The sequence below is a fragment of the Hermetia illucens genome, chromosome 3 (genome assembly GCF_905115235.1).
Source record: "Hermetia illucens chromosome 3, iHerIll2.2.curated.20191125, whole genome shotgun sequence".
Taxonomy (NCBI): Eukaryota; Metazoa; Arthropoda; class Insecta; order Diptera; family Stratiomyidae; genus Hermetia; species Hermetia illucens.
Window position 1 is genome coordinate 94,539,598 of NC_051851.1, and position 58,603 is coordinate 94,598,200.

The 58,603-nt window shown below is 41.6% G+C and overlaps 1 protein-coding gene across 2 annotated transcripts; it reads right to left on the reverse strand.

Annotated features, from left to right (window-relative positions):
• Positions 1-506: 506 nt before the first annotated feature.
• On the reverse strand, positions 507-28,987 carry LOC119652850 (facilitated trehalose transporter Tret1). 2 transcript variants are annotated; one of them, XM_038057202.1, is made up of 7 exons: positions 28,796-28,987; positions 28,313-28,465; positions 2,101-2,268; positions 1,900-2,042; positions 1,733-1,841; positions 1,035-1,567; positions 507-970 (listed from the first exon to the last, which is right to left on the reverse strand). In XM_038057202.1, exons 2-7 carry the CDS (start codon positions 28,428-28,430, stop codon positions 593-595), a joined length of 1,449 nt encoding a protein of 482 aa, XP_037913130.1. In that variant the 5' UTR covers positions 28,431-28,465; positions 28,796-28,987; the 3' UTR covers positions 507-592. The 2 variants fall into 2 exon arrangements, with proteins under 2 accessions (XP_037913130.1, XP_037913131.1); XM_038057203.1 differs by lacking the exon at positions 28,796-28,987 and adding an exon at positions 28,520-28,737.
• Positions 28,988-58,603: the final 29,616 nt, after the last annotated feature.

Consider the following 58,603-nt stretch of genomic DNA (forward strand, 5'->3'; position numbering starts at 1 on the left):
GAGAAACCCTCAGGCATTTCCTTTGCGATTGCCCAACTCAACAATTGTTTGGAGACTTTAAAGAGATCTCTGGCTCTTACTTCCCAAACATTAAAACGGCGCACCACAGCGGAGAGCTACGGTAGATCTGCATGGATTCTGTTCATCCATCGCTTGTCAAAGTGTATGTAACAGAATTCACTGACAAATAATATCTTTCCTCCAATTCCTTGATAACGTAAGTAATATCTGACCCTTTCATCGAAATATGCACCTGACCCAAAATCTTATGGATTTGGAGAGAGGTAAAAGGCCGGACTAAATATTGTTACCAACGAACCTAACCTTCTTACGTTTTCTGGTAACTTCCCATTATATGGGCTCTCTCAGATATTATTAGATGTGTAATCTACGCAACTTTCGCAGCTCAGGTTCCCTAACTACAGTTCATTGGGATAAGGAACAGAAACATATTTTCTATTGTAGGGTAACTAGTATGATCTTTGCATTCGCTACTAAAACCCATATTTTAAAAAGAACATTTTCTACATTTATTTTCTACAGTTTCATGATAATACAAACAATAACTTAATTAATAATAAAAGCAGTCATACTATCTACCATTCAGTCTATCTTGAATTTGTTTAAGGCTTAATCCCTTCGTTTCCATGACCACAAGCAGGACGAATGCAAATGCGCAAGCACAAAAGGCTGCGAAAAGCCAAAACGCGAAATAGGTTCCAACAGCTTCTAAGGCGGGGTAAAAGCGCGTCACCAGAAATCCGAGGATCCAGCAATCAGACGCAACAATCGAAGATGCAATTGACTTTACATTGGGGGCGAACATTTCACCGAGTACAGCCCAAGGCAACGGTCCGAATCCAATGCAGTAAACTGTAACGTAAACGATTAGGGACAGAACTGGAAGCCATGATATGGATTTGGTGTCCGACCCGGAGGCATCCAAATAGAAGTAGAGTCCGAGCAACGCCTAAAATAAGAAGAAGAAAAATCAGACATAAGTAATTGTTGAAATTTTTGAAAAGTATGCTCACCAGTCCGACACACATCACAGCTGCCGAAATCATCAGAATCGTCTTTCGTCCCAGGCGAGTTGCTATCAGAGGAGTGCATCCGCTAGCAATGACTTGGACGATTCCTACTAAAATCGTTGCTACTGCAGGATCAAGGCCGGAGTTGGCATTATCAAAAATTGTCTGGCTATTGAAAAGCACAACGTTGATGCCAGACAACTGCTGGAAACTGAGTAAGCCACAGCAAATGATGAGCGCCTTCAAGTTTCCTTTATTCTTGATGATGTCCATTATTGACCCTTTGTTCTGCATGGCCTCTTCGACGGAATTTTGAATGGAGGTAAACTCATCTTGGACACTGTCTGATGACTGCCCTCTCAAGAACTGTAGAGCGTGCAGCGCTTCCTTTTTCTTTCCTTTAGCGATGAAGTAGAATGGGCTCTCCGGCATGAAAAAGAATGTGGCAGCAAACAAAATTGGGATAACAAGACATGCGATTTGAAGAGTGATGTAGGATACATATGGCCCAATTGCGTAAACGTAAAGGATTCCAGCTACAATTAGTTGATAGGAAATAATATAAACAAAGAGAAGGAGAATTTCTTGGTAGACCCTCTTAAGGACTAAATAAGCGCGACAAACTGTTTATTACATCCGCTATGCAAAGAATACAACTTTTATGGTTCACGATTTTGGAGGGAAATAAGGATGAAACCTACCAACGATAAACAGTTGCATAAAAGCACCCAATGGACCTCGCATATCATCTGTAGCAATTTCACCGATATACATGGGTTGTGCAGTCATCACAAATCCTGTGCCGAAACCCTGGATATAATAGGATTAAGTTCTAGCTCAGAAATTATAATCTCGACAAAAAAAATACCTGAAGCAATCGCGCTACAAACATCACCGAAACCTCGCTTGCGAATAGTAGCATAATGTAGGCTACTACGAAGAATACCGTGCTGGATAATAAGGTCCATTTCCGTCCAATTTTGTCAGCTAAAATTCCGGCTGCGAAAGGGGCTGCAAATTTTTTATTGTTTATTTGTTCAACTGAGCATTTGAAGTGGATAAATCTCACCAATCAAAGCTCCGATGGCAATCAAGGATGAAATCCATGCAAAGTCATCAGAACTGGAGGCAAGAACAAAGCTCAAGGGTGTATCCTTCATATCCGGGTCTGATAACTTCGGTCCAACTGGGGAAGTCCATCCTAAGGCTGTTCCGATGGCGAAGCTGGATAAGTTAACTGATCGAACAAGAAAAGAAGCATGTTATTGTTTTGCGATCAAGAATATACACAAGTAATATTGGATTTTATGGTATACATCTGCGACCCCTCGTCATTCATAACTGTGGAATTCCGAAACGACCCATCTACGAATTTTTCTGAAGCTTTTATTCTATCAGTAAAGCGTAATCGAGGATTCCGGATTAGTTTGCTCGTATGATACTAACTTAAGTATTGAGCCCGAGGTTGAGTTTCTGACGGTCACTATCAAGTTCGGCGTCATTTTAGTGGATCAACTGCATTATGAACTTAATTAATTTTGAAAAAAAATGCCAGTTCTCATTAATTCATACTTTCAAATGAACGAAATGCTATCACTCATGGGACTACCAACCATTGCAAACGCGGAAGAAACAAGCTATCGTACCAAAAGCGCAATCCTTGTATGCAACCCTCGAGGTGTCCGGTAAGTGATTCTTTAGCCATGATATCTGCCTTTGAAACGACAATGGCCTAATGAGGGTCTATGAAAAAAAACGCTTTTACCATAAGTTTTTCGTCGATAAACCCTACCTAGTCAATTGACAAGTTTATAAGAATGGCAACTGAGAAGCAATCACTACTACAAGTGATCACTACTACCAGGGCAGTCAATACAATCTTGTAAAGATTCGACACCAATGTATACAGGGTATCGACTACCTCTGCTATGTTAATAATGAACACTTGTATGGAAGCACAACGGATTAAGATTGGATTCTGGAGTGTGAGAGTTCGCCTCGACAACGATATCCAGGTTCCCCAGAATGTTCGCTTTCTCCAAGTTCAGCAGGAATTTTGGACAGGATAGGTCGAACATTTTAACGTTAGGCGAGGTAAGGTGTTGAGATTCCTGGAGCACTCTTCTGCTTCTGCTGAAAAAAGTGTGAATCCGGCATCAGATTAATCCTCACTGAATCCATAAGTCGCCCCTTCATGTCCTCTTAACTAGCCAGAATATTGGCTGCAAAATTCTGTTCCAGAATGGGGAATAACTTAATACTACACTGCGGTGGAGGAACATGGACCTAGGGATCTTAAAGACAAAAGTAAAAGGTTTGTAATTTCTTGACGACCCACTTTTAGAGCGCATTGCCTACCATAAGATCAGGTGTGTTTCGACTGATGGCTACCATACATCTAAGAGAGAGACCACATGACAATCAGCACTAGATATAAAAGTTGCCCTTAGAAGTGCGAAACAAGAGAGGTGATGACATTGACCTCGAGCCTCTCAACATTGAGACTTCCTGGTCCCACGAGTAGTTCGGTTTCGACCTATAATAGAAACGCCGCCAACACCTGGCAGAGTTGTGGTCGTGATCACCTTCCAGAGCCACCGCAGTGGAATAGCTTTGCTTTTGGAACGCTTCCTCCATATCCTTCATGGGCGAAAACCAGTTCTATTTTCGTGTCCGCAGTTCTTGTGAAAATAGTTACAACTCCTTTTGCGCAATAGGAAGAGGGGAGACCTCAGCAAACGGTTCAACAGGACATCTTTTCGATCCCTGGCATGACGGAAGAAGAACTATCCTGGGGACGTATTCAAGATAATAGGGCTTCTAGATCGTAGGGAATTCTCAAAAAATAAAGCCAGGCCATATTTGAATCATACATAGTAGAAAAAGGGTTTTCGTATAGTAGGAGAAGCGAAAGTTGATCTTAATTTCAAAGCACCAAATCCATCAGGCGTAGTCTCTTTATGTCTTTCAAGCACTATGGGTAAAATGTTTGAAAGAGGAAATACAACAGGCTGCTCTCGTGCATGGAGCTAGGAGACGGTTCGTAGGCGGTGGTCGTCGGCGAGCGCGGCGCCTTGGTGATTAGTAATGCTTTTAAATCAGCCAGCTGAGGTTGGACGAAGGGCACTTTGGCCAAACTGAGTAGTCTTTGTTACTTAACTCGACTAACCGAGAGTTACATCCCGGAGAAATTCCTCTGGTAGGAGTCAGAAAACAAGTCGAAACACTACATTGCGACAACAGCTCAAAGTCAACGTTCCGCACTGGGAGCCCTGTTGTGAAATATCACATATGAGAGAGTGCCTGGTTTTCACATGCTGGAGGCAGAAATATTAATTGACTTCGCAGATGATTGGGCGGCGAACGCAGTTGCGAAACTACCCGATGATATGGAACTATATAGAGCTGAAAACATTCATGCCATCAAATTTTGGTTATGAATAGTTAGATCGGCTTTGGAGTACGAAAAATGAAATCAGTCCTTATTGTCAACCGCAAGAAAAACGATATTGTCAATATATATGTTGGTAATCACAACATCGTGTGTCAGTGCCATTATATACCTAGCCAATTGACAATTGATGCCTAGTTAAACTTCAAGGACACAAAACAAAAGTTAGCTCGACTCCAACAAAGATGATGACTAACATTGGGAACGATGTCTGGGGGCTATTGGAGGGGAAGGCTCTTGTTTCCAGCCTAGAGCCCATTTGCTCTCTAGAAATCGGGGATCTTGACTGCCTCATAGAAAAGATCGAAGTGGTGGAGGCGCTAAAGCGTAAATGTCCAGAGGTAACCGAGGTCCCCGAGCAATATCCGGGCAAACTCCTTTGCAACGGGGGAATCAAAATCGGATGGGTAGTATGCAGGGTGCGAATGCGGATAGTCCCCACAAAGCGCTAAAGGTGTTCGGACTATGGACACACGTCAGCAGCTTGCAAGGGACCGGACAGGAGAACAGCATGCCGAAGATGCGGCCACGGGGGTCATTAAGCGAAAACCTGCAATGAAAGTGAGAGTTGTGTTCCCTGCAGGGGTCATGGCGCGTCTCGTGAGAGCATCGCAGACACTGTGGGCTCGGGACGGTGTCCGACCTTCAGGGCGGAATTGGAGAGGGCTAGGGTGCGAACGGCATGATCCGCGTTTTGGAAATTAACATGCAACGGATTGCAACTGCTTACCAGTTGCTAGCACAGTTCGCTGCGGAAGTAAATGCTGATCTACTGCTGATTAGCGAGCAATACCGAAACAAGGCATCTGAACTTATCGGGCACCGCTGCCATCTGGGTTCGGGACGACGTTCGACTCCGTGTTCTTGCCGAAGGCCGAGGGAACGGGTTTGTCTGAATCCGGTGTTTAAGGATAACGTTTTTTAGCGTTTACCTGATGCCGAGCGAGACGATGTCGGACTTTCGACGTCGGCTTGATGCTCTGGTGAACGCCGTTTCGAGCACGGAGGGAGAAATCCTGGTAGGCGGTGATTTTAATGCCAGGGCTCTTGAATGGGGCATGCCTCAGTCAGACTCCGGAGGCAAACGGATTCTGGAAATGGCGGCGTGAACCGGGCTTGAAGTTTTAAACACCAGATCCATGCTAGCGTTGTGATGCTCAGGCTGTGAAGTGACACTACTTTTGCGTCGGAATCTCTGGCATCATCGGTGGACGGGTGGCGAGTCCTAGAAGACTACTCGGCAAGTAATCACCGGTATATCGCGTTCGAAGTAGTTGACGCTACTTGCCGTAGAGCACCAACGCGAAGCACCCCCTGCCTGCGGAATGTCGCGAGGGTGAACATCGGGAAGTTCGACGAAGCACTTGGAGTAGGCAGGGCCGCACTGGAGGGGGAAAGTGCTCGAGAAGCTCATCAGGGGTAGACTCGCTGAAGCGATCCGCGCCGGGAACTTATCGGCAAGGCAGTTCGGGTTCAGGACAGGGTGATCTACAGTGTATGCAGTTATAGAGGTCGTAGATGCGATTCATCGAGCCGAGGCACACAGCCGGACGCACTGTTGAACAGGCGCAAAGCAAACTTGGCATATTGATGCGACGGGTAAGTGGATGGATGACTGGATGACTGCTCACGGTTTCAACCTTGCGCTGGAAAAAACCGAAGTAGTCATCTTGACCAGAATGAGAATCGCGACCCTGCGTCCCATATCGATGAGCGAGTTGCAGCGGACAGGGCTGCAGTTGGAGTCGCGGCCTTAAGTCTGCTAATGGCGAATACCGGGGGCCCTATATCAACTAGAAGAAGTCTTTTTATGGGAGCAACGCAGTCGGTTCTGCTCTATGATGCGGAGGTATGAGCTGATGCCCTTCACAAGGAGGTGCATCGTAAATGCCTTACTCGAGTGTAGAGGAGAGGAGCTTTGCGAGTGGCGTCTGCTTATCGTACCGTCTCCGAACCGGATGTGATGGTGATCGCGGGAGTGATCCCCGTTGCCCTCCTTGCCAAGGAGCGCAAAGCTATCTACCGCCATAAGGGCGAACACTTAAGATAGGTGGTTGCCCGTGAAGAAGGTCAACGCACCCTTACTGAGTGGCAACTTTCTTGGCAAAATGTGCCAAGGGGCAGATGGACTGCGCGGCTCATCGACAAATTAGATCCGCGGTTGAACAGAACGCACGGTGAGACTGATTACTTCCTTACCCAACTTCTGAGTGGGCATGGCAGTTTTACCTGCACAGGATCGGGAAGGGGCGATCCCCTGTTTATGTTTTCTGCAATGGAGTGGCGGATGACGCTGAACACACTTTTTCTCTTGCGAGACGTGGGACGGCTTTCGTCAGCAGCTTTATGCAGACACAGGAGAGCTCTCTCCAGACAAGATTGTCAGAGAGATACTGAAAAGCGCTGGCACCTGGAATTAAGCTAAGAACTAGCAACTTACTTCCCCCCCCCCCGCTTCCGTTAGTGAAACGAATTGCCTGACTTGAAGGCTCCCAAAGCCGGGAGAGCGGGAGGGCTAGCCCGAAGTAATGTGTCAAACGGTTCCAGGCTAGTTCTCTGATGACAGGGAGGTGTTTAGTTGGTAGTCCGACAGCGTACTGTTGCGGGAGTGCAACACTTTGTGCGTAAACGCATTCACTTACCCTACTCCAAAAAAAAATTAAGCGTGTTAGAACACTGTAGAAAGCAATGTGATCAGCATTGCGCTCGCCCGAGATTATTACCCTGATCTGACTCAAGTACTCCAATCACAGCTGAGGCGACTAGTTATCCGGACTTCCGATCACGACAGCAAATTCTTCTACCACCAATGAGTTTTGAACCGCGACCTTCCGCTGCGGCACCCTAGCGCTCTAACCCTTTGAGCCATCCGGCCGCTATGGTTATTGGTCCGAATTTACCTGTGATTAGCATTGTTTCCTCATCTGCATACTAACTCAACAAAAAATGCATAAGAATAACTTCAAATTCATAAGAACAAGGTGCGTAATATTTGACGCCACTACAAAAAGGGACCGACAAAGACGATAATGTTCAGAGCGTTAACATAATGGTTTGTCCCACATTCATCCAATATCGACTACGGTAACTGGAACTTCTTCGCTATTGTAAATGAATGCTAATCAGCGCAAGATTGTCATGCACGTTTCTTGTTGCATTGATAAATTAATTATATGGCTTTGATATCGATCTAAGGTGAAAAATTGAACTTCGTGGTTTATTTATAAAAATTTATATGATTCATACGCCGCTTCCCCTTTTGACGATGATATTATGACCACGTATGCTTTTGTAATAATGTTCGGGTCATTTCATATTAACATGCGTGCATATACATATTATTAACATATTAAACATATTTAATAATTGTATTCAACACTGACACTGATATGTAGTTGAAGTTTGGGGCAAAAGCAAGGCGACAGCGTGTGGCTCGTAGAAAGTGGTTTTAATATTTCGCACTTGTGTAAATGGAATTCGTCTTTACATTCGGTTTTTAATTTGATTAGAACAACACAAACGGAGTATTTGTTCCGAATGAGTAAACCATACAATTTTATGTACATTAGTGCTTAGGCTAGGAAAATAGATTTGAATAATAATATGTGCCTAGTCTGCCCCAGATTAAGAATATCTTAAAGATTTTGTTTTACTTTTAGATCGTATTGAAGAGCTTTGCAAAGATTTTACCTTTTCAAGGCTCTATTTAAAACAAAGGTTTATTAAAACAGGATTACTAGCCTGTCTATCACACACACTTTCTCAAAATTGGCTGCATTAATTAAAACGAAATTTGGTGGACTTGAGGTTACGCCGTACAAATTTAAAAAAACTGACTTCTCCTTTTCCCGCTAAAAATTCCCCAACACCTTAGGAATGATAAACGATTACGATAGACAAAATATCTAAATATTGCTATTTTGAAATTTGATGTCAGTCCGAAAATGCTTTGCACTCATAACTCGAACAAATCTGGAACGATTAAGTCAATTTTCACTCTATATTTACAATTAATTTCAAAATTGTGTATAAAAGGACTTAAGATTTTTACAATATATTATACCTTTTTGGTATAAAAAAAAAATTCGAACGACATTTTCCTAGAAATTCGAATTTCTCTTTTGAAAGAGGCCGTTTTTTGCAGAAAATTTACATATCGAAAGAATAGTACGCAACTCTACAGCTATATATATGTCTACATGCATAAGCGAAAAATTCGCCTTAATGTAGAAATTGGTTAGGCCGCGCGAGTTACATTATTGAAATTAGAAACTCTAAAAAAATACGAAAACGGTCTCACCCGCCTGTTGCCGTATGAATTTAAGCCAGAATGGTAAGAATTTGCTGGGAAATTCCACGTACATCCGCTCTCATAAAATATCCCGGAAATTCCATAAAATTGCATCTAACAGCAATCAGCAGTTTTACCCCCCTTTAGATTTCAATAATGTTACTTCCAGTTAGTCTTAACACCGACGTTAACGAATAAAGTTTTTCTTTGGTAAAACAAATAAACTTGTTCTTAATATTGCGCTTTTCTAGCTAAAGCTTAGCAAATCTTAAAATCTTAATACACATTGTAATTCGCGCTGTTCAAAAAAGAAAACTTCATCGAAGATAAGTTGTGTAGCATTTCATGTACATTGGCTTGAAAAAATGGGCTTATTTTCCTCAACGCTACAACTGCGTAAACTCTACTACCGAACCAAAAAATCTGGAAAACTCGTGGCGATAAATCAATCTAAAATCGATGTCTCAAAATATATCCCATTCCGATATATTCTCAAAAAAAACGTAATAATTGTATATCACTAAATTTTTTTAACTAGAAAACCCTCTTAAGTTCATCCCAGGGAGAGTACAGTGTACATTATTCAAAAAATTCTTCAAAGTCCTTCAATTATTACCAAAGATTAGTTTTATACAGAAATAGAAGAAGAGCCGATGGAATTGCAGCCGAATTGGTCAAATATGGAGGCGATCAACTACACCAAGCGGTTCATCAGCTGAGGCTTAAAGTGTGGGACAGCGAATCAATGCCTGACGACTGACAACGGGGCATTGTCTGTCCTATACATAAAAAGGGAGATATCACGCGGTGCAGCAACTATAGAGGTATCACGTTGCTGAGTACCATCTATAAGATATTCTCCGCTATCTTGCTAGGCCGGATAGCCCCTTACGTCCAGAACATCATTGGTCCATACCAAAGATGCTTCACTCCAGGTAAATCATCAACAGATAAGATTTTCTCTCTGCAGCAAGCGACTGAAAAACTGCTGGAATATGGCCGTCAGTTGTACCATCCTTTCATCGACTTTAAAGCCGCCTATGATAGTATAGTCATGGTAAAACTGTAATTCGGTATCCCGACTAAATTAATAAGACTAACTAGGCTGACCCTGATCAATGTACGAGGCCAGATAAAAGCAGCAGGATCACTTTCGAGACCATTCAACATCAACAACGATGTAAGACAAGGGGATGCTCTATCATGCGTCCTCTTTGACGTGGCCCTGGAGAAAGTAATACGCGATGCAGATGTAAATGCTACCCAACTACTAGCCCACGTTGACGATATTAACATTATGGGAGGAACAACCCGAGATGTAGAGTTTATTTTCATCCAGATCGAGCAGGCGGCGCCAGATTTGAAGCTGCACATTAATGAAGTCAAGACGAAGTACATGATTGCAATGTCAGTGCCAAAAAACGAAAGAACGAACAATATCGAATCGCACTGGTCAAACGAAAACAATAACAAGTCGGGAAACCGGAAGCTGGGCGGGGTATGAAAGGTATGAAAGGTTTTGTTTGTTTCTTGTGTGAGTATATTTGAGTGAAGAACTATCCCATTTGTACGTAGCCCGTTAAGAATATGCATTTAGCATATCAGATTTAGTACTAATTTTTACACCCCCCTTTTACATCTATGGGGACCCCCCTAAATCTCAACGCAGGAGGATATTACTCACTGCATGTCTGGGGGTCCACCTTCTCACCAAATTTCGTGTCAATCGGTGTAGCCGTTTCTGAGAAAAGTGCCTGTGACAGACAGACAGATAGACAGACGGACATTGAACCGATTTTAATAAGGTTTTACAAACAAAACCTTAAAAATGAAAAACTACAACTTTTAATTTTAGTTTTTCCTATCTACCACAACCGATAACAATTATGACGGTGAAATTCGCGCACGACTGTTGACTGCCAACAGAGCCTATCCCAGCTTACATAAACTGTTCTCATCATAGGGTCAAAATTCTTACTGTACAAGACAATGATCGTGCCAGTCCTTATGTATTCCTCGGAGACCTGGATCCTTAGCAAGAAAAATTTCGAACTCTTGGCCGCATTCAAGAGAAGAATCCTACAAAGAATTTTTGGGGATGGACAATCTCATAGTTTTCATAACGACGAAATCTATGAGCGATACCACGACCGTCTGGTTGTGGATAAAATCCGGATAAACAGGTTGCGGTGGACGGGTCACCTAATCCATTTGGATGAGGATGAAGAGTCTATAAGGGCAATATCTATAGTAGAAAAAGAAGACAAGGCAGACTCTGCCTGAAATGGAACGATAGCGTAAGTTAGGACGTGAGACAACTTTTTGGAATATGGAATTGGTGGACCTCGGCGCAAAGCCGGAGTTCCTTATTTAGGTAAGCCTAGACCAGATATCGGTTATTGCGCCCTTGGTGATGAAGTTATTTTATATATAGGAGCCAATCTACCTCTCTCTGGGACTTATGTGTGGCTTTTCTGGAGCCAAGCCTCTAATCTACCAAGATCATTAGGGGTGATAGCCACAACTTGTACAAGATGACTATAATATAAAAAAATGCTACGAATTTGGTCCGAAGAGTCGAAAAAAATATCCGCAAATCCAGAATATTATGCGAACCGTGCCAATAACAACGGTAACGGTAACTGAGTGCACTCTAAGAAAAAATTTAAATAGACTTTGAAAAAGTACATTGCGATGGCAAAATTATGTTTTGGTAGATTATTGTAGTACTTTTACACAGCATTAATAATAATAATAATTGGATCAGGACTTTCAAGTGTATTAGGGCGCTTTATTCAGAACCATAATAGTACACTACAGGATTACAGTATCCTGTAGGAGGGAATGTGGTCAACATTGCGCTCGGCCGAGATTATTTATTACCTTGATTTGACTCAAGTACTCATTTATAGCTGGGTTGACTGGCATCCGACGTCCAATCACAATACAAATTCCACTGCCACCAGTGAGATTTGAACTGCGACCTTCCGTACGACAGCTTTGTGCTCTAACCACTCAGCTATCCGGAAGTTTTATAAGGTAACTAAAGTTTCACAGCAATATTGACGTGGTTTTGCAATTCCTAGGAAAGCTAACAAACTTGACCACCTGAGAGCCATTAGATTACATGGCATGGAGGTTAAATTAGAAACGGAGATCAAAAACTACTCTGGAACATATGTCGGAAAGCTACAAGCTTGAAGGCCCACAGCCGGGGGAAAATAGAGATACATCCAAAAAATACTGTGCTGGATATACATTGAAATAGTAAGACCAATGATTACCTATACACCAGTTATTTTCAAAGGTTGGTCTGTATCAGTGGGGCAATAAAAGCATTTTCAACTGCATCCCTGGAAGTCCTTCACAATCTTCACATGGAGATGCAGGCAAGGAGGGTGATCTTCAGAATGTTCGGAAATATCAGTGAGAATGGGAGCTGCCTAAGTCGATAGATATTTTTCCTAGGTGATACCAAGGGATAGCATGGCAATAAGGTTTCATGTCGACAAGAAGTTTAAAATACGTTGAGGCAACAGGGCCTCTGGGTGGGCCCTACCTGCAGATTTTGTGAAGAGGGTGACGAAACCTCCATATATCTTCTGGGACAGCTGGATCACCTGGGAGAATACTTAATTCCAGATACCAGGTTCAAATACTTGCAAGTAGGGAACACAGCAAATTCCCTGCCATTTATAGGTTTGATCGACATACTACAGTTAATAGATATAGGTAAGCGTATAAAGGTAAGCGGAACTGTTATGAATTGAAGGCAAGCATTCTCATAATAATAAAACACAAAACCGTTGCTATCTGAAGCGCAACTTCCGATTTTTCGAGTTGTTTTTTGTTTGATTTCTTCAAACTAAACGACTCAAAATCTGAACAAAGAATCCCCACTACACCTGACGAATAACACCCTCATTGACGGATTAGATCTTAATTGAAGATATTATAGTTCCTTCTTTTTTTGTACGTCGCTGGCGATCACCAGCAATTTCAATTTCGTTGGTTGCCCAGATACCGAACCGAAATCACGACATTCCCTAAATGGTCACCATAAACATGAGACAAACAATACCAAATAGAATTTAAAATTCAAAGAAACTAAGATAACAGAAAAATGAATACGCGAATCCGAACTAGAATGCAACCCGTGTGTCCTGAATTCAAACAAGACACATTTTGCAATGATGAACGTCCGCATAATAATCTCTTTTTACGAACAAAATATTCTAGTCACTGCCCTAAATTTATTAAATTTCGCAGGGAAGATTGTCTTATATGTGAGTTGGCCAATAGTTGTAGGCGAAGGACCTACAACGGAGTCCATCTTGATTAAAGCAAAGCAAGCAACTATTCAATTCCATTGGTAGTGTTAGGGAAGAATGCCCAACGGCATCCCTGGAGGTCCTCTGGGATTAATCCCTCTCCAATTACACATACAGATGCAGGCAAGGAGGACAATATTTGGGATGGCCGATAGTAAGAGTGAGGCGGTGAGCTGCCTAAATCGAAGGAAGATTGATATTCTTTCTAGGCGGTATCCCGAATTACTAATACCAAGGGATAACATGACAACGAGGTTTCACTTCGATAAGAAGTTTGAAACACGTTGGAGTAACAACTGATTACTTGGTACACTGAAGAATCCCTCACAGCAGAGGGAGCGGGTGCCGGTGTCATTGGTCCATGGAAAATGTACTTTGAACCAATGGGTAGGTACACTAGCATATTCCAGGCGGAAATATACGCCATAGACAAATGTGCCTCCTTTAATCGGCAAAGGAACTATAGGGGGCAGAACATAGCTATTCTCACCGATAGCCAAGCAGCGATCAAGGCACTTAAGTCCAACCAGGTGAACTCTAAACTGGTGTGGAAATGCCTTGAGATACTTAATACACTAGGCTCGTCCAACAAGGTCTGGATACTTTGGCTTCCAGGCCATACTGGGTTGGAAGGCAACGAGGAACGAGCGCGAACTAGCCAAGAAGGGAGCAGGGACGCTTTTACACGGGTCAGAACCCTTCTGTAGAATCGGAAACGGTTTCATGGCTATGAATCTAAGAAATGAAGAGGAACAGTTGAGGGAACTATACTGGGCGGGCTTACCAGGGATGGAGCAGTCCAGGGTGCTTATTGGGGGATATGAAACCATAAGCATAGTGGAAATTCTCACTGGTCATTGTTGGCTGAACTATCACCTAGGGAAGCTAGGGATATCTACGGACACTGCCTGCAGGTTTTATGAAGAGCATGACGAAACCTCTGTAGACGTCCTGGGACAGTATCCAGCACTTGTGCAAAGTAGGTCGAGGCATCTGGGAGAACACTTAATACCAGATGCAAGGCTGAAAAATCTGGAAGTAGGGAACACACTAAAGTTCCTAACGGTTATAGGCCTGCTTGAGATACTATGATCAATAGGCATACTATAACCAGTAAAAGGGGCACAATAGTTCTTTAAGGACGCGGTGCGAATAATAATAATAATAATAGGAAAGGAAAGTCAGCTAGTCCACAAATTGTTTCCAAGAGGAGTCTACGGCAAACAATCTTCGGACTCGGAACCGGGCAGAACTATTTTGCTTCAATTCACCTTCAGTCAGATCAATAGGACTGCCTTTCAACTACTACTACAACGGATCTTTTAAAGAAACCACCTGACTCGAGTTTGCGCGAGCGAAATATAAGATCGTAAGGATCACCAATGGTTAAATGATCCTTCCGAAAGGGGGATTGAAGGCATATTTCACATTTTATGCTTTTCGGTAAATCTTTGTCAGTTCAGTCATTCCTTTCCTCTGCGTGTTCTGAGTTCACAAGTGTTATATGTATCTTATTATTGTATTAAATCCATTCTTAAATTTAGTTTAATTAGGCGAGTTACACCTCTAAATTTGTATACTAGTACCACCGCATTCGTATTGCAAACCGAATATTTTTGAAACGACCACCACGGAGGGTACTCGATAACATCTCCCCCGGTCTGAAGCCGCTCTGATACTCGTCAACTAGTTTTGGTAAGACCCATAGGGTCTGGCTCCCACATTATTTTATATAATTCATAATTAATCAATCATTTTCTTTGTTATTACTTTTATATTTTGTGTTGCATTATTCGCTTCGTGGAGCTCTACTTAAAACTGTGTGGCCTGGTTGGATGCCTTCAATTTCAAAACAACGTTGTCAGTGATGGACATATGCTGACACATTGTCAATCAAAATTCTATTTTTGTTTTAAAAAAAAAATCAAGGAATAAATTTCACTTCATTTGTCAATTCAGACAGAGGATGATCAAAATGCTTGCCATGAACTTGAGGGAAAATTATAATATTAAGAGAAATCACAAACCTCAGAAGAGACGCTTGTATATGCATAAGTATGTACATATGTAAATAACGCCACTGAAATTGTGAAGCAGCAAAATTATTTAATGTAAAACATAAGAGCTAAGTGGCGTGAAAGTAGACACGAGATCTAGAGGGTAGGGATTTGTTTAATTTTTCCTTTACAGGTCAAACAAAAAGCAGATTAATCTAAATATTCTGTTGTGACGTAACAAGAATGGCTACAGACATCGGGTGCCATATTGTGTAACGTAGCGTTATCAATAGAACTCTTTAATGGGTGAATTAGTTTAAAGCTTGCTGGTGAATTATCAGAATACACTTGAGAAAAATGGTGATGGATGCAATTTGATTATAACAGATAATTTAGTAACCTCGATAATGAAATGGCCTCAATTTCTTATAATACAAATGCAGATTTTTATTCATTTCGATGGCACTGCGACCTTTTAGGATTATTTACATCTCAATTAGTGCAAGCTTGCTTTAATCTATAATAAGTCAGGAGAAATGGAAGTTACTTTAAATTGAATCGGAACATTTTCTCTAACTTGAATTTAGATACATTTCAAGGCAGTTATTCATATCGTACCCACCTGTTACCTTCACAACGAACAGTACAAAAGCCAGGAAATTTCATTTAGTTAATCCGATTACTTAAGCAAAAGATTTTTATGAGAACAGCATAATATCGCGCGTCATATAACAGTTCGGCTGAAAAGTTCGTAGAATAACGCACAGATGGCGCCACTAATACTAAATCCATATGATTTTCAGTTAACCCTATCCTTCAAAAGACACGTATACATTTGGAAGGAGGAACGTGGATATATTGTCCATGAATGTTTGGTTATGCGAAAGCGCTGTTGAAAGTGCGGCCGTACATTTGACCGAAAACAACAACGAGTTGACGATTCTGAGCAGTGCTCAGCTCTTCCTCAATAAAAAACCCCGAATTTATACGTCGATATATCATATTATATGACAATGAACAAAAAATGGTTCCATTATTTCACACTACAATCAAAACGGTCGTCACCTGCGTGGACTGTACGTGGTGAACCAGCTCGAAAGGGTGCAAAGACGCAACAGTCGGCTGGCAAGGCTATAGCAAAAGCATTTTGGAATGCGCATCGTATAATATTCATCAACTATCTTGAGAAGGGAGAAATCATCAATAGCGATTATTACATAACATTATTGGAGCGTTTGAAGGTTGAAAAATCGGTCCCATTTGAAGAAACGGAAAGTGCTGCGTGCTTCATAGAGACAAGGCACCGTGTCACAAATCAATGAAAATGATGGCAAAATTCCATGAATCGAGTTTCGAATTGCTTCCGTATCTACCGTATTCTCCAGATCTGGTGCCGAAACTGAGAACCATTTGGGGCTAAAGAGAAATTGTACTATGAAAATGGTGTCGAAAAATTGTATGGCCCCTATCATCGTTATCCCCCTCGAAGGCAACCATATTGAATAATAAAATCAAATTTTATCAAAAAAGATTTGTTTCTATGTTAGCCTATGAACTTTTCAACCCAACTGTTGTGGGTCCAATACCAGTTAAAAATTCTCTGTTACTCTCTTCGTTCCACACTATAGAGTTGCTGAACAACCCCACCGACATGGCTAGGCGAGATTGTCCTTCTTCATAGCATGGCTAAACTAGTCAGGAAACCAGTAGCTAGACGCTTCAGGTATGAAAGATTTTGTGTATTTCTTTTATCCCATTAGTATGTAGCACGTAATATTTGCATATATTATCTGAGAATATCCCCTTTCAAGTGATATTGACATTAAAAGTCTTGAATTCGCAAGGAAGCGATAGCTTTGACCTTTTATAACTCTGTTAGTAATAGTGCGATTTTCATCAAATTTGGTAAGATCATGCTCTATGCTGTAGCCTACATTGGTGCTCGTGGAGGAGGAACTTAAGGGCGGTTTCCTGCCAATTACTAAAAATGATAGTAATGTACTATTGTTAACTTTATTTGAACAGATATCGGTATGGAGGGTATTTCGGAGCCTAGGCACCTTACAGTGGTAGCCTCTTGACTTTTTTCACATTTTTCGATCAAGTAGTTTCTGAGAATGGGTCTGTAAAAGAAATGATCACTTTCAACCCCCCACATTCCCCACCTACACAACAAATGTGTTTAATTTGATATCCTACATGACGAAAGGGAGGTGCAAATGTTTTTTCGCAGAATATGGCATGTGGGATATCAAATGAAAGGATCCAATCAGCAATTTTCGAAACTGGTCCCACATTTGTTATCGAATGAAATGTAGGGAAATGGGGGCTCCCCAGGTCTTGTTCTCAGAACCTATCAAGCCAAAAATCTGAAAAAAGTTACAGTGGTGTATTTAAACAGAATCTAGGCCTCAAAATACATCCCATTTGGAAATCTACACAAATAAAGTTAATCATAGTATATTTCTATATTTTAGAAATTTAGTGGGAAATTCACCGTAAGATCATGCTAGAAGTACAAAATTTGGCATAAGCGTAAAGAATAGCATAAAGCATATCGTTGGCAAGTTTGAATGAAACTATAATTAATAAAGTTATAGAAGGTGAAACTTTTACACTTTATGTGAATTTCGTGCATTCTAAAACGTGTATGACGTCATCATAACATATCAGTTCGTCCATAACACAGCAAAGTGAGCTGATATGAAAAATTTCAGGTGAACTCGGTTGACCTAGACGCAGATCTTCCGAATGAAGAAGAATACTATAATGCTCTTATCCAAAACTCTTCTGACCCATCAAAATAACTTTGATATTGATGGATATTGCTTCTACGATATTTAATATCCGGAAGAGAGAGCTCATGACAGTATTGGAATACTTATCTGACTCCACCCGTCCAACCGTCGTCACAATCCACTGCTTTCCAAAGTTTAAGTTGATTTCGCAATCATTCGTCAATTGATTTTCCCTGTCGAAAACTACCAAAAGGATGAAGAGACCAGTTATCTGCAGTCGCCACTAAGATCAGCAAACGGCAACTGGGCAATAAGTGATGAAGAAAAAGTTGCGGCTTTTGTAGAACATCTAGAAACGGTATTTCTTTCCCATTAACCGTAGATACAGAAAAGACTTCTAAAAGTGTCTATGGTTGGCTTCTCATTTCGTGAAGAACAAATTGCTCGGGCCATTGAAGAGTCAGTGGATTCAAAGAAACCTTCAGCATGACCCTAACATGGGAAAAATGTTGTAATTTTTCTACCCACCCTTTTAAAAGTTTTCAAATACTGGTGGAAAATAATCATTTGGCTTTCGAAAGAACCACCGTACAATCGATAAATTCATAGAATCGTTTCCGAGATAGCCTTCGCCAAAGTGCGCACGAAGGTTTGATTTTTAAAATATAGATGATGGGCTTTTTCTTTGGGATAATATATAACAATTTTTCAAACAGACAATTTAGGTGACTGACGAGCGATTAAAGGACAGATGCATCGCAATAACTAAAAGACTTGGGAGCGTTCAATAGTCTTTTGATCACTTCAAAAATCGTTCAAGATTCTAGAATTGGTTTGAACTCTATTTCCATTTCGTATTAAATAAGCGGAACTACTCTCTGTTCTCGGCCGCTGTAATGGGAGGCAAATTATATTTCAGATGCCTTAACAAAAGCAGGTTCAATTTCTCCCATGCCGGAAGTAGCCGGAATGTCAGTATCATCGCCCCAAGCCGTTATCAAAAACTGGGAGCAAGCTTTTCATAAGGACAAGTGGTGGAACATCAATGCCGCTAGACGCACCAAACTTTTCCAGTCGAAACCAAAGTTAAACTTGTCGAAAAGCAGGAAGACATACAAAATAATTGTGCACATTTTGACTGGCCGTGGCTTCCTAGCTGAACTTATGTGCTTAGAATAAAAGTATTAGAAGACGATACATGTAGATCGTGTGACGGAAACGCAACACCTCCTATTTGTGTGCCACGTCTATCGGCGTATCAGATATCAGATTTTTAATGCTGATGTACTCCAGGTGCAGTGGAGAGCATTACATCCACTAGTAAAGATCCTGCGGTACAGAAGCGAAATCGGAATATTTTTAAAACACCAGCACAATGGACCTCTTCGGTCTAACTTGCTTTGCACAAATACACTCCTACTCCGATCCTCCTGTTGCATCAAAAATTCTACAATTTTACTTGAAATCCGGAAAAATGGCGAATATGCTCGAACAAAATCAAGTGTTCTCACATGACCTCCAGCCTGAAGGGGGAAAATTGCGCTAAGCTCTCGTAATGTAAATAAAAGATCGAAAACGTAAACATATCGTCCAGAGGACGATCGACGAGTATTGTCTCCCCAATTCCGTAGCCTATATAGGACGAAAGCTATGAGCGATACCACGACCATCGAAAGTCTATAAGGGGAATATCATGGTAGAAAAAGAAGACAAGGTGGACCCTGTCTGAGGTGGAGCGATGGCGTAGGCCAGGGTGCGAAACAGCTTTTAGGGATATCGAATTGGTGGACCTCGGTGAAAAACCGGGATGTATGGAGTTTCTTATTAAGGCATGCCTAGACCGGATACCGGTTATTGCGAGGTTGACGATGATTGTGACTTTCCGACTTCCAGACTTATTTACGCAAGATTATTGTCAGTATCAGCCGATGCACTCCAACCATAGCCTGTCTTCTTAGCCTAAGAAAAGCTGGACTGGTTTTTAAGCTTTCTGAAATCGTCAACTTCCATCTACACTATAACTAATCCCAAGTGAACATCCCAAACGACTTTTTATTGCCATACATATGTAAAGCAGGGATATTCCCTGTTCAACACTAACCTCCCCAAACTGGGTCTTAATGCTAATACTATCAAAATCGTACATAGTCCGATAGTCAATTGTACCAAATATTAAGCATCCGTCGGAGAGAACGGAGCCTCCTCCGACAGAGCTCTCATATCTACAAGAACGAAGATCATTCCAAATAAATTGCCGACCAAACCATATATGACTACTGCCGAACCCCCAACGTCGACTATATCTCAGACACATCCCAACCCATTCGTCACCCAGGTTGTGCAAGTTGACAACGTTGAAGAGAACCTTCTCCGTACTCATATGTTCCTGCAATTCAAAATAACAACGACTGGATGTTTTGTTCCAACATTTAGAGGTTAGTTGGTTTAGTCTTTAGATTATACTTTCGATAGAAATTAACTGTTAATTAGCGCCTAAATTTGCTATTACGATTAAAACAAGCCGGAATACCGAAAGCTGGACGCTTGAGGGTTAAAGGTTTTATGTTGATCTTTGGTGAAAAATGTCCTAGGTACAGTTACATACACGACTTAAGTTGCGACAAATTTACGTGAAATACAAAATTTTGATCTTCTATAACTTTTTAAGGTTTTGTGTGAAACAACAACGGCTATACCCATCCATACGAAATTTGGTGCACATATGGGAACTATGAGATGACACGCATACAGTGAGTGGCAAAAAATTACGGGGAGTTTAAAGCGGGACTTCCCACGCACGCACCTAAAACTTTCTTTTACCTGATTTACTCTTGTATGGTATCAGCTGAAAGATCTCGATCAGAACTTTCACAAGTAGATTTTAGTTTCCACGCAAATTGTAAAATGAGTAAGTGAAAGGTAAAAATGTGCAAATTTAAAGTGAAACAGGACTCAATTTGGGAATCTAGCCCACCCAAATATCGGAAAAAATCGGGCCAGGCATTTACATGCAATCTGGACTTCAAAACATGCCCTGTTCCGATATATGCTCAAATAAACTTAATAATAGATATTAGCAAATTTTGATTTTGACTAAGATACCCCCTTTAGACGCAGCAGCATAGAGAATAGTATCGCCAATATTGCCAAGTTTCATGGAAATCCAACTCTAAGCATCAAAATTATAGCACTTATCACTTATCAATTTCGCGCGAATTTACTGCTTCTTAAGCCATGCAAATAAGATGAGATTAATGAGAATGATTGATATTTAGTGAAATATTAAAGTCTTAAATATGAAGAAGCTACTTCTCTTCTGGTGGTCAAAGGACGAAACGTGGATTGGTACCCACGATGGAGCATAAAACTTGGGAAATGCCTGCTGAACCAACACCAACAGCTCTACTACCAAACCCTATCTTCACCTCCACGTGGTGACCACTGGGAGCTCTTTCTTAACGAAAAGCTGCAGACGGAGAAGGATGAAGGCGAGTCTCCCGCGCCTAAAAACGCGACAAATTGTACCAATTGGTCCTCCAAGTTGGGGGTTAGGTAGGGCTGACAACCCTACACGGAAAACAACTTGTTACGAAGGCACAACAGGAGCCTCGCACAGGACGGATTTTAAAACGACGGACCCGGCAACGACAACGGAATAACGATTTGCGCATTTTCTCATGGAACGTGCGCTCCCTGTACAGAGATGAAGCTGATGAGCAGCTAGCCGATACCCTGTCCCAATATAGGGCTGATATAACAGCGTTGCAAGAGATGCGATGGCCATGGACCGGTTTTCTGGAGAAGAGCCACTACACCACATATTATAGCGGTCATCCAGGAAACCATGTGCTCGGAGTAGGTTTCTTAGTCAGCCAAAAAATGAAACCTGCTGTTATCGGCTTTGAAAACATAAGCGAACGGCTATGCACTCTGCGCTTGTGAGGAAAATTTAAAAATATAAGCCTCATTAACGTTTCCGCCCCTAAAGAAGAAACTGCAGTGTCGGAGAAGAATACTTTGTACAAGGCAGTAGAACGAACTCTCGAAGCCTGTCCCAGATATGATATCAAAATCATTCTTGGGGATTTTACCAGCCAAGTAGGGAAGGAGCCCATATTCAGGCGATACGTTGGCTCCCATAGCTTACATGAAAATACAAATGATAACGGACTGTGGACTATTCAATTAGCAGGGTCACACGAAATGGTTGTTGGAAGTACCTGGTTTGCGCGGAAAGCGGCCCACAAACATACGTGGGCCTCTCCAGACGGGACCACTTTCAACCAAATTGACCACTGTTGATCGAACGCCGCCACCTCTCAGCCTTGATGAATGTCAGAACATATAGGGGGGCCAATATAGACTCGGATCACTATCTCGTTGGCATGGTGCTTCGAGCTCGAGTAACAACACCCCCTACAATCCCCTCTGACAATCAGGTGAGAGTCAACACTGAAGCCATCCACAACACAGCCCTCCGCGACACCTATAAGAGGGAAATGGATGCCGCAATAACCGCAGTCAACAGAGCACCTGGAGATGAAGCATCAACAAATGATCTTCACAATCACCTGAAGAACGTTATCATGGATACGGCCAAAACATATTTGGCCCCAGCCGCAAAAGGAGTCCGAACGGCTGGTTTGACGATGAATGTAAGCTAGCAACGGAACGGAAGAATGCCGCATACCGAGTAATGTTGCATTCTCAAAGAACGCGGGCACGCACAGAGACTTATAACGAACTCCGTCGAGCGGAGAAGCGACTTCACAGACGGAAAAAGAAAGCCTGGCAGAACCAACAAGTCTGTGAGCTAGAAAAGTACAGGGAGCAACCGTATCAGGCGCGCAAGTTTTACCAACAAGTCAGCAGGATGAAGCCTTATACACCTCGATGCTCATCCTGCCGAGACAAAGAGGGAAATATGATTTCCGACAGAATGGGCATATTAGAGCGATGGGTTGAGTACTTTGATGAGCTACTGAACAACCAGAACATCGGCGAGTTGGAGGTCCCGTCAACTGAAGACGACGGACAAATACTGCCACCACTAAGTTTAGGAGAAACAGTCCGTGCAATTCATCGGCTAAAAAATCATAAGTCGCCAGGAGCTGATGGAATTACAGCCAAATTGGTTAAATATGGAGGCGACTAGTTACACTAAGTGATTCATCAACTTGTGCTCAAGGTATGGGATAGCAGATCAATGCCGGACGATTGGCAACGAGGCATTATATGTCTCATACATAAAAAGGGAGATATCACACAGTGCAGCAATTATAGAGGTATCACGTTGCTAAGTAACATCTATAAGATATTCTCCACTATCTTGCTAGACCGGATAGCCCCGTACGCCCAGAACATCATTGGCCCATACCAAAGAGGCTTCACTCCAGGCAAATCAGCAACAGATCAGATTTTCTCTCTGCGGCAAGCGATGGAAAAACCGTTGGAATATGGACAACAGTTGCAACATATGTTCATCGACTTTAAAGCCGCCTATGATAGCATAGCCAGGGTAAAACTGTATACGGCCATGAGAGAATTCGGTATCCCGACGAAATTAATAAGACTGACTAGGCTGACCCTGACCAATGTGCGAGGCCAGATAAAATCAGCAGGATCACTCTCAAGACCATTCGACATCAACAACGGTCTATGACAAGGGGATGCCCTATCATGCGTCCTCTTTAACCTGGCCCTCGAGAAAGTGATCCGTGATGCCGAGGTAAATGCAAGAGGTACGATCCTCTTGAAGTCCACCCAACTACTGGCCTATGCTGACGATATCGACATCATGGGAAGAACCACCCGAGATGTACAAACTGCCTTCATCCAGATCGAGCAGGCGGCGCGAGATCTTGGGCTGCACATCAATGAAGGCAAGACAAAATATATGGTGGCAACGTCAGCATCGAAGACGAATCAACCAACAACATCAAACCGCACTGGTCAAACACACACACGAAGAAGAATAAGGATAGGAGAATACAACTTTGAGACCGTTGACAATTTCTCCTATCTAGGGTCGAAAATCACAACCGATAACAACTACGATGATGAAATCCGCGCACGGTTGTTGTCAGCCAACAGAGCCGACTTCAGCTTACAAAAACTGTTCCGCTCGAAACGTCTCACCATAGGGTCAAAGCTCTTACTATACAAGACTATGATCTTGCCAGCCCTCATGTATTCCTCGGAAACTTGGGTTCTTAGCAAGAAAAATTGCGAACTCTTGACCGCGTTCGAGAGAAGAATACTCTAAACAATTTTTGGCCCCCTACATGAGGATGGATGATTCCGTAGCCTACACAATGACGAAATCTATGAGCGATACCATGACCGTCCGGTTGTGGATAAAATCCGGCTCACTAGGTTACGGTGGGCGGATCACTTAATCTGTATGGATGAGGATGATCCCATCCGGAAAGTCTATAAGGGCAATATCTATGGTAGAAAAAGAAGACGAGGCAGACCCTGCCTAAGATGGAGCGATGGCGTAGGTCAGGACGCCAGACAGCTTTTAGGGATATCGAATTGGTGGACCTCGGCGCAAAACCGGGATGTCTGGAGTTCCTTATTAAGGCAGGCCTAGACCGGATACCGGTTGTTGCGCCGTTGATGATGATGATACTTCTCTTCAGCCTATTTGCCCTTTGCCGATGTTAGGTGAACCCTTGTTAAGGAATGATCACAGGAAAATGTCCGGTTTACCGGTATGACCCGCAGGAAATTCTCGATAGTTCTGCTTGCAACATGTATTGGAACCAAGGAGACTTGTGAAAGACAAAACTTATTAAAATTGATTCACTGTCTATCTACTGTCTGCCTGTTGTCTGTCACATGCATTCTTAGATATTACACCTCAGGGCACAAAATTTTATTGGAAGGGGGGATGGGGACACATGCGGTGAATTACATTGATGCGCGTTGAACTTAAAAGGTGGACCCCATATACCTAAAATAGGGGTGCGAAATGTATATAATCATGTTGAGTATCAAACGGAAGGCCTCGATTAGTACTTTTCGAGGCAGACATTAGTTTTCACATTGGTTGCAAAGGGGACAATTACTTCAAGGACCAATTCTGAGAAACTAACCAACCGGAAAATCTGGAAAAAAATATGATAGTCCGTGAACATGGTATTTAAGCCTCAAAATACTCTCCATTGCGATCCCCGATATTTTTATATTTTGAGAATTTATTGTGAATCCCCCTTAGTTTCACCCTGCAACCGTAAAATTTTGCAAGAAGACAGTTTTTAAGAGGAAACATCACACTGGAAACATTGTGCATTTTTTCAGATTTGTCGGTTGGATAGGCTGTGATACCGAGACCTGTTACACTGCTCGGAACATATATTTTAAGCCCCACTTCCCTATTTTTCTCCCAAAATCGGAAATAAAATCAACTTTGAAAAGTTCTAAATGAACCCCTTCATTTGATTCCATTGGTTCCACTTACTATATGTAAAGGAGTTCACAGACCACATGTTCTCACCAAATTTTGAGACACCAGTTTCCGAATAAATCGGGTGTGACAGACGGTAGACGGACAAACAGGCATTGACTCGAATCTAAAAGGGTTGTGTTTCACGCAAGACCTTTCTGACAAAATTTCAAAAACAAACGTTTGCTCTCCAGACTCGATTTAATGCCGATCGGGACTCATGGAACTCAGCTCCGGGGTTCAGCGTCCACACCTTAGTATATTAAAAAGGCAAACATCAAAATATCCGCAACAAGAGGTAAACGATATGCCGTTTAAAAAAATGAAGATAAAAAACTTAACCTAAACCTCATGTAGATGCCCCATAATTTTACGATCTTACAATTTATTCTATAAGAGAGAGAAGAAGAAAAATTCAAAACTTATTGTTAGTTTCTACTCCAGAAGAAACAATAAATATGTTGTTAAACAAGTCGGAATACCGGAAACTAAACACTTCGGGTATAAAGGCTTTGTGTTCATTTTATGTGAGAAATTTCCCATTTTCCATTCCTTTATAGCTAAAAAATCAAAATATTCCTCCATTATGCTCGCCCTAAACAAACAAACATTGCCTATTACCGAATAGTGTCATATATGACTACGTTTAGGTATATAAATTGATCATACCCATATTTTCGATTTACTTCCTGCACAAAAGCATATGTACAGTTTGTATATTGGATACCGCTACCGCAAACTTCATTACCATATACATATACATGTCAGTTTAGGGTAATTGGTGCTGATATACAAATGACTGGAGCCCCTTTCTCCCCCCGTATTTACTCGCTTTGTTGTGATATTGACGGATTGATATGTGATGATGACATCCTACACGTCTCAGAGGGCAATAAATTCACCTAAAGTACAAATGTTTGACCTTCTATAATTTTGTTAATAATAGTTATATTTCTTTCAAACTACCCAAAATTATGCTTTATATTATTTCTTATACTGATGGCATTTTTTGTGCTTCTAGGATGAATTTGTCTTCAGGTAAATTTCTAAAATATGCTAATATACGGGATGTATTTTGAGGACTAGATTCATTTTTCCAGATTTTCCCGTTGGATACGTTCTGAGAACGGGACCGGCTTCACTTTTTTGGCGTTCACATTTTGAGTCCTCACTCTCCTATGTCTCACCAACTGTCAAAACAAGGGACCAGTTCTGAAAAGTACCAATGGAACTCAACAGAAATTGACGTCATCATCTTCATCAACGGCGCAACAACCGGTATCCAGTCTAGGTTTGCCTTAATAAGGAACTCCAGACATCCCGGTTTTGCGCCGAGATCCGCCAATTCAATATCCCGAAATGCTGCCTGGCGTTCTAACCTACGCCATCGCACCATCTCAGGCAGGATCTGCCTCGCCTTCTTTTCTACCATAGATATTGTCCTTATAGACTTTCCGGGCTGGATCATCTTCATCCATACGGATTGAGTGACCCGCCCACCGTAATCTATTGAGCCGGATTTTCTCCACAACCGGACGGTAATGGTATCGCTCATAGATTTCGTCGTTACGTAGGCTACGGAATCGTCCATCCTTATGTTGGGGGCCAAAAATTCGTCGGAAGATTTTTCTCTCGAACGCGGCCAAGAGTTCGCAATTTTTCTTGCTAAGAACCCAGGTTTCCGAGGAATACATAAGGGCTGGCAAGATCACAGCCTTGTACAGTAAGAACTTTGACCCTATGGTGAGACGTTCGCTGATGACAACCGTGCGCGGATTTCATCATCATAACTGTTATGGGTTCTGATTTTCTACCCTAGATAGGAGAAATTTTCAACGGCCTCAAAGTTGTAGTCTCCTATATTTATTGTTGATGTCACATGTATATATATAAAGAGATTCACAGAACGCACATTCTCACCATTTCGTGACAATAGGTTCAGCCGTTTCCGAGTAAATCGGGAGTAAAAGACAGACAGACATACATATACAGACACTGAATTGATTTTAATAAGGTTTCGTTTTACACAAAACCTCAAAAAAACAAATTCTCCTAAGATGGTCTACGTTGGCATCAAAATCATCCCCATTTCTACCATATCACCATCTCTTTATCCTCTCCAGCGCTTAAAAAAACCAACTTTGCCATTCAACTGGAATTTGACCGAGCGTAGCTTCATCTCATGTTACGCTGCAGTGGAAAACGACCCCTTCATTATTGCATGGGTAAGTCAGAATGACGAGGGTGTAAAGTACACATTTCTATTCCTATTTTTAATTCATATGAAAATTGAAAAGCAAGAAAAATATTGCAGGAGGATACCGTTTTGATCTGTGATGAAGGAAGAAATTAACCAAATTTCAACAACTCAGTTCAGAGCGCAGAGTATATGTTAGGGTGGTGCAACCAGATTTTTATTTCTAAGATTCTAAGATAATATTTATATCATCCTAGGCTAGCAGGAGGCCCTTGTTGGAAACGACTGAAAACCGCATAGAACGCGAATTCACCCGAGGTAATAGAGAAATTCGAGGAAACTTAGCATGTTGTGAACTCTGCATATAAAACACAATCTATTTGAACAACATCCCATACGGATCCGGATTCTAGAGCAGTACCTTATATTTCCAAACTGGCTACTTTCTACTGTATCCACGTTAATATGTGCATACATATGTACCTTTCTAAGCATCCATAGAATTTTACTTCGCAGCACAAAACTTGGAAAATCTCAACTCCCCAGAGGCGGCTAACCGCCTTTCTTCTGCTATCACTTGAAGCTATCTCCATTATATACTTATGGTACTAATTACACTGATACAAGTTTATCACTGTTTTTATTCCGCGTGAATGAGTGGACCTCAATTATCACCATTGCAGGGTCATCTGCGTAACATTTCGAATCTTCGACGTTTCAGTGAGGGATGATAAGAACACCCCGATCTTGTAATTTGCTATTACGGTTCTATCACATGGATTTTTTAAAAAGATTTGTAATATATAATAAAGATTGTAATACTTGCCCAGAACGGCTGCCAGCAATTGGGGGTACTTTTTTACAGGCTCCATTACAACCGCTTTCCCTTCGCCCAATTCGAAAGAGGTCACTTCCTGATATTTGGAATTTTCAATTGAACTCATTTACCACTAATGTTAACACCTTAGCAACTATAAATCTGAAAGATGAATGGGATTAAACTAGTTTAGCAAGAGTTTAGCGCTTTTCGTACGACAGAGTTAGAACTCCATCATTATTTTAACTGAGCTAATTATTGTACATGAAGGTGACAGTGTTCGACCCGTACGCGTCTATTTAGCGGTTCTAGCTCTCGAACAAAACGAATCTTAGAGAAGCCAAGCAAACAATTTAAATCTGAGAAGATGACAAGTATCACACAACAAGATCGAATTAAATATTTTACAGATATGCACATTCAGAGCAGCGTTTTAAACCACTATCACTTTAGCAGACTGGATTTGAAGATGAGAGCGCAAACGCCACTTACAGATTATAACAGCGGAAGTCGACGAGGTACTGGGCTTCAGTAAGTAGTAATAATTGCAGCTTCTGGACCGTAGGCCTCTGCCGTTCGAAAGCTGGGAGCTTGCTGCATCAACGACTCAAAAGGAAATGAACCCGCCCGTGAAGGACCTCCCTATAAATAAGCCCACTTGAAAATCGCGATAGTGTCTAATCGGCGCCTCTGTGAAACTTCTTATGAAACTAAATTATCTGCTTGCAAAGTTTCCAGTACGTAAAATAAGTCACTACCTCGTACTTGTAGTAACACAAACGACAAGTGAATTGTCTGTCGTCACTATCGGCCAATGATGATACGTTTTAGGCGTTAGCTTTAGCAAATTAGAAAAATGTTGATCTTGAACTAAGTAAGTTATAGAAAGGGCCAATAATGGAGGAGTACACTCATCACCGGTTAAAGACGAAAAAGTGCACACAAGGTGTTTGCTATCATGGTCAATGCCGTTTCTGTCTATCCAAATACATAAGAGGGCAGAAGCACCAATTAAATTTTCATTGGTCTTTTGTGTTTGATAATAGTATATCCACCGTGTGGCCAGAAAATACAAACTAAATGTGCATACATTGACACGCACACATGCCAGTATCTTGGTTAATATGCACATACATATATATAAATACATAAAGGCAGGGGAGCAGCTGGGAATCACCTCCCTTCGCGTGTAGCCATTGTATGGTTCAACCCTTCACCTGCTAGACAACCTAGCAAAAGACAGAAGGCGCCCAGCACTGATAAGCCGATCGGTGCATCAAAAGACCCAACTAATCAGGTTTTCACTTTTCAGCTGGAAAGTGGGAAAATTTGAAAATGATTTTATCGACATTCCAATCCTGGTCACATAATCAGGCACGGTGCTGATTGAATTATTTGCCAACTCCTGAGTAGGCACTTCAAAGATAATAATGCATCGGAAATTCATGCAACATTCAAGGTGCGCTTACGCAATTGTTGAACGAAGCATTTTGTTGCTTTCACCTCAGATTACGCATCTGAAAACTTTTTCATTCCGACGACTTAGGAAGGAAGTTCATAAGAAATCACTCACGGACTGCAGGCAAGCCTGGAAAATCTGAACAGGAAGTACGTCATGCTCATGCGTTGCAATAAAGTAAACAATGTAGGAATGTGTTTTTAAAACGAAGATAGTTTTACTATGATTCACTCAGATTGCCGAATACTCTGAGCAATCAGGTAGTGAATTTCAAAGACTTCATAATTTGAAGCGCAATTAAGGAATTAGGCTAGGCCACTCTAGGAATTTCTGCTAAAAAATGTCCTGGAACAGTAAGAATGGCATACGCAAGGATTAAGATAAAGAAAATATCTAAATACTTCTATTTTGAATTTTTTGACAGCTGCTGTTAGTCCGTTGTGAACATACCGAAAGTTTGAAGCGAGTTTTTCTGGAAACTAAATTTTCCAAACCGGGAGTATTCGTAATACGAACGGATCTTGACCGAATGACTTGAAATTTTAACAGAACATTTATAATTGCATTCTGCAAATTTTATACTGATTACTAAATCGCCTCTCTAGCTTCCTTACAAAGGCTTCCTAGTATTAACATAACCCCCTACTCCTACACAAAAACTACGAAATATCTTCGAAAAGTCTAACGTACTTATCACAGGATTTGATAGACTATCCCAAACCAACCTATCATGCGAGAATCACCAAAAAGTCTAGCGGAAATGAATGAAGTTTATAAAGTTTCTCGTCATAAGTGCCTCAATATTCCTATCGGATAAACAAAGAGATTGGTCGCTACACGGTTCAAGGATCACTCATGGTAGAGGAGAAGCATCGAATAGACGTTAGCTAAAGTAAATACGCAGCATTTACATTTTGTGTATGAAAGTAAATACTAGATGGAATTCAGATATTGGAAATTGTCCGCGTTTAGATTCACAAAATTAAGCATCGGAATCGGTGTATGCGACACAGTCCAGTCACTGAAGGTGAAAACCGAGTGTGACCTCCGAAATCTTCCGGTCAACCATTATTTGAAAATTTGGAATTGCATTCGTGTTACCCTCAAAAGTTATATGTGCTCAATACCCGGTTTTTGTCTTGTTTTATAATAAATAGAAAATTGTATTCTAAACTGTTTATCAATTTATTATTTATTAGAACTTTTCAACCCCCATTTATTACAACTATCACCACTTGCCCGAGAAACTGCACCAATCACTATTGTAACCATTTTTAGGCTTAAGGGGGTCTTCCCATGTGTCGGATCGGCGGAATCAATTTTTTTTTGGAATCAATTGTATCTAGATATAGTGTAGAATATATGAGCAAAGTAATTTTTTTGATATTCGGGGTCGTTCGGAAATTACAGTGTTAAACACGTAACAAGTCACATGCCAGATTTATGTCGATGACCGCAAAAAAGGGCGCATGTATCGGTCCGAATGATGTTCGAATGACTTCGCTAAAAGGACAAGAATTTAAGCCAAAGCTGTACATGTGTTTCTTTAAGAAATCTAAGGTTTATCGACCAGGTATAGCAGATTAACTCCTTCTGCATATTGAAAATCTGCTGCCACCATAGTCCAAAATCTATCTAACGAAATTCTTTGAAATGTTCACGACTTATTCCGAACATATTTCTACGGCCCGCAAACTAGGATAATTGCGATTAATTCAGTAGTTTTTTTTTATTCATTGAAGAAGCCTCGAAAAAAAACCACAATTCACAAAAAAAAAGTTTAACACGGCACCAAAAATTGAGCTGTTAATATTTTTTAATAATCCTAGTTTGCGGAGTGAAGTTAAGTCTGCACGTTAAAATGCCGTTTAATTTTTTTTCTTTAAGATGATCGCAGCGCCCTCTAGCGTGACAGGAGAAAAACACATGGGTGTATAAATTGCTCTGTATTTCAATAATGGGCTATGCTATCAGGCTGAAAATATTAGTAAATGTATGGTGAAAAAATCGTATTTGTATCTTTATCCAGTTCGTCACAAAAAATGTCTAAAAAAAGTGAGAAAAAAACGGCCTACACACGGGGTGACCCCTTAACCCTTGTGTCACCATGTAAAAAAAATCTACCATGCTTATCCCCCACCATGGTACCCATGCAGACTCATAAGTAATACTGTACTGTAGCTCATATATTAGACAAATATTGAGTTAAGGTTCACGAAGATATTTGACTTGAATAAAGGGCGAAATGTGGATTGCTGAACCAACACCAACAGCTCTACTACCGAAGGCTATCTCCACTTCCACGTGGTGACCGCTGGGAGCTCTTTCTTAACGCAAACTGCAGACGGAAAACGATGACGGCGAGCCCCCGTACCTAAAAACGGGACAAATTTCAATTGGTTTTCCAGGTTGGGGGTTGGGTAGGATTGACATCCCTACAGGGAAAACAGCTTGTTACGAAGCCACAAAAGAAGCCTCGGACAGGACTGATAATACAACGCCATACCTGACAATGTCCGGATAGCTATGTGGTTAGAGCACAATGCTGTCATACGGAAGGTAGCAGTCCGAATGTCACTGGTGATAATGAGATTCGTATCGTGATGTGGCGCCGGATACCAGTCGACTCAGCTTGAATGAGTACCTGAGTCAAATCAGGGTAATAATCTCCGGCGATCGCAATGCTGACCACATTGCCTCCTACAGTATACTGTGGTGTACCGTTACGGTCTTGAATGAAGTGCTCTAATACACCTCAAGGCCCTGACCCAATATGGATTGCTGCGCCAACGATTATTATTAAACCTGGCGATGTAAACGGAATAACGTGCGCTCCCTGTATAGAAGAGGACCTGCCAAGCAGCTAGCCGATATCCTGTCCCAATATAAGGCTGATGTAACAGTATTACAAGAGATACGATGGACAGTGACCGGTTTTCTGGAGAAGAGCCGCTACACCATATATTATAGTGTCCATTCAGTAAACCATGCGCTCGGAGAAGGTTTTTCAGTCAGTCAAAAAATGAAATGAAAATATAAGCAAACGGCTATGCAATCTGCGTTTGCAAGGCAAATTTAGAATTATAAGCCTCAATCACGTTTACGTCCCTACAGAGGAGACTGCAGAGTCGGACAAGGATACCGTCTACCAGGCAGTGGAACGAATCCTCGACCCTACCCCAAATATGATATCAAAATTATACTTGCGGATTTTAACGTCCAAGTAAGGAAGGAGCCGGTATTCAGGCGATACGTTGGCTCTCATAGCTTACAGAGGGATACTAATGATAACGGACTGCAAACTTTTCAATTAGCAACGCTACACGAAATGGTTTTTGGAAGTACTTGGTTTGCGCGGAAAGCGGTCCATACACAAACGTAGCCCCTTTAGATGGGACCACTTTCAACCAAATTGACCACGTGTTGATTGAACGCAACCACCTTGCAGCCTTAATAAATGTCCGAACATATAGAGGAACCAATACAGACTCGGATCACTATTTCGTTGGCATGGTGCTCTGGGCTTGAATAACAACACCACCTACAATCCCCTCTGACAATCAGGTGAGAGTTAACACTGAAGCCATCCACAACACAGTCCCTCCGAGCACCTATAAGGAGGAAATGAATGCCGCAATAACCGCAGTCAACAGATGCCCTGGAGATGAAGTATCAACAAATGATCTTGACAATCACCTGAAGAACGTTATCATTAATACACCCACAAACATGCTTGGCCCCAGCCGCAAGAAAATTCGGAACGGCTAGGTCAGCGATGAATGTAAGCTAGCAACGGAACGGAAGAATGCTTCATACCGAGTAATATTGTATTCTCAAAGGACACGGGTACGCACAGAGATTTGTGACGAACTCTATCGAGTTAAGAAGCGACTTCACAGACGGAAGAAGGAAGCCTGGGAGAACCAACAAGTCTCAAACTCGATAAGTATAGGGGCGCGGAAGTTTTACCAACAAGTGAGGAGGATGAAGCCTGCCAAAACAAAGAGGGAAATCTGATTTCCGACAGATTGGGCATATTGGAGCGATGGATTAAGAATATTGATGAACTGACCAACAACCAGAACATCGGCGAGTTGGAGGTCCTGCCAACTGAAGGCAACGAACAAATAATGCTACCACCAAGTATAGAAGAAACAGTCCATGCAATCCACCTGCTTAAAAACCAGAAGTCACCAGGAGGAGGAATTACAGCCGAATAGGTTAAATATGGAGGTGACCAATTACACCAAGCGGTTCATCATCCTTTGCTCAACGTATGGGACAGCGAATCAATACCTGCCGACTGGCAACGAGGCATCATCTGTCCCATACGTAAAAAGGTAGATATAACGCACTGCAGCCATTATAGAGGTATAACTTTGCTGAGTATCATCTATAAGATATTCTCCGCTATCTTGCTAGGCCGGATAGCTCCATATGCCCAGAATATCATTGATTCATACCAAAGAGGCTTCACTCCAGGCAAATCAGCAACAGATCAGATTTGCTCTCTATGGCAAGCGATGGAAAAACTGTTGGAATATGGACATCAATTGCACCAACTATTCATCGACTTTAAGACTTTAACAACCCGAGACGTACAAACTGCCTTCATCCAGATCGAGCAGATTTTGGGTTGCAAGTCAATGAAGGTAAGGTGAAATATATGGTGGCAATGTCAGCACCAAAACCCAACAACATCGAATCACACTGATCAGACGAGCAAAATAAAGATAGGAGACTAACAACTTTGAGACCGTTGATAATTTCTCCTATCTAGGGTCGAAAATTACAGCCAATAACAGTTATGACGAAGACATCCACGCACGGCTGTTGACTGCCAAAAGAGCTTTCTCACCATAGGGTCAAAGCTGTTACTGCGCAAGACAATGATCTTGCCAGTCCCCATGTATTCCTCTTGTTATTATTGTAATCATTAAACTTACATATATGCTTTATAAACAAAGAATCTCTCATAACTTATTTATATATTAATATCTATTTAATTTTTTCGCATAGAAATACATATGATATAATACAAGAATAACATGAATTTTGTGTAAGGGTACCCGGGTACCCTGGTGGTATATACGTGTGCTTTTTTTCAACTTCCCACCCTTGGTCCTGGCCTCAAAAACAAGCTAATTTCTCTTAGCGAATTGTATAGTCAATAATGATTTTTTTTTGGTTCCAGTAATTATCATCATCGTCAACGAGCAACAACCGGTACCCGATCTAGGTCTGCCTTAATAAGAGAGGTCCATCAATTCGATAGCCCTAAAAGTTGTCTGGCGCCCTGGCCTACGCCATCACTCCATCTCTGACAGGGTCTACCACGACTTCATTTTCTGCTATAGATATTGCCCTTATAGACTTTCCTGGCTGCGTCATCCTCAGCCATACGGGTTAAGTGTATAACAGTGAGTGATTTAACGAAATGCAAAAAAATATTCTCATTCTTCTTCAAAAGCAAGTCTCTTAATTTATTAGATTGAGTAAGAAATAACTTGGGTTAGTTGACGGAAGTCATCTAATAAAAGAATACATAAAATGCAAAATACAAAATATGCAAATCTGACTTCTTTGACCAGAGATTATGAAGTGCAAGCTGCGAGACGTCCATGCATTTCTATTTGCTGGAATCTCAGAATAGCTTTTTCGTAAGTAGGGCTAAATGGACATGCATGTTGTGCAAGACAAGAACTGATAAAACTCGAAAACACTTGGAAAATAAAATGCAGAACTATGAAAAATCACTTCAACAAAAGGGAAGGTACCAAAAGTTATTTTAAAACACAGACAGATCATAACAAGCTTTTATCTAGTATTGCGGCGTGTAAATCTGATGCAAGCCAAAAACCAAATATTAAAGCCATGGACAACATCCATATAATCAACTCAATACAGAATATATTGAAAAATAAGTTAAACAAGTCAGCAAACCAGAAGCCGGAAATTTCAGGTATGAAAGATTTTGTGTATTTCTTATATAGAAACATTTTAGTCGACATTTGTCCCATTATATCTATGCATATATTGAAACCGTTGATAATTTCTCCTATCTACGGTCGAAAATCACAACCGATAACAGCTACGATGAGGAAATCCGCGTAAGGTTGTTGTCAGCCAACAGAGCCGACTTCAGCTTACAAAAACTGTTCCGCTCGAAACGTCTCACCATAGGGTCAAAGCTCTTACTGTACAAGACTATGATCTTGCCAGTCCTCATGTATTCCTCGGAGACTTGGGTTCTTAGTAAGAAGAATTGCGAACTCTTGGCCGTGTTCGGGAGAAGAATCCTCTGAAGAATTTTTGGCCCCTTACATGAGGATGGATGATTCCGTAGCCTACATAACGACGAAATCTATGAGCGATACCAATACCGTCCGGTTGTGGATAAAATCCGGCTCAATGGGTTACGGTGGGCGGGTCACTTAATCCGTATGGATGAGGATGATCCAGCCCGGAAAGTCTATAAGGACAATATCTATGGTAGGAAAAGAAGACGAGGCAGACCCTGCCTAAGATGGAGCGATGGCGTAGGTCAGGACGCCAGACAGCTTTTAGGGATATCGAATTGGTGGACCTCGGCGCAAAACCGGTATGTCTGGAGTTTCTTATTAAGGCATGCCTAGACCGGATACCGGTTGTTGCGCCGTTGATGATGATGATGATGATATATATGTTAAAATATTCACTTTCGCGCGCTACCAATATTCAAAGTCTTAGAATTTGCACCGAAGCGAAAACTTTGACCTATTAAGACTTTATGTGATTCCACTAAACTTGGTAGGATCATGCTCTATATTATAGCCTACATTGCTGCAAAATTTCATAATTCTAGGACGAATTTAAGCGAGGCTTTGCAGTCAATTACTAGCAATTATAGTAATATACTATAATATTATTAACTTTATTTGAACAGATATCGGCATGGAGGGTATTCGGCGCTTAGACACCATATAGTGTCAACTTCGTAATTTTTTTCTGATTTTTCAGTTGTGTAGGTTCTGAGAACGGGTCCGTAAAAGGGGGTAGTTTGCGTCCGCAAAATCCTACACATTGGCGTGCCCAGCCCAGTGTCTTTTGAGGATTTCCACCACATCAAAATAAGACAGACAATTAACCGATGGTAATAAGGTTTTGTTTTACACAAAGCCTTAAAAGGAACCCTTCAACAAAAGGTCAATAAGTTACTACACTAAATATCGAGTTATAATAAGCAAAATTCTGAAAACAGCTAAGAAACAGTAGTTCCTTAACAAATTTCAGAATAGTAGGATGTGGTAAATAAGGTACCACAACCCAATAAACGTAATAAACAAATAAGCGTTCTCATAGCGGACAGCCACATTGTACAGCAGTACGGGGACAAACGAAAATTGTCAGCATATTTAAGGTAGTAGTCTGCTAACTTGAATTGAAAAATCGATTCGTTTACATATTTCGAAAGTATATATTCAGAATATACCGTGAAAATTTTAGATCGAAATTCAAAATATTTACGGAGTTACAGCACTTATACCTGAGCGTACTAGCACGCGCTATGCCAGACGGCAACTGCTGCTGCAGCCTCTTTTGTTTGCATGGTACTCGCTTCTAGGAGTTGTTTCTTTGATTGGAAAGTTTACCAATAAAATTGTAGATTTGGTTGTAAAATCTAAGGTATGTAAAGCGTGTGGAAAGTGGGTAGGCAAAGGAATTCACAAGGACGAATGTGTAGCATACCATGATAGAAGTTCCGGAAAAATGCAGGTTGATTGCATACAAGAAATATTTAAACGATCAATCGAGTTGTTTAATGTAAAATACAAAAGGTATGTGGGTGACGGGCGTTCTATAACCTTCAAAAATCTATAGCCGATGTTTACAACGGCAAACCGGATTGCATTTATATGAATGCATCACTGTGATTTTTTCAGATTTTTCGGTTGGATAAGTTCTGAGAACGAGACCTGTTTCACTTTATGGGTTTCACGCACTTCTTAAATACTAGCATCTGATATCTGATGCCTCCATACACGGGGCACTCACATTTTCTACAAAATAAACTTTTCAGTGTGTTTGTTTGGTTCTGACAGGAAAATTTTCTTGTGTTCAGTAGCAGCAATTATTGATAACCGCATCAGCCAATGTTACTGGCCCGCCAATTGCTAGTTCCAGTCTTGGCAAGAGAGAAATTGAACCCTGTTTTGCTAAGATATCCAAGATTTATTTTCTACAGTGGCCAGGTACCTCGTATTGAATAAAAATATAGAGTTCAAGTGGTTTTGACATTACTGGACGCTTCTTTAGATAATAAATCGATTGCTTAACGCCCTTAATCTGGCTTGACTATCACTGCCGAATGCAATGGGAGTGTCCTTCAATTATTCCTCAATCATCCAGATCACTGCAAACACTTCAGCCTAAAAGACCGTTGCATCTTGCTTTTTGGCGGCATCACACAGTTTTCTTTGTACTGTTATATGTGAGCGACACATGAAAAGTGACCACCGATGATGCTTGAGGACTTCAAGTCTTCGATAACACCTGTACCGACCGTGGGTGCTTAAGCCACACGGAAAATGAAAATTAGATTTGAACGTATAGTGGATAAGTCTGAGAAGGGTGCTGAATCCACTGTTTTGTCGCTTTATGGCTATGCAATGGAACCCACTATCTCAGGATGAGTCATTCCAAGTCATAGAACATTAGAGGAAGAATGCAAGCTCTGGATGGAAGCATCTGCACGGAGCTACATATCGTTGAAGCAAATGGCGCGTCAACAACACTCACGCAAAAGTGATGTTGGACAATGTACTTTAATTCCATCCACGGTTTCCCAGGGAGTGTGTACTCTTTTCCCACTGTTCTGCGCCATGTAACTCTATTGCTATCCACCCGCCAGCCATATTAGGATAGTGGGCTCCATTACATATCATAATCCATGATAGAGTTGTCGCGCTTCCCTAATTTACGACCTACTGTCTAGCGCTTGTGTCTAACCAGTAGGCTTGCCAAATTTTTCATTTGTTGTCTCAGGGAAAAGTTCAACGAAGATGCGTCCGGGGCATCGCATATAAGCTAACTTAATGTGCGATCAGACGCACTCTTTTCAATATCCTTTCCATTGTCTTGTGTGTTACATCCCTTCTTCTTTCTCGTAACTGTGCTTTTATTCAACTTGCTTCAATATCTTCCAAAGATGTCATCCATCTTACCCATTTTACTGCTCTAGGGTTCACCATGAAATCGAGGGTAAAAAGGTCAATCAATGGTGATATGTCACAATGGCTCTAAAACCTAAGATTTCAGGTTGTTTTGGTTCCACGTTCGTCATTATATGAACCCCATTGAATTTTTCCCAATTTTCCTGGCTTCATCCCCACTTCTGGATGATTCTATAACCTACTTTTTAGTGCTACTCTTCAGTGTTTACCTTCTTACCCTCTCTTTCTCTATACTTGTTTGAAAGCCTGCTGGTTGTAGGGTCCAATGTACCTCGACGGGGTGTTGACTAGTGATTTATGCGCCAAACGTAGCGACTCCTTAAAAATACGAATTGAATAATTATCATTCCTGGTGCAGCTTCTCTACTTTCGCGCATCGCAGTGACTGAAAATTACAAAAAGAAATCCCAGGAGCTAGTCAAACACATCTCCAATTTTCTTTAAAATCTCGTCTGCTCGTGCCGGCGGTCTGAATCAGAAGAATGGAAGTTTACGCACCGACCCCGTAATTTTCTAATTTACCAAGTAAATCTATCCATTATACAAAATTAAAGGCATTTCTGACATCAAGCATTATCATGAGCCTACCCATCGAACTCGGCAACGGGCCGTATCCACGTTGGATCTCTACTCTGAAACCGAACTACAGTAGGGATAAGTCGCCTGCAGCACGTATCGTTTTAGTGGGACAACAGCTCGCCTGTTCCTTTGCTGATCATCGCAAGCCCGTTTCAATCGGGAAGGAAAAATGCACTCTCTCAGGCAAGTGTAGAATGTGCTGAGCCGTAGGTATGGCCGTCGTTAGAGCACCAGTTTGTATACCTCTGCCGGGATACCAGTGGTTCCTGGCGCCTTCTTATTTTTCAGAAAGAGGACTGCCTCTCTCAACTCTAGATAAAAGTGGGCACTCCTCAACTTCTTCCACGCAGCTACCATCAACTTGTACGGAATGCGCAGCGAATACTCTCCGTACAGTTTGGTCCATTTGCTCGGCGTCAAGTCAACAAGATATCCGCAGAGCTCTGACTTTACGGATTACCGATTTATAACCGAGTCGCCACGGGTTCCCATCCACCTCGTCGACTTGTCCTGCAAGCAGCGAGCTTTGCTTCCGTTTATCGTGGTGCGGAGTCTTCTTTTGGGTGACCTGCACTCTGGCATAGCGGCACAGTAGTCCTTTGACCGCCTTACAGAACGTACTTTTATCAGTTTATTTTCAATGACGACTCAGCCACCGTTAGTTTTCCGTATGGAAGACACTTCTTCTCCTCTCTTCGAGCTTTATCTTATAGAGGATTTTACTGAGAACTTCCTTCTACTCATCTGGATGTACATTGTTCTGCGTCGTCTGATATTCTTCTTTTTACCAATTCCTTGGTAAAGTTAACAAACTTTGCGTCAAATAATCCCCATTAGCTTCAACCTTCTTGCTAGAAAACACTAACAAGTCGGGAAACAGGAAGCTGGGCGCTTCAGGTACGAAAGGTTTTGTGTATTTCTTAGGACCTAGCACGTAATATATGCATATGTCCACTTTCGAGTGATATTGACATTGATAGTCTTAATATTCAAAGAAGCAACAACTTCGACGTATTATAAATTTGTTAGTAATAGTGCGATTTCCATCAAACTTGGTATGATCATGCTCTATATTATAGCCTACATTACTGCAGAATTTCGTGCCGCTAGGATGAATTTAAGGGGGTTTCCAGCCAATTACAAAAAATTATAGTAATATACTATTATTGACTTTCTTTGAACAGATATCGGTATGAAAGGCAGCCTCCTGATTTTTTCCAGATTTTTCGGTTTAGTAGTTTCTGAGAATAGCCCCCTTAAAGAAATGATCACTTTCAACCCCCCGCACTCCCCACGTTTCCAAGAAATGTCAAAACTAAGACTGGCTTCGGAAAGTATTAATCGAGACCTTTAATTTGATACCCCACATGACTACATTTGGTGAAAAAAAATTTTACACCCCCCTTTTGCATGTATAGGGACCCCCCCTTAAATTCAACGTAAAAGGATGTAACTCACTGTATGTGTGAGCGTGTTTTTGTGTTTACACAAAACCTTAAAAACCATATTTTTCTCCATCGGAGTATAGACAGGTTTTCAAAAAATCTTACATCCTTAATTTTAACAGCAAAGAAGGCCTTATTATTTCTATTTACCAAAGCAGAGACCCTACAATTTTTTTGCTACTGGCTACACACTACATGCCTTCAAATTCCCCTCATCAATTATCAAATGGCGTTTCTCATACTCCCTATTTCCCCCTAATCCTTCCTTCCTTTTTTTCCTATCTGCAAGCACGATGCTCGTGTCGGCCATGCTTCCTTGAAATTCAACCTAGATTAACCGCACTTTGAACCAAGCCTTCCTAACACTCTTTATCTCTATAGTCAGAAACATCCTTAAATATTTATTTGTGGTTTGGTCTCCCTTCCGCAATAACGTCTGCTTCGCTCTGAAAGAGTACAACTGGTCTACGCTACGCGCTTTGACAGTTTCAATTTTCCTTACCTGCAACAATCCAGAGCCCTGGATGGCTGGATTTGGATTTCGCAGGTTGCTAGCCCACAAATTTCTATCACTTTTAGTCGCCTTTTACAATACAAATGATGGCACGATCTATGGTTTAAGATGCATTGTGACAGAAGAAGAAGAGGTGGCTTCTTCTACAACAATGCGTCTTAGAATATAGACAACGCCATCATTAGGACTTTTACAGTCCTAATGGCGACTAAAAGTGATAGAAATTTGTGAGCTAGCAACTTGCGTCTTTTGGACAAATTGCTCGGGATTAGCTTTTTTGGGAGGCGCTAGGAAAACATCATCTGCATAAAGCATAGACACGAAATGGTTTTCATATACCTTTTCATATACACTCCCCACATTGATATCTGTTCTTCTGTAGAAGGTCTCTTACTTCTAACAACAAATTTAGCAAATTAGCTCAAGAAAGAGCTCTCTAAGGGAATTATTATTCTTTTATGGTGCACCCAAAAATGTATCTTCGGGCTCCAATGTTAGGCATCATCCGCGCTAATGATACGCTGGTATTTGCCGCTTTCTCACAGACATAGTCCAGGTGTTCTTTGAACTACCTCCAGCCACGCTTTTATGGCGCTAATGATTTCGTTAGCATACACTTCAACGTCTTCAGGTTGTTTCACGACGACATCCACAGCTAAATAATCAGCGAAACCGATTATCGTGGCCTCCTTTAAGACGGGAAGGACAAGGACCAAATTGTACATGACGTTCAACAGGAGAAGACCCAACACTGAACCCTGTGGTGCCCCTGCGGTGACGGTGTACTGAGGAAGAGGCAGAGGAGGAGGGTCCCCATACATGCAAAAAGCGGTATACAATTTTTTTCACCGAATATAGTTATGTTGGGCATCAAATGAAAGGTCTCGATTAGTACTTTTTGACACCGGTCTTAGTTTTGCCATTTGTTAGAAGGGCGGGGATTGGAAGGGGTAGAAAGTGATGATTTCTTTAACGGACACATTCTCAGAAATTACCCAATCGAACAATCTGAAAAAATCATGAAGCTGCCTCTATATGGAGTCCAGGTCTCCAAATACTCTCCATACATTACGATATTTTTGGGGAAATTGAGTAAAAACACCCCTTAAGTTTATCCTCGAGTTATAAAAATCGATAGCAGTATACAATATAATATATGATACAAGAAGAGAAAAACTACTTTGGCATGATAGGAAATTTGAAAACCTTTAATAATCTTCAAATTTGAAAAAATTAATTATATTGTAAACATTAGCGGCTCAGAATGCATTCCTCAACTGCTTAAAGGCGGATTAGCACACTGTAAAAAAACGAATAGCCATCATATACCATCAATAGAAGAACTATCACCCGGAATTATTCTTCTAAACGAATTCAGCGGAAATGTGAACATCAATGTGGCGATACAGCGTCTAACAAGAACTTACCTTGTAAGTTTCCATAACGAAACGGTCATTATCAACGAGCAAAAATACGCCGCGTTCGAAACGACAAAGGTCTAACTCTTACCACCTATTCTACAACGAGAGGCTCAAGAGGATAAGCTCGAGGAAATACTATCCTTAGAAATGATCCATGAATTACATATAAATAACACCAGAAAGATAGAGCTGATTCGAGTCGAGAAGAATATCACTAAATGGATAAACATCCTATTCTCAGTCCTAACCCTCACTAAACTCATTAGCATATGCAAAAAACCATCAAGGACGAAGGTCATCATTCAGTCTAAATCTCCAAACTGACCTGTACCAGCGATTTAAGTCGGGCATACGTCCCCAATTGGTCCACAATTAGCAACCGTCAGGCAAGGATATGGAGATCCTTACAGCCTCTTTCTTCTAGTTGTATAAGGACATCCAACCTAAGAGGGGAAGAGTTAACAACATATGCAACACGAGCTCCTGACAAAGCAACTCTTTAACCTCAAACACGAACACCTGATTTAAATTTCAATATGTTGACATTTCTAAGGTTTGTGTGAAACAAAACCTTATTAAAATCGATTCAATGTCTGCCTGTCTGCCCGTCTTTTTTTCCGAAGTACACATATTCCGGCGTGTGGGATTTTTACCCACTAAACCCCCCCCCCCCCCCTAACTCTTGTCCTCTTCCCCGCGGAACCTTTCTCGCCTCCTCTGCCTCTCTTAATCTGCACTGAATCCGCCCTACCATGTCGTTCACTGCATTCCAGTTCTCCTGGCATGCAAGCATTTTTCCAATTATATTTTCCGGTGTAAAATTCCTCCAAATGCGTCCATGTCTCCCCCAGACCCTGGCTTTCCTCAGCGGATCTAGGACAATGGAAAAAATATATAATACATAAATACCGTCGAAGCTGGGACAGTTGGGTGAGCTGTCCAGTTTAAACCTATTGAGTTATTGACGGCAACTACCATGTCCGGTGACAAACTGTGTGAGATCATAGTTTATCGCACAATGCGTTCTCTGCGATCCATCGACGCTTTTTCATCTGTTCTCACCGTTGCTGCACCCTGCTTAAGGATTCCTCTTTTTCGGGGTTTTTTGTTTGCCGATCAGAGGAAGAATCGGGTTCATCATAGATACATTGGCCAAAATGTCGATCAGCATAATTCCGGCTACTGCATAGGCCGCTTCGTCCGAGATGGTTCTATAACCACAGCACACTCTTAGGGTCTTTCTATACACCGCGCTCATTTTTGAGCGTATGTAATATACGGTATGCAATGCAATTGACCAAATTGGCACTGCGTAAAGCAGTATAGAACTCACCACTCTAGCTATAAGCAGTCTAGAAGTGCATCGCGGGCCTCCAACATTTGGTATCATCCTTGCCAGGGCCATACCAACATTGGACGCCTTGGTGCAGACATTTTGTAAGTGCTGCCTGAAAATTCAGCCTCGCATCTATCATCACTCCATGGTATTTAATTGCTGGCTTTGAATTGATTATATGCTTCCCCATTCTGATACGGGCAGTGGTTTCCTTACATCGCTTCGTGATAACGACCGCCTCTGTTTTATCCTCCGCGAGTGCAAGACCTGCATCTTTCAGCCACTTCTTTATAGCAATGATTGCTTCGGATGAATACAATTCCACATTAGCCAGATCTTTTGCAACAACAATCACCGCTATGTATTCGGCGTAACTCAGTATTGTGTATTGAGGACATCATTATACATGATGTTCCATAATAGCGGCCTCAGCACAGAGCCCTGGGGAACACCCGCGGAAACAATGTATTCTTTGGTTCCATTGTCTGTGCCTTCTATCTGTTTAGTAACTGTCGACTAGCGCAGTTAAGTAACTTGGTACACCAATTACCTCCTTATAAGGTTCCAACTGACAGAGCTGAACGCATTTTACACGTCAAGGGTAATCACAGCACAATACTTGCTAGCGCCACCCGTTCCGTGCATCACATTTTCAGCTAAACCAGTTTGATAGCGTCGACCGTTGATCTGGCCGTACGGAAGAATTTTCTGATAAGCCTCCCAGACTTTCTACAGCCGGGTGCAATCTGATGTAGATTACTCTCTACAATATTTTCCCCATAGTGTCCAATAGACATATAGGCATGTAGGAAGATGGTTCACCAGGAGGCTTACTAGGTTTAGGCAACAAAACCAACCTTTCTTTTTTCCATGTCTCAGGAAAGATCCCATCCGCTAAGCATACTTTAAACGACTCTACGAATATGTCTGGCCTCGACTTGACGGCCGGCTTAAGGGCTTTGTTTAGTATGACGAGGCTGCGCGTTTTGTTGTCTCCCAGCATACCGCAAATCTTCAGTACTTCTGCCTTCGTTACTGGGGGTATTACCGCCACATCTAAAGATGTACACAGACTGTAACCCCTTGTGTTCTCCTGAGGGATCAAATCCTGAACAATTTTCAGTAGTAGATCGGGACATGTAATTTGTGGAGCTGCCTGACCTCTAAATTTCCCCATCACAACCCTGTAGGTGCTTCCCCATGGGTCTATATCCGCCTCTGTACAGAGTTGCTTGAAGCAGTCCCTCTTGCTTCGCTATATAACCAGCTTCAGGTTTCTTCAGGCTTGTAAGCTCGCTGTGTCACCTCCTGGTCAATCCTACCCATTGCTCTCTGAGTCGTTCGTCTGGTACGATGGCACACTGCCCGAAGATATGACAATTCAGTATTCCACCAGCAGTTGGGCCATCTACTGGGAAAATTATAACGTCTCGACATCGATGAGTCGCATGCCTTCGCGATACACTTTGTGCTATGGAGGGCTCTTTCCGATGGTGTACCTTGAACGTTTGCTCGTCAATTGCTTTCACAGATCAACCTGACGTTCTTTTCATTCTTGGACGTGCAGATTTCCAGCCACTAGTCTTCCTCTTCAGGTCAAAAAGTCTTGTCCGGTGATCACTATCGATGTACTGTTCACTGATGTTCCAGGACATATCGCGAGTTAGTGAAGGAAAAACAAAAGTCAGATCCACAACCGAACCGGATCCCCTTTCCGGTAAGTATTAACCTGACCATCGTTAGCCAATATGATATCTAACTGCGCGAAAGCCTCCAAGAGACAATGCCCTCTTGCACTCGTCACTGAACTTCCCCTTTCTGCCCATGCATTGAAATCACCGGCGATGACTTTTGGTTTCCGTCCACTTGAATCATCTCTTCAATGAGATTTTGACTTCTTTGGACCAACCTTAGTCCAACCATCGTGTACCTTTTGAGACATCGGCTCGCTTGGAGTTTTAGGCACTATTTTTCCGCTTATCGAGGTTGGAGGGTCCTTCTTCAAAGCGGGCGGTACGCCTTTTTGTTTTTTGGGAACCTACTGATGTCCTGGAAGTTCGTCTTCCTTTTCCTGAACCCTCTTTTTCGTCTGCCCATCCGCAAGTATACGGTTGGGTGTCACCTGCGTCGATTGCGTCATCGTCGAAGGAGTAATTTTGGGGCATCGATTGCGTCATCGTCGAAGGAGTAATTTTGGGGTTCGTCTTCAAGTCTTTCTCATCTTTTCGCGATTTGTTGTATAGAACCCTGATGGCACTCAACAGATGATTGATTGCTTGGTGCACATTGTGTTTATCTTTGATGAATTCTGACAACTAAACTATTTTCGCTCCAAGCAAAATGAAGAATGACTCTTCCAGGTCGGACTTCTGTTCCAAAGCCTCCATTCTTCTTTCCGCCATTTTCTGGCATCAGCGGAATTCCTATGGCCAGACCCTTTTCCGCCTTGGATATTGGGGGAGATCTCATAATCGTTGAACTTCTCCTAAACGGATCCGGCTCTCGATACTGTGGAGCCTCCCCTAACTCTTTGCTATGGGTGTTCTAGGGAGCGATGTGCTCGGTTTAAACACCTCCTTGTCTAAGCTGCTTGAAACATTAGATGACACGGTGGCCAAGCTGTCCACCACGGAGGCACTGTAGTCGAGGGATATCGACGACCGAGAGGCTACTTGCCCAATCCCAAAAGCCGCCAGTACTGGGGTTCCGAGTTTCTACACCATAAGTTTAAACACCTTCCTTTTGCTCATATTTTATTTTATTATTCTGGGTATCCTTCCAATAGCCATTTTTATCCACGACCTCCGCACCTCCTACCCGACCTCCGCATAAACATGCCCATGCACGCATACCTCCGAATCCGTACAAGTACATATTCATACGCATCCGCCAAGCATTCCCTTATCCGCACGAAGGGACCGGGGGGAGATCTGGCAACTCTTCACAGGCCGTCCGTCTGTCTATCTGTCAATCTATCACACTCGATTTACTCGGAAACGGTTGAACCGATTATCACGAAATTTGGTGAGAACATGTGGTCTGTGTGCCCCTTTACATGGGTCCATTTTGTGTTTAGTTTCAAGGAATATGGAAGGAATTAGTCAAATAAAGGGGTTCGAATAGAAATTGGCCTCATTTCTGATATTGGGTAAAACATAGAAGAGATAGGGCCCAAAATATGACCATCAAAAAGTGTAACAGGTTTCGTTCTCAGAACCTATCCAACCGAAATATCTGAAAAAAATCACAGTGATGCATCTATCTATCTATCTAGGCCTCAAAATACATCCCGTTCCCATATCTGCACAAATAAAGTTAATAATAGTATATTTCCTTATTTTAGAATAATACTCCCCTTAAGTTCATCCCTGAAACACAAAATTTGGTAGCATCATAGGCAATAGTATAGGACATAATACCGACAAGTTTGAAGGCAACCCAACTATTGTTAACAAAGTTATAAAAGGTCAAAGTTTCGCATTTAAGGTAAATTTATTGCATCCTAAGGCGTGTATGACGTCATAATCATATAAAGTGAACTTATATGAACGGCAGGGTCCCTGAGGACGTTTTAGTTTTCCTTTTTTTGGGTTTTTTAGGTATTTGCTTATCGGTGTCAATTAGTCGAGGGAGACGTGTGCGGTAGTAACAAATATAATAGACATGTGTGTACCTGGTTACCACCGATTTTTAATTTACGTACGTGCTTTTGTGCATGGAGTAAAGTGGAAATGCGTGAAGATACCTTAGATCAATTTACCAATGCGGCAATAAACAATGTTTGTTTAATTAAGATGAACATAGTATTTATGTTTTTGATATGTATGTACTATGTGTATCTAAGAGTTTAAAAAAATATTGCGGAATATTTTGTATTCTTAGCTACATATGTACGAATGGAAAACGTGCAAAGTGAGTTGCTCACATAAGATGAACACAAAACCTTTTACCTTAAGAGCCGAGCTCCCGGTATTTCGACTTGTTTTACCTGTCGCCATTCTGCAAACGTTGCGGCACATGGCGAAGGTGTTAATATGTAAAAATACCACTTCAATTCGAAAAAAAAATTTTTTTCAAAATTTTCAAAACAGTTATTAATTTACACATGCTAGAACACTACATCACAAATAAAGGATGTCATCATCTGGGTATTAGCTTGGTGGGTAAGCTGTCGAGTTTAAGCGCCACATGGCATTTTCATTAGCATTTTTTTCCTTTTTACCTTATTGGAAAACGAATTCATAACAAAGCACATGTTACCGTCAAATTCGTATAAATTCTATTATTGTTAGCAAAGTCAAACGTCAAAGTTATCTTCTTCGAGTGAATTCATTGCATTCTAAAACATCAGAAAATACTGTTGCAAAACCGGGATGTCTGGAGTTCCTTACAAAGCCAGGCCTAGACCGGATACCAATTGTTGCGCCATTGATGATGATGAGAATGTACGAGGAGAATAATTAGATTGTATAATGAAGCAAATCAAAGCCTCGAAAAATGTTATTTTCAATATAAGTTGGGAAAGATGATCTTTTAAACTATGTATATTAAATTTGAGGCAGCCTTCATAACCGTTCGGTTATGTTTCCAAAGCCGATAACAGCAGGTTTTACTTTCTGCTTACAAGGAAACCTGCTCCGAGTACATGGTTTGCTGAATGGCCGCTCTAATTTATGGTGTAGTAACTCTTCTCTCTTGTGTCCGGATAGCTGAGTGGTTAGAGCGGAAGATACGGAAGGTTGGTGGAAGTGGGATTTGTATCGAGATTTAACGTCGGTACCAGTCGGCTCAGCTGTGAGTGAATACCTGAGTCAAATCAGGGTAATAATCTCGGACCAGCGTAATGCTGACCACATTGCCTCTTATAGTGTACTGTAGTGTACCGTTACGGTCTTGAATGAAGTGCTCTAACACACTTCAAGGTGCTGATCCAATATGGATTGCTGCGCCAATGATTATTATTATTATTAACTCTTCTCCAGGGAACCTGGCCCCGTCCAGCACATTTCTTATTTCGGACAGGGTATTGGCTAGCTGCTTTGGCAGCTCCTGCTCTATACAGTAAGTGCACGCTCCATGAGAAAATGCGAAACTCGTTTGTTCGTTTTTGCTGCCGGGTCCATCGTTATAAGATCCATTCAGCTCAAGGCTCCTTTTGTAGCTTCGTAACATTTGTGCAGGATTGTCAGCCCCATCCAACTTTCTAACAGCAGGACCAGTTGATGAGGAAGACTCGCCTTCATCCTACTCCTTCTGTTGATTTTCATTATGCGATGACCACGACCAAGTGGAGATAGGATTTGGTAGTACAGCTGTTGGTATTGGTTCTCCCTGGGATCTATACCACTCTTTGACTGCCAGAAATGGCAATGCCGACAGCCTATTGAGTACGTGGGATATCAAAGTAGAGTTTATGGCCGTTTCTACCGTTTTCGTGTTTTATGTCAGAGTTATTGTCACCGTATCATCGAGTTTCATGTAGATCTCAGATATTTATGCGCTCCTTCCGAAGGACATTTACGATTCCCTCCGTCTTAACAGGGAGGGTACCGATGTTTAGCGTGTAGACACTTTTTAAGTTTTTAATTTTTTTTATTTTCCATAGTGACTTACTTTCTAATACATAATTGATTACATTCTAGCTTAAATATTAAGCTTAACTAACTTAACTTTATTTCAATGGGTGGCTACTACAATTATTTGGCCTACCCGACCTTCTGTGTAAATTATTACTTTAATTGTATTAATTTTAATACATATATCTTGCCAATTATTTTGTATTGAATTGAACTATTTAAAGACTCCGCTTGCACTAAAAGTGCCAGAAGGTGATACTTACTTAAAACTAATTAAATCTAACTAAGTCTAAACTTAATCTAACTTATTCTAACAATAAATACTTAACCTACTATTTACAATAGCACATTACTGGCTTGGAGCTTAGCCTCGGTCTACCCCTAGTAGGCATAGGGAATCATAGAGGGAAAGGATGGTGGGTTTAAGAGATTCGCTCACTATTTGGCAGGGCCTTTGGAAGTTGGCCAATGGGAAGGTGCTGCCCTGTTGGTAGAGTCGCCGGATTAGTAGATTTGGGTGATTCTCCGTTCTTTCGAAGAACCGTTCCACCAAGTTGAGAACGAATTCTCGAAGAGGTTGTACTTTGGCGCGCTGATACACTTCGGCGTTTCTTCCAACCTTCTTGGTCTTCCAGTTATAGGAAAGACCAGTGCATTGCCTTAAAAGCCGGGGTTCGAATGCCTCACATTAGGACATGGTTCGGGTGGAGCAATTGATCCATGTGGGGGCTCCATAGCAAATAATGGGTCTGATCAGAGTCTTGTACAGAGTCAGTTTGGCCTTGGTGCTGAGTCCTACCTTCTTTCGAAGAAGAAAGTAGATCCTACTGAGTGCACCGCGTGCCTTACCGATAGCGAGCTCAAGGTGTGGCTTGAACTTAAGGAGTTCGTGAAGTTAAACTCCTAAGTACTTTATGGTCTGGGAATTGCTCACTATAGTGTTTCCGATCTTCATTTTTAAGCGTTTAGCTTTCCTGTGGATTCCTCTAGAACCTAGGTATCTAGATTTCCTCCGAAAGGCGCAGAAGTGCGTTTTGGCCTCATTAATTTTAATGTCCCATTGCAGGTAATATTTGCAGACGTCTTTCACATATTTCTTGACCGCTTTCGCTGCTCTGTTGGGGTGGAGGCTCGAAGAGAAGATGAGAGTATCATCGGCATAAGGAATAAGGTCTGCGCCGGTCTCAGGAGTTGGGACGTCAGCCGTGAAGATATTGTAGAATGTGGGTCCAGAAATGAATCCTCGCGGTACTCCCGATGTTACCGACAAGAGATCGAAGAATTCATTTCCCACGCTGACATAGAAATACCTATCTTTGATGAAGCTTAGTGCAATTCTAATTATCGGAACTGGGAACTCAAGATCTATTAGCTTGTAGATTAGTCCGTTTACCCATAAGAAGGCCTTTTCTAAGTGTAATGCACATGCTACGGTCGGCTTATTATTGACGTTAAGTCTCGCTATGATAGTGTCGTGAAGGTAGCTAAGTGCATGTTGTGTTCCGTGTTTGCAGGGAACTCGAACTGGTGGTTCGGTATAATCTCTTTGAGATTGCAATATTGTGCAGCGTGGATTGTCCACGCTCTCTCAATGAGTTTGCCTAGATTGGACAATAATGATACCAGTCTAAAGCTGTTAGGCTCACTAGAGCTGCCTTTTTTCGGATCGCAATTATTTTAGCTACTTTCCAGGTGGTGGGAAAGTAGCCATTATTTATGCAGTTATTAAATACTGCCAGCAAACATTTTATGGAGATTCGGGGAACTTGCCTAATGACGTAATTAGGAATTTCATCAGGTCCGGCTGACTTTTTACCGTTTAGGTTTGAGGTTAAGGCGGTGAGTTGTGATAAACTCAGAAAATGTTGTGAATCCGTTGGTTTTACCGAGGAGTTCGTTTGGGAGGATGTCACTAGCTTGTTTGAGTGCCTAGAGACGAAGTCGGTGATAGTTGTTTCAACCATCGATACTATTGCCAGATTATTTTGAGGCGGAGGGGTATTGAGCTGAGACTCAAATGATTCTGCAAGGACTTGCGCATTTCTGGCGTCTCCGCAGATTTGTTCCCTGTTCCTGGTAAGAACGAAATTACGGGACTTATTTTTCCCCGCTAGCCTATTTATATGTTGAAACATATCTGGCCCGGGTTTAATATCTGCGAGATTACGGGTTAATTTTTTATTGCGAAATTGCGCCACCATTTGCCGAATAATTGTACTCAGGCAGTTAATCCGGGAAAGCAATGCTTTGTATTCACCATTGACTTTATTTCCATATTTATGAAAGTTGCGCATGAGGTTCCTGCGCCAAATCTGTCTGACCTTCATGTGCAGCATGAAGTCATGCGGGAGTTTGTTGTATACAAACTCATCAACTCTGATTAGCCTGGTGTTTCTGCGTGTAGCAGTATTGATGGCGTCTGTAGCCAAAATGATTGCTTCGTCGATTTCTTTGTCCGACAGCTTTGGTGCTAAATCTGACTTGAATTTGTCCCAATCAGTATGGGCGAATGATCTGATGGTTACCTTAACTAGCTTCTGCAGTTGTGAAGCTGAGGCCATTTTGAGTTCAACTGCAAAATGGTCGGACATGCCTGGCAAAGTTTTACAGGAAGTTACTTGAAAACTTTGCTGGGTTTCGTCAGACAGCAGAAAAAAGTCTGACGTGAAAGGGTCGTGGATCCAGTTGTACAGGGTTTTCCCATTTACATTTTCTGCCTTATCGCCCCAGGAGTGGTGCCGTGAGTTAAAGTCGCCACCGAAGATAAGATATTTTGATTTTAACTGGAGATCGCCCAAGACCTTTAAGTCATGGCCCAGCTGCTCACTTCGGGAATTGCATTTAATATAAACGGAAACGACCAAAATCGTTAGTTTTAACTATTGCCGCTGCAGCGGAACAGACTAGTAATTCCTCGATGACGACTTCCTCAAAATGGTAGTCTCTTTTACTAGAAGGGCAGCGCCCGTGTTGCTGTTATGCCTAATAGTGCAGTATCCGGTGAAATTAACATTATGTATGTGGTTTAGGTGAGTCTCCGAAACGCCGAATATGTCTGCTTTCAACTCTTGGGCATTGGCACGTTGGGGGTGTGAGACCAGGGACGCGGAGTTAAATGTGACTATGTTTAACTCCATAGGTTCATAATTAATTGGATTGCGGCAAACTACCGCTGTTCGTTCGTCTGGGCGGAAGCGAGACTTTCAACCAAGTTCCTGAAGGCCAATTTGTTGCCTTGTGGAGCTTGAGGTTCACCGTGTCACTTATTTGTGACAGGACCACGGAATGTATTATTCCGACGACTGAGCGTTTCTTTCTAACGACTTTGAATGCTTTTTCTTGGCGAGATCAGGTAAGATTTATTTTAGAGCTACTTCAACTATACTTTCTTCGTCTCCTTCCCTGATCTCAGCAATTTATTGACATTTTACGGGGAATAGTACAAAGTACGTTGTCGCAATCCCTTTCCAAGAATCAACAAAAGAAAGAGGGAAAAGGACTGCAAGGAGAGTCGTTTTGGCTTCATATAAAATAAGCAAATAGAACGATAAATGTGCAGTTAACCCATTTTAAATAAACTTTTCTTTGATTCAACATTAAAAACCTTTAAATGTCCGGTTAACATATAATTGACCTAACCTAAGGTAAAATTCTTTTGATCACAGGAATGATAACCTAAGTCGTTGTAAATAATGGAAATCCCGAAATTATATGCAGAAACACTTCAATAGAAGTTTTAGTTTTTCAAGATGATTTTTCTTCAGTTTAAATATACTTGACTAGACAATTAATTGACGCCATTCACTCGGTGTAGTTTTTTTTTTAAATCGGCAATGCTGCGTGAGCCGAAGCACATTGAATGTGAATTCAGGTAGAATGAAAGTTAAAAACAAAAATACTTCAACAACTTTGCAATTATCAATTTCAAGAGCAACGTATTATCAGAGATTATCAGAGTATAGGAAGGTGGTATCATACGTGTTTTATTTGAACAGAAGTCGCATTATGAAATCAATGTGTGCACTGTACTCGAGCTGGCTACAGGCAGGAAAGAGTGGCTGGCTTGATATCAAAGACGACACTCTAATTTACAACCTCTCACCCTCGCCCAATGATGTAATGATTGATTTAATATTAATTTAATTAATAGTTTCGACCCTGTAATTTTAGGATATAACGGCATTAACGCTACCAGAAGCATCCGAAGGCTCATGCTAACTATAAAGTCGTCCATTGGCTCGCTGTGCAAAGGGTGTGCTCTTTTTAAAATTTACAGTCACACACAACGCTGCAAACATATCACAGGAGCTCAAAAACACATACTGAAATAACGAGCAACGTTTTAACAAAAGGTAAAGCTGTTGTTATGAGTTTGGCCTTGACCAAAGCAGGCCCTGAGGGTTTCATGAGAAAAATTCTTACTCAACTTTGGATTTGTGATTTCTCTAAGTCCGCTTGCACGAGTACGCACCAAAGTCAATAAAGATATGAGACTATCGGATTTCTGTAACTGAAACTACATATTTGTAACTGCATTCATTGGTTTGCTTACTAGAAACGATTACCACACTGTCATTATCATATTCCTAAGTCAATTTTGAGGTCGTAGTCAGAGCTACCACTCCATTCGCAGCACGTGGAGATTCGCACTTTCCCATAATTTATCTATACACGAGTACTTTAGATACAATGCGGGTGTTTATACATAATCACAGAACTTTCCACACATTGCTTACAGCAATGGCCTTTCCCAGAAGAATTAGCAATAAAGCCGGGACCATATGCTTGCGGTTTCGTTATTTCCATGACCTTCCTCAATGTTTTGCTTCCCCTGGAGTAGAACGGCAGCTCCGACCCTAACATACTGAATTAACCACACAAACCTGCGAAAATCAACTTACATCTTTCTTCGAATTACCCCGGCAAAGAGTCGGTGGCAGTAGCAATCAAATATCGTTCATGACTGCAGCTTGAATAAGGCATATGACTAACGAGGCTTTACGCCTCGCGATTCCACTATGGAAAACAGCCTGCCGGCGTGCACCAGTTGCATTAGTTCTCATCACTCCTACTGAACGGAGCAGCTGGTTAGAGGCAATGTTTACGATAACGAACTTTCGCGGGGGCACATATGTTAACTTTCACCGGGTTCATTGCATCCAGACACACTACACACCACTTTCCACAGCGGCCCAGGCACTTCAATCGAGGACACGTGGCACGGAAAGTTGTTCAAAGCAGTTTCGAACCGAGCAGGATGCTGTATGAGACTGACCTACTCACAAGGAGCAGTGCAATACTTTCTCAGCTCCCGATGAGCAGCGTACTATCTGCACCCCCATGGCAATAACAAAAGATATATTCCACTATGAAAATTTCTCCGACATGCGCTTATAGCCCTCCAGCACTAAAAGCGTTTTTTGGGGAAATATTCACTCTTTTCACATTGAAAAGCACGTTGGCGCGAACGTTAACGGTCGGCTTTGATGAAGATCAAGTAGATGATTTTCACTTTATTTCCTCATAAAGATTAAGAATATAGAGATCCTTTGAAAAGTTAAATTCGAAAGAACTCCTTCAGGAAAACTATCAGAATTTATACTACCTCAGTTCTACCTAAGCCACCACACTTGAATACAACCATAATCACTCTACATGGTTTGGCGAAATCAAATCTTTTGAACGCTATTCGCGTTGCAAGCAAATACTGAAAGGATCTTGACAAATTTATTGCTAGTAGAATCCTTCAAACAATGACATGTGTAAAATATCTAGGTATTGACGAAATGGACGAAATCCATTCATGAAATATTGGAGAAAGCTTTCACCAACGTCAATATGGAGTACATCCGGAATTCTGCAGGCAGGAGGGGATTCTGGAAACCTTACAGCTATTATCATGCCACAAACGACCGCGCAAAATGTCATGATGTAAAGAATTCGAAGTCCCAAGCGGAGTCCACCAGAGTTGCATCTTGTAAACGACAGAACCTTAAAATTCTGTTAAAAACCAAACCTTATTGAAATCAATTCACTGTCTTTTTTAAGCCTTTGTGTAAACACAAAACCTTATTAGAACCGAGTCGATGTCTGTTTGTCCGTCTGTCTGTCTGTCTTTTTTTTTATACGCTGGAAGGTGAAAAGGTTCAAAACCTACCGCTGGCTCCTGACATACGGTTATGTGAGACTTTTACTCACTAAAACCACCTCCTTCTCCTTCGCTTACCCCGCGAGACTGCAATTTCGGTATTACGTCGCGAGGCAGGACTAGTTATGAACTACGCCTTTTGTCGTTATTTGTAACTTTCCTTTGAAGCTCCTCCCTCCCCACGATATTCTCAGATGTCAACTGTACCTCGGTGTCAATTTCCGGCTCCGATGTAATAAAGGTATGCACGGTACCCTCCATGTCCGCTTAGGAATTGAGTTAGGTGGTAACTAACCTCACCGTGCCTTCGTTTGATTCATTTAGAGACATCTGGATTAATCTTGCGTGTCCAGCATCCTTTAGGTGAATCATCTCATCTTTTTTGCCATTCCAAAATAGATTCACTTCGTGCCAATTGCCGACGATAGGTACAGGATTCACCGATTGAATATGATGGGCCATAGAGGCGACGACCCTCGTTCGCCAAGATGTCAATGGGGATCATGCCTGCTATCACACAAGCGGCTTCGTCTGATGTTGTACGGTAAGCGCACGACTTTCGCAATGCACTCAATGAATATAGGACTGAAATTTTTCTTGTATTTGCTTCCAACTTCAAAGACGGTGCCCAGACTGGAGCTGCATAAAGCAAAATGGAGCTGACAATTCCCGAGATCAGGAGACGATGGCTTTGCCTAAGACCACCTATATTTTGTAACATTCTTGCCAACAATATAGCTACTCCGGAAGCCTTAAATGCTAAATTGTCAAGATGGGACTTGACCATAACTCCTAAGTATTTAAAGGTTGGCTGCGACTGTATGATGTGTTCCCCAATCCTAATCTTTATCGACGTTTGGTTTCTTCGCTTGGTAATCAAGACTACCTCGGTTTTATATTCCGCCAGTGTCAGACTAGCTTCCTCTAGTCAAGACCTGATTTCAAAAATTGTCTCGTTTGTGAGTACTTCGATCTCATCAATATCTTGTGTCACGATAGTCACTCCGATATCGTGGATGTCCACGTGGCTCACTTTAAAGGTTTACATCGCCTGACCGGAATTTTTCGAACCACCGCCGTGTGGTTCGTTCGCTTACCATATCAGCTCCAAATACCGCTGCTAATGTTCCTGGTCGTCTCCGCTGCTTTGTGACCGAGTTTGAACTCATACAGGATAAGTATACGTTCTTGGCTCTTTTCCATCCTTTTTTCCTTTTTATTCACTGTTATCACAACGATGCTCAAAACTGAAATGACTCCTTGATTAAATGTAGGAGTATTTATACTTCATTATCCGACACCAACAGCGCCAACTGGTGGTAGTTTGATACAGCGAAATCGCACCTAATTTCACTTTATTGCCAAATCGGCCATTTCATATGCAACAACCTAATATATGTACAGTATTCGGAAATAGGCGGTTTGTTTGTTTAGGGTAAGGTTAATATCTATGGCTGTAATATGTACGTATGTCTTTTAGTTTGGAAAAACATGAAAGAGTATGTTGGATTTGTAGCGATATACGGATAGAAAAATGCGCCTTGAAGTCTCTTACAAAAAATGAACACAATACCTTTGTACCCGAAATGCGAGCTTCCGGTATTCCAACTTGTTGAAGATGGAAATCCTCTAAAGGCACTGGGATACATGTTTCAGTGTGTGAGTTTTTCACCTACTAAAACCAGCCGCTAACTTCTGTCATCTTCCTCGCGCAAACCACCGTAAAGTATACTTAGTCAAATTAACCTGCAGCACGCCAAAGCCTCTTCCTATCTACTGTCGGCAAGGCTGGCAAAGTTGCAGGATTATCCTTATATATTTGTGCTGGGTTCGTTTCAACAAAATCTGTGGTATTGTATCAAACAAGGGGAGTAGCGTCTTCTTCGATGAGAGATCCTCGAGACCGACGACCTACTCTCTGATGTCAACATAGTTAAAGGCAACCTTGCTTAGACAATTTTGTTCCCAGGAGCAAGAACTAAGGGATCTGGTAGTATATTCAGAATCAAGTGGCCTTGAAGGTTGTGATGCAAATGCTCAGCATATTTGTTGGGGCAGTAGCGAATGCAATCCTAGAGGAGAGAAGCTGTTTGATTTTATCAGTTGAGCTGGTCTGATGACGGCGAACGTAGGGTTCGCTCCTCCGCTCTTGGGGCCAAGAAAAAGTGAAGTAATTAACGTAATAATCTACACTTCAAAGTTGTTAGAGTTGATTAGAGAGTGTCGAGTGCTAGATGAAGCCTCACGCTCAGATCACCGTTACTTAGAATTCAGTCTGATTATTGCAGGCGGTGCAGGCGAAAACTTATAACACAAAAACGGAATTATGGGAAAACGAATTGGACAAAGTTCAATGAACTTCTTGGCGACAAAGTGGAGCTCCCAGAAGATCAATTGGAAACTCTGAATAGCACACTTTTAGAGTGCTTTGAAGACGCTTGCCCCACTTCCCGAGGCCAACGTAAAGACTCAGTAAATCAACCAGATGATTTCTAAATTCTGCTTGCAAATCAACAAGGATGAAGACTGGTTAAACTTCCGGAACTTACAGCGTGAATATAAGAGACTCCTTTAAAGCATATACTGTGAGGAACTGGAAGGTGGAAGACT

Excerpts from the sequence above, each read along its gene's own strand:
- LOC119652850 (XM_038057202.1), bottom strand. The coding sequence starts at position 28,430 with ATGAGTTCAATTGAAAATTCCAAATATCAGGAAGTGACCTCTTTCGAA. Across the intron at positions 2,269-28,312 it reads ATTGCTGGCAGCCGTTCTGG|TTAACTTATCCAGCTTCGCC; the intron begins GCAAGTATTACA and ends TTGTTCGATCAG. Across the intron at positions 1,842-1,899 it reads TTGTAGCGCGATTGCTTCAG|GGTTTCGGCACAGGATTTGT; the intron begins GTATTTTTTTTG and ends TATTATATCCAG.